This window comes from Hoplias malabaricus, chromosome 16 (genome assembly GCF_029633855.1).
Source record: "Hoplias malabaricus isolate fHopMal1 chromosome 16, fHopMal1.hap1, whole genome shotgun sequence".
Lineage (NCBI taxonomy): Eukaryota > Metazoa > Chordata > Actinopteri > Characiformes > Erythrinidae > Hoplias > Hoplias malabaricus.
In genome coordinates, this window is record NC_089815.1 from 15,693,190 (window position 1) to 15,765,278 (window position 72,089).

At 39.2% G+C, this 72,089-nt stretch overlaps 2 protein-coding genes across 3 annotated transcripts; one reads left to right on the plus strand and one right to left on the minus strand.

The window, feature by feature from the left end:
• Positions 1-2,582: 2,582 nt before the first annotated feature.
• Positions 2,583-22,243, plus strand: dph5 (diphthamide biosynthesis 5). Its single transcript, XM_066647810.1, has 7 exons — positions 2,583-2,947; positions 4,912-5,036; positions 9,463-9,571; positions 13,766-13,886; positions 17,797-17,836; positions 20,399-20,502; positions 21,339-22,243. The coding sequence occupies exons 1-7, from the start codon at positions 2,813-2,815 to the stop codon at positions 21,569-21,571; spliced, it is 867 nt and encodes a 288-aa protein (XP_066503907.1). The 5' UTR covers positions 2,583-2,812; the 3' UTR covers positions 21,572-22,243.
• Positions 22,244-22,421: 178 nt separating this feature from the next.
• Positions 22,422-44,498, minus strand: slc30a7 (solute carrier family 30 member 7). 2 transcript variants are annotated; one of them, XM_066647808.1, is made up of 11 exons: positions 44,336-44,498; positions 43,744-43,845; positions 42,410-42,523; positions 41,648-41,735; positions 41,411-41,543; positions 39,600-39,785; positions 37,264-37,314; positions 36,037-36,172; positions 24,003-24,093; positions 23,683-23,832; positions 22,422-23,385 (listed from the first exon to the last, which is right to left on the minus strand). In XM_066647808.1, exons 1-11 carry the CDS (start codon positions 44,413-44,415, stop codon positions 23,338-23,340), a joined length of 1,179 nt encoding a protein of 392 aa, XP_066503905.1. In that variant the 5' UTR covers positions 44,416-44,498; the 3' UTR covers positions 22,422-23,337. The 2 variants fall into 2 exon arrangements, with proteins under 2 accessions (XP_066503905.1, XP_066503906.1); XM_066647809.1 differs by lacking the exon at positions 44,336-44,498 and adding an exon at positions 43,986-44,065 and having other exon boundaries at positions 22,425-23,385.
• Positions 44,499-72,089: the final 27,591 nt, after the last annotated feature.

A 72,089-nucleotide genomic window follows, 5' to 3' on the forward strand; every position in this document is an offset into this window, starting at 1 on the left:
TAACAGGTTACAGTAAAACATGTGAATTTTACGGTTACTCTGAGCAGCTATATGGAGTTTTATGTACACACTAACTCATGTTTAACTAATGTCTCCCCACCACCTTCCCTTTACAATATATCAGGCAAAGACACACACTTACATGAAATTAGACAAATTCAGCAGTCTTCCTCTGTCTGTGAGATATCCAGGTGCTGGTCATAAAATTAGAGTATAATGGAAAAGTTGATTTATTTCAGTAATTCCATTCAAAAAGTGAAACTTGTATATTATACTCATTCGTTACACACAGACTGATGTATTTCAAGTGTTTATCTCTTTTAATTTGATGATTATAACTGACAACTAATGAAAACACCAAATTCAAATTCTCAGAAAATTAGAATATTACTTAAGACCAATACAAAAAAGGATTTTTAGAAATGCTGGCCAACTGAAAAGTATGAACATGAAAAGTATGAGCATGTACAGCACCCAATACTTACCTTTTGCCTAGATTTTCTATGGGGTTACGGTCAGGCGAGTGTGCTGGCCAATTAAGAACAGGGATACCATGGTCCTTAAACCAGGTACTGGTAGCTTTGGCACTGTGTGCAGGTGACAAGTCCTGTTGGAAATTGAAATCTGCATCTCCATGAAGCTGATCAGCAGCAGGAAGCATGAAGTGCTCTAAAACATCCTGGTAGAAGGCTGCGTTGACCTTGGACCTCAGAAAACACAGCAGACCAACGCCAGCAGATGTCATGGCACCCCAAACCATCACTGACTGTGGATGCTTTACACTGGACCTCAAGCAACGTGGATTCTGTGCCTCTCCTCTCTTCCTCCAGACTCTGGGACCTTGATTTCCAAAGGAAATGCAAAGTTTCTTTCACCAGAGAATGTAACTTTTGACCACTCAGCAGCAGTCCAGTCCTTATTGTCTTTAGCTCAAGCGAGACGCTTCTGACACTGTCTCTTGTTCAAGAGTGGCTTGACACAAGGAATGTGACAGCTGAAACCCATGCCTTGCATACGTCTGTGTGTGGTGGTTCTTGAAGCATTAACTCCAGCTGCAGTCCAGTCTTTCTGAATCCCCCTCCCATTTTTGAATGGGTTTTGTTTCAGAATTTTCCCTTGGCCAGACTTTATTTTCTATAACTCCCTCACACTCTCTCTGCTCCTGTATGGTGCTGTGTACCCACACTCAATCCAGAAAGACCCTTGGGATTAGTTTTTGTCAGTGACAGCACCTCTGCACTTGCTTATATCTCAGATTAAGATTGGAATCAGCTGTGGTTCCTCTACTTACATCAGATATTTCTAAATGTGTCAATGATCTGTTCGTTCAAAAATGCTTATCAATTGTTTCAGTATTGCTGTTCAGATGCTGATGTTTCAGAAATAGATTTATTATACTGTATTTGAGGTTTTGAACATTAGGTCTTAATTTGTGTCTTGCTTTATGCAAGCATTTTGTAATTGAGACAAGAAAGGTCCATAATTTTGGTAATGGGAAAGCTGATATACAGAAAGTAAATATACAGAAAGTATATACAGAAAATATAAGTACTTTATGTTAATTGACTGCAAATTTTGCAAAAACATCATGAATAGTGTTAATGGCATAGTTCACAACTGACAGATTTTGTGCTAATTGTGTTTAAAGTTTTGAAAATGTGAGCACAGATCGGACAAGAAATGTAGGGATTCACCATCAGTTTACACTGTAGAAAATTAATTTTTATTATTTTTTAATTTTTTAATACTTTCAAAAAGCCCATTACCTATTAAAAACAAAACATTCAGATTAAAGTGATTGAACTCAGCTGCAGATCTAGGTGGGTAAAAACTAAAGCCCCCCAGGACTGGACTATGAAGCAGTGGAACTCTGGCCTGACGGAGCACAATATGGTACCTGTTGGGGCATTTAGCATCTAGAAACAGTCATCCATTTTACAGTATGTTCTTACAGTATGTTTAAATTCCCATATAGCATATATGTCTCACAACAGAAAAGACAGCATGTCTACATTTAGCTTTACTTATGAAACAATATAAGATTAGGACTGCTAAATTTGTTATAATGCCCAAAACAGGGGGCAGTCAATCCCCTCAGATGCACCAGTTGTGCTCCTCTCCCTCAGCTAAAACTAAGCAACTTTGTAATAAGAGGAATTCTTGGATTCTCTCTCATCTGTCTATTTTTCTGTCTATATATATATATATATATATATCTTTTGATTGTATCATTTCTCCCACAGAAATGAAAAACAGTGAGTTTTGTATTTTTATAAATCTCTTTAAAAGTCTGTTAGTGTGTATGTGTTATTTTGTCTCCTTTATTTTGCACTTTACTAGCTTAATGAAATATCATAATTTTTGCATTCATATTTATGTCTGACCTTAACTCTATATTGTATATTTGCAACTGTATTTTTACACGGGAGAACACCATACCCTACTGTTGCTGAATATAAAAGATTAAGTGCGTAGTGTGTAGTGTACATCGCGTGGTTTAGTATGTACCCATTGTCTGAAAATGACGACATTGTCGCAAAAAGAAGGCTGTTACTGCAGACAGATGCCGGTTTCTTCTGAAAGGAGCACGTGAGAAACATCAGAAACATTAAATATGATGTTAAAGCAGTTCTAGAGAGCCTCTCTCTCTCTCGCTGTTTTATAGGATTTTGAACGTCCGACTTTGTCTGATAACAAGTAGAGCGCTCTCCTGTACAATACATATACTTTGAGAGCCTGAGTATTAGCATTAGAGCTCAAACACAGCTGCTCTAATTTAATATTTAGTCTGTTATAAAGAATTTTTAAAATTATGTTGTATTTTATCGGTCTTGGTCTCGGGGATGCGAAAGATATCACAGTGAGAGGATTAGAGATCATAAAAGGCTGTAGTCGAGTTTATCTAGAAGCCTACACCTCTATCCTGACTGTGGGGAAAGAAGCTCTGGTGGGTAAACATATCTTCCTTTAGAGAAGAGAGTCATATCTCTTTTTTCATTATTTTCTATATGGTTTTAGTAGCATCTGACTGAACCAAGTCATACTAGGAACTTTAGTAGCTCCACTTGCTCTGCAATCTTTGGTAACCACTTCAGTACTGGGTGACCACCCTCAGGTGGTGGCGACTGCATGATAGTTATGTTGCCCTGATAATTGTGGATCAGACAGAGCATTGATGCTGGAGCTTTAAACACTGCAACCACTGTGTCATCTTCTAGTCCTTCATCAGTGATCTCAGTATGCTGCCTACAGCTTTTGGCTGAATATATTTGCAGTAATGTTACTTTGTGACGAATTATAAATACATTTTATTTGATTTTATTATTTTTAGTCAAGTATTGAAAGAGGTGCTTAAAAAGTCAATAACACTGCTGTGTATGATCCACTCATATCAGCGCAATACACATTAACATATCACCACCACATTACTACGTTGTAGTCCTGTGGGGGGTCCTGACCTTTGAAAAACATTATGAAAGTGGGCTAACAAAGTAATCACTGCATCAGGTGGAATACATTCTGTAATTATAGAACTGACACAAATGGACAGTGAGTGTAGAAACAAGAAGGATATTTGGCTGATCTGTGTATTTTTCCTTTAAATGAGCAATAGGTAATTTCTACCACAAGCATTTTCAAACAATATTTATAATTAAGTGTTTGTTTTAATTATTTATTACTTTGCATTGCTCTATAAAGTGCAACCCACATGAGCTGAAGAATTAAATGAAAACATTTTTTGCTTTAACATAACATGTTTTGTAACATGAATGACTGATAGTTCCTTTAATTCCAAACTGACCAATATGAGCTCATATTGGGCTCATATCTTACATTTTATACTTTATTTTCACTCCTGATATTTGGTTTATGTAAAAATTATTTTAAAAAATTTATTAAAATTCAATAATTAAGTAAATAATATTTTACTATTCGTCACAGCCTCTCTCTGTCCTTTAGAATGAACCAGGCTGAACATTACTTCAAGTCTGATATATATGCTAATGCACTTTGTTCTGACTAGGTACCCAGTGTGGAACCTTGTTCAAAAAAAAAAAAACAGTCCAGACTGTCACACTTTTTTAATGACATTTAATAGTCAAGACATGTCTTTCAGCTTAGATTCATCTCTGAAATTTTGTTAAATTTCTGGCAGTAAGCATTTTTTGTTTATGAGAGTCAAAATACAAATAATACTAAAAGCAGACAAACACTTCTGCTCAAAAGTAATATGTAAAAATTTGAAAAGTTTTTATAAAGAACTAGCTACTGAAAATGTAAGCTGTTACTAACAGAGCAACTTGCCATTTTGAAAACACTTGCTGCTTTGTGTGGGTTGTTTTGGCAAGATTTTGCTCTAATTTACAGTCAGTGCGATGTGCCACAGTATTAGTCATTAGCTATAGTCACACTTTAATTCTTAAAAACTACATAATTAATAGGATCTAATGACACTCAGGAGAAGAATTCTTTATGGAAAAAGATATTACTAAAGCAAATGACAAGGGCAAAAGTTTTCAGAAACACCTTTATTTGATTGATTAGTCTGATTAGATACAGAGCTCCTTATATGATCATGACATTGACTACTGATGCTTAAAGACCTCTCATCATAAAATATTATTCTGTGTTCTAATCTTCTAGCATATGCTTGACATTGAGCATACTGTGTTTAGGCTCATGTGCAGTTGCTCCAGATTATCCCATTCTGTTGTATATAAGCTGAAATCAGTAACGTGCAGCTTAAAATAGCTCAGTTCACTTGTTCAAAGAGCTGTCAGCAAACTTTTGGATTTAAAGAATAAATGCAGATTTTATATTCATTTAAACAGTTCAAGACTGGATTGAAATCATGAATTATGCTGAAGATGATGTAATTTCTGACTGTTGTGTGTATATTTATTCTGGCAGGAGGAGTATTATGGACGTGAACTACTGCTGGCAGACAGAGACATGGTAGAACAGGAGGCAGATGATATTTTGAAGGGGGCTGATGTCAGTGATGTTGCTTTTCTTGTAGTGGGGGATCCTTTTGGGTAAGATTGGTACAACCACAAAAAGCTGCTTTGGTCATTGCAATTATCTTTCTGCTGCCTAGTCATTTCCTTTATTATCTGCTTTTGTCTTGTGGCTTGTTATGTAGCTCTAATAGGCACCAGCCATAAAGCAATCTGCACTCTACAGAGAAACTTTAATGATTTCTGGCAAGTGAAGATATACATTTCTGTGGTTTTTAGTTGATTGTTTTTTAAAGCCATATATAGCTTGTTTTTCAATCTCTAAGTATTTCTGTACTACTTACTTTGATTTGTTTCTGAATGTTTAATTGAAGCAAAACAAAATTTTTCTCCATGGTACCTTGGGAAACACAACAAAGCTAACTCTGCCTTTGTTCAAGATATTAGGAGCTGAGTACATGGCCTTAGATTTTAGATTAAATACCAGCTATTCAAAATTGGCAGTGGAATCCACCAATCATGTTTTGATGTATAATAGGACCAGATTTTTCAGTGGGTTAATTGAAATGGGGGTGGCACGGTGGCGCAGCAGGTAGTGTCGCAGTCACACAGCTCCAGGGAGGTTGTGGGTTCGATTCCCGCTCCGGGTGACTGTCTGTGAGGAGTTGGTGTGTTCTCCCTGTGTCCGCGTGGGTGTGCTCCGGTTTCCTCCCACGGTCCAAAAACACACGTTGGTAGGTGGATTGGTGACTCCAAAGTGTCCGTAGGTGTGAGGGAATGTGTGTGTGTCTGTGTTGCCCTGTGAAGGACTGGCTCCCCCTCCAGGGTGTATTCCCTGCCTTGCGCCCAATGAGTCCAGGTAGGCTCTGGAGCCACCGCGACCCTGAATTGGATAAGCGGTTACAGATAATGAATGAATGAATGAATGATTGAAATGGAAAACAATAGTAGCAGCTCTCTGGAAAGTAGCCAGGAATTGGAAAGCTGTAAAGTCAGAGACAGTAGCTCATCTCTTGAGATATAGTTTGTGTTGGTTGTGTTGTACATCATCAGTGGACACAGGATGCTTTTCGCTGGACATTTTTGGTTGGTGGACTTTACTCATAACAGCAGTGACTCTGAGGGCTTTAAAACTCTAGCAGCACTGCTGTGTCTGATCCAATAGTATCAGCACGAGTGTTTTAATTAATAAATGAGTCAGGTAAATGCTTTTTCATCTTAACAGAATACTAAAATTACCTTAAAAATACAGCTTCATAAACATTGTGATGATTCACTGATCTGTAATAGGGAGTATGGAGCCTTTGTCATGCCGACCCAAGGAGCATGTAAACCTCTTCAAAACACCTCAAGGTAAAGTTACGAGATGCCATTGTGAGTCCGATAAAGAATAAGTGGCAAAGCTGCTGTAATTTAAGAGATTTTAAAGAATTCTGCATTTTGTGGTGATTGACATAGCTTTGGCAAATCAGCGCTCTACAGGGTTTACACGTCACCATTTAGTACCTACTCGGTACGGTTGGAACCCCAAGGCTGCTGGGACTGAAAACCTACCCGGATCCAGGGACAAGGTACCAGATTTGGCCAGTGGAAAACAAAAAAGTTGTGCTGAGTCGAGTAGAGTTGTGCAGGTTGTATGCAGTGGAAAAGCGCCAAAAGAAGTGTACTCTAAGAAACGTTTAGAAGAGGGTAGGAAAGAGCCTCTGCCTCTTGCCTGCAGCTTGATAGCCCCATCCCACAAACTGACAAGATTACTTTCTTAGATATATGACATAAGAAACCCCAGCTGTCTGACTTTACCTGTTTGAGAGTGCCTTTGGCATTTTCTAGCTCATTACATTATGTAAACAAGGTAAAAAAAATTGATCTTCCTTTTTACTAAATAGATTTTACTAAACTCTTTCAAGACATGCACTATATGACCATGTGTGGATGACACCTCATCCATTATTTCTTCTGAAGTTAGGTGTATAAATAAGTAGTTGGATCCCTGCCCCTTTGCTGTAGTAACAGTCTCCACTCTTTTAATGCCTCTTTCACACATAATTTTGAGATGTCATGGGCTCTACCCTTTTTTTTTTTTTTACTAGGGTGCCAGGAGGATAAAGGAACATAATTGTTCCACAGAATGCAGCTGCTCCACTGTCCAGTGATAAACTGGTTTTATACCCCTCAAGCTAAAGCTTGGCATTGGGTACAGTTACCTTGTGCAGCTGCTCCAGACAGTCCTGTTTCCTTTTATTCTTAATTCTGGCCTGAGCTGGGGTGCTCACTGCTCACTGATTGAGAGAGGGACATTTATATAAATTAAAGTTTTGGATTTGGTTTTGTTTTTGTTATTATTATTAGACTGAAGATTAATAAGCTGGGTTTATTCTAAATTTCACTTTAAGTTTTAAGCCCCATCAGTTCTCATTTGGGTGCATGCTTTCAATGAATAGCTGTCGTGCCTGTCCACCACAGCCCACCAAACATTCTCCAAAGACCTTCTATCAGAGGGAATACAAATAATGGAAATGGTTTCGATTCTCTGAATTTATGTGGTACGGCATAAACCCTGGTTTGAGGACAGGATTATAGCCATCTTTGACCTGACTGCTACGTAAACACAGAATGTTCTGGCAGGACAAGCTTGTGGAAGGTCTTGATCTTCTCGTGCTACTGAAGTTGAAGTGGAGGTCTGCTAAAAGTTTGGCTCAGCATTTTTCCTGCCCCAAAACCACACAAAACTTGATGGGGAGCTTTGCTCCTTATTTTCCATCTCCTGAAGAATGTTTGGGTTTAATAAAGCTTAATAATATATTTCGATAACTAAGACTAAACATTTGGGCTCTTTTCTGTAAATGAAGTAAAATTAAGTTTTCTGTCACTGCTGGCAGCAGAAAAGCTTGAAGATCTCTTGAAACGCTAAACGCATACATTCATAATCTGTAACCACTTATCCAGTTCAGGGTTGCGGCGGGTCCAGAGCCTACCTGGAGTCATTGGGCGGGAATACACCCTGGGGGAGGCGGCAGTCCTTTACAGGGCAATACAGACACACACACATTCACTCACACCAACCTACCTACCGACATTTTGAGTCGCCAATCCAGTGACTGTGGGAGGAAACCGGAGCACCCGGAGGGGACCTACGCAGACACGGGGAGAACACACCAACTCTTCACAGACAGTCACCCGGAGCAGGAATCGAACCCACAACCTCCTGGAGCTGTGTGACTGCGACACTACCTGCTGCACCACTGTGCCGCCCACGCTAAACATTATGAAAAGAAATTAGATTATTACTTTATTTCTGCTTCATACTTATTTTTGCTCTTTCAGATTATTTATGTAGGGACCTATTTCACCGCAATGTTTACCTCACACTTAAAGGGGATATATTATGCAAAACTCACTTTTGAGTGCTTGTGTATTTCCATTTGGGTCTCTACTGCTCCTATAAACACTCCATGCATGAGAAAAAAGGTGTTTGTGCAGGCATAGCCAGACCTCCCTATACACTCACTACGCATGTTGCATATGGCCACACAAGTTAACAAAGGCCCCTCTCGTCTCAAGTTAAGAAGAGTTTGTGTATAATCAGAAGATGAAGAGAAAGTATCCTTCAGGAAATGAAAATAGAAAAAAAAACACACTCCATGGGACTGAGCTGAAGGAACAGCAGTAAGGTAAACGTGTCGAAGTTGGATTGTTAATAAATAATAGCCATGGGAATATAATTATAGATGGGGCATGCACTTCGCAGCTGCTATCCACAACTTTAAAACCTTGCAGTGCCACAGTGTCATGAACCAAACTTTGAAGCTGAACATACACTGAATTTTTATAAAAATGTTTATACTATCTAGTACTCATTTAAAATTCCCCAAAGACACCAGTACAGTCTAAAAGTTGCTTACTGTTTCAAACCACCTAAAATATAAATGAAATGGTTATTTCCATGTGCTAAATTGAGTTCTTCAAAATTTCATTTCCACTTGAAATGCTGCTGCTATATTCACACAATCACACTAACACCGGCATATTTAAAGTTTTCATTAAACACCTTAAACAGTGAAGCAGTTACAGGTGCCTGGACAAAACTACTGAATCATTTAAGGTGACAAAACCTGCACACTACAGTTACATTTTCTTTTGTTTCTGCTGTTATACCTTAAGGACTGCAGCTGTTATAGAATCAGACAAATGCAGGGACTGGGTGGGGCGTGGCTAGCAATGGCTTATTTGCATAAAATTGACAGAGCCCTTAAACTGCTCATTCTGAAAGGGACAGAAAATGGCAAGATTAGAGCTGGTGATATCTCTTTATGTGAGAGTGATTTTCTGCGAAGAACTTCAAAAGTAACTTAAAAAGAGGCATATGTTCCCTTTAAAATGTGTTTCTAATATCCTATGAATTATATTTGCGTTGTACATATTGGAGAATACCCATCTAATTATACAGCTATGTGATGCACATAAAATAATTTGGCAATTTATTATTTTTATTTCTCACTTGTAGAGCAACAACACACAGTGACCTTGTCCTGAGAGCAGTGAATGCTGGAATAAAGTACAGGGTCATTCATAATGCATCCATTATGAGTGCAGTGGGTTGCTGTGGACTTCAGGTAAGCCCCTCACTAACACACACACACACACCCAGCCCGCACCAGTTCCAGTACTCAATACTAAATATAAGCTATTCCTTAATACAGACACCAAATATCCATATCAAATACCAATCAGTGGTGAATACTTATACCATACCACAGGTGATAGATTTTTTCATTGCAACTAATTTCAAGTGTTATTTTCTCACTTTCAACCCAGTACACTTGGCTAAGATTCAAGATTTGCATCATTCAATCTTGTTCTTGTTGAATTGTTCACACTATTCAAAATGTTATATATATATATAATTTAAAGTTGTGAAGAAATATGTGCTATTAATTTTACCCTAACATATTTTTTTTCTGGATGTTCAACCAATCAAACACACATGCTCAAGGGGCATTTTTACTGCTTATCATGAGCAGTACATTGCTTAGATTAGGTGAGATATATTCTGTTTTGCCATGCATAATGAAGACCTCATCATTTTTCCTGGCAGTGTCTGGGCTTCCTTAAAGTTGAGGTTGCATCTCCTCAACTTTAATGAAGCCCAGACACTGCCAGGAAAAACGATGAGGTCTTCATTATGCATACCCAAATAAATCTTGTTTGGGTAAAATGTGAGGGGATGTTTGTTACAATCCAAGGAAGATTAATTAGACAATCTCCTGGCAGAGAATCTATCGTGGTACTGTATCAGGAGGGCAGAGTTTGGAAGAAAACAGAAGCTTGTCTCTTTTGATTACATTCTGGGTGTTGCTGTGCTACTCTGTGATTGCTCACACCATTAATTTTGGAGTTTTTGATTTTTGTTTTGGAACAAAATTAAGAGAATAGATCTCTACAAATTTCCTTTCTAATTCTGATATGCTGGATGAAGTTCCTCTAATATTTTAGAAAAGGAGATTTTGTTGAGATGCTGCTTTTCTGCTTCTTTTCTCTTCAGATGGTTTTTGGGAGGACATTTTACTGCAGTCATTATTTTATCTATATTACAATACTTTACAATACAATACTTGAGTGAAAATTCAGGCTTCACTAGTCAACTCTAAGCAAAACCCGATGACAGTGTTCCAGTTTTTTGAGTATGAAAGTACTATTAAAAAAAAAAGCCATGATTTGGTGTGTTTCTTTAATAGGGATCAAACAGCAGCCTCACCTTTGTAAGAATGACATGTGGGCAGAGTGTTTGAGAGTGTATGAATAAAAGAAGAAGCGTAGCTGCATGCAGACCCAGTGCTAAGGGTGAGTTCATCAATAAAAGCCCTGGCGTATTGAGCTGTCACAGCAGTATTGTGCAACACTGAGGACCAGCTGCTCCCAAATGCAACTCTGCCCCAGGCCAGTGGCATTGGGCTTTTTTCACAGTGCCACTAACTGCTGACATGAGAACTGCTTTTTAAATAGGCTTTGCAGAAATTTGCAACAAGAACTGATCCCAGATCAACACAATAGGCCTTCCTCTTCCTCAAAGTGCCACCAGCTCCCTGGGCTACTTTGGGATTAGCCGAGTTAGGGCCGTCATTACCAACCAAATCAGACACTAATTGGAGTCAATCCTCCTACATCTCAGAGACAAAGCAATAATAGAACAGAATGGCAGGTTTTGATTTCCTAATTAAGAACGGCTATACCCACCGGCAACATTCTTCTTCTATTGTTGTTACAAGTGTGTTGTGCTTGTCTGACTAACCTTCTGTTATTGGTTAGAAGTGTTTTGTCATACTTTAATTTTATATAATAATTTTTAGATTTATTTTTATATGAAGTTAACGTGGTGTGCTAAGAAACAAATTCCAATGTTTCACATTGGATAGGACAAGATCCATGCATCCCAAATACCCTATATGCTTAGAATTTTGTAGACACCTCTAATAATAGTGAATTCACTATAATGTCCCTAATAAATCATGGAATATATTGGGATGTTCTAGAGCAGCTACACATTAAAAGGAATACTAGGTAAGATTTGGCATTTGTGCTCCTGGACTCCCCTAGATTTGTGGAGTGTAATTAACTTATAAAGCATTGTCTTGAAATCAAGGGGTGGTGGGTTCCTACGTTCCTCCAAAAGTTACATTGTGTACTTTCTGCAGTGCTGAATCCAGAGTAGCAATGTTGTCCTTATTACATTTCAGTGGAGCATCACAGTGATTCTGCAACTGAAATTTTAATGGAAAAATACTACCTAGTGTTCCTTTGAACCTAGTGTTCCACCTGTGGTCCTCAGTCTTTTTATTTAGTTCCCCCCTTGTGTGGATAAGAATTCTCAGTTTCCAGCTAGGCTTAAGGGGACAAAACACCCCTTCATTGGAAGTGATGACCCCTTCATCACTGTTTATGATAGATTTGAAGAGTAGTTTTGGTTCATGGCGATATAGTGCATAAAGAGTGATTTCCCAGACAAGGATTAAGCTTACTTTGGACAATATTCTCATTACAATGAAGTATCACAATCCAAAATTCTGTGTAGTCCAGGACTTATCTGGGAAACCACCAAATAATTTGTTAACAATTATTATCATTGTGAAAAAAGGGGCAGATATGTGGATTGTTTTAAGATGGTATAAAATAACTAGCGTGTGTTACCACCAGGGTAAACAAAAATCAATATTTCTCTCAGACTAATCATTTAATATCAGACAAATCTGACAGACTTTTTTCTTATAGCTTTTTAAGGCCCTGTGTATGCCTCTTTTGCACAGGACCAGTAAGATAAACAGTATGTTGTTGTTGTCTCAGCTGTATAGAAGTAGTCTCAGCTCTAGAGCTGGGAGTGATGTCATACTCTGAATAACAGGAAGCACCTTGTGTGATCTGCTGCAGCAATCAAATTCACTAAACACACCTGAATGGCAAGGCCTTAGAAATAATGAACAATAACCGTAATACAACTCAGGGACTGTTAGGGATGAGTCTATTTCACTTTTTATTCCAGTCCATAGTAACACAAATTATCAGTGTCAAATATAAGCCAATAGTCAATTCTGATATTTAATACAAGCCTTTGCAATTGCAGAGAATTTAGGGATTTCATTATCTACAGTCCATAATATCATCAAAAGTTTCAGAAACTCTCTGCAAGTAAGTGGTAAGGCTGAAAACCAACATTGAATGCCCGTGACCTTCGATCCTGGCACCGCATTAAAAACCAACATCATTCTTTAATGGATATTACCACATGAGCTCAGGAACACTTCAGAAAACCATTGTCAGTGAACACAGTTCATCTCTCCATCTACAAGTGCAAGTTAAAATTTTACCATGCAAAGTGAAAAAGTGTTCTGTGGTCAAATTCAAAATGAGGCAATATATGCAAAAAAAAAAAACAAAGTTTATCCATTTGTACATTAAATATCTTGTCTTTGTAGTGTATTCAATATAGGTCGAAAAGGATTTGCAAATCATCATATTCTGTATTTATTTACATTTTACACAATGTCCCAACTTCATTGGAATTGGGGTGGTAAACCTTTTAATAATTATATTAATAAAAAAAAAAAATATATATATATATATATACTGAAGACTAAAAAGGAAGTAGTAGTTGTCTGATCATGTTTATTAGAAAGCATGGAACATAATTAATAATAAATTAAATAATCACTGTTTGTAATGTGTCTACAAGTATGTAACTGCAGAGGCCAAGGCAAAAAATTATTATTATTATTATTCTTTTTTTCTTTCTAAATTTTGACTAAGGTAACAAGGTTTTATTCCATGTATTTATGTTGGTCCATTTCCTAAGGAAATGTCAACATGATCTTAAAGCACTGCCATGCTTCAAATTATAAGGAAAAGTGAAGGAAAAAAAATTCTGAAGCTGTTTAAAAATTCTGAAATAGTTTACATAAAACAATATGATATTTTATTTCATGTGCTACTAACATGTCTACAAAAATCTCTTATAATTCTTATATTACATGACTATAAGGATAAATGTGAATAAGTAGGATTTACCTTCTTACTCCTTACCTATCTTTAAATTTATGGCATCTTGCAGATGCTCTTATCCAAAGTGACTTACAGTTCTTGATAATGTTATAGACTCTGTAGCATTAGAAGTCATGCCCTAGGACTTTTATTGATAAATAGTTGTGTTGCTGCCCAGACATGGCTTTGAATCACAGTACAATGTCAAGAGGGCAGTGGTGTTACCCACTATGCTGCACCAATTGCTGACTTGATTATTTTAACTGATGCTTTTCTAGCTGTACAATTTTGGTGAGACTGTATCCATTGTGTTCTGGACGGACAACTGGAGACCAGAAAGCTTCTACAGTAAGATCAAGAAGAACAGGGATATGGGCTTGCATACACTTTGTCTCCTTGGTAAGTATGTGTTTTCTGTAAAAGTAAAGCCACAACAAATTTCACAGGAGCATGAGGTGTTCTTTATAGAAATGAATAACAGTATAACCATATTTTTATTCCACATCTATTATCTATAAACCAAATATTGCCAAGGGATGTACTTGGTCTTAGAAGTATAAATTAGCTCAGTTATTGAGTAAAAAGCAATTTGTAAACATGTAAAAATAATAAGTAATCACTTTTATTAATTTTGTTTGTTAAATATGACTTATTTCTCCTTAAAGGTGAAGTCATAAACATTCACAATCAGCCTGGTTCTTTGGTGCTCATTTCCCCAATGAACACGTCAAAACCTAATGCATCTTTGGGGACTTGGAAGCCCCCTGTGCTCTGTTGGTTCCCTACAGATCAGTGAAAAGACCTTTCCCTCCATATGTTCCCTGTGGTGCACATTAAAGGGTCTAATTCAGAAACACAAAGGGCCCAAAGAGCAAGTGTGTCTCTCTGGTAGACTGCAGTACCTGAGGGAGGCAGATGGTCTGCACGGGGCAAGGATAATTTAGGTTTATTGGGTTTTGTGGTGGAGATTTAGCTTCCTGAACACGTAGCCCCATTCTCCAATGTCCAGAATGGAAGCAGACACTGTTTGAGGGTTCACAGTGTATATGGTGGGGACTATGATTTTGTTTGTTGTTGGTGGATATAGTAACTGTTATTATTACTGAGGTAACCTGCTGATGTAGGATGATTAGTTCTGGATCACAAAAACTTCCAAATCAGCCCAAGGGTATAAGGTCCATTGCTCTAAAATACACATTGCCACTGCTCAACAGACCAATGCTGGCAGTTTCTACCCCTCTATCCATTGTTTGCCATTAGCCATGGTAATCGTCCGATTTCATGATATTCTTTTCTGCAGAGAATATACAGGCCATGTTTACAATGTGTGCACCTTTATAAAAGTAGCCAAATATGAGAGGTTTCTACAAACATTTGGACACAGTACAATTTCAAAACTGGAACTGACTCTTATTTACATTGCCAGTAAACTACGAGCTGAGTCAGAAGAATTGAGAATCCTGGTTTAGAAATTCTTACAAAAATCATATTTTAGCAAGTGAAACCATTTTAAACCTTGTCAGTACTAGATAGTTTAAATTATTTCTATATTTTTTGTCTTGTTTTAAGATGAGCTAGTGACAGTTTAGATCATTTTAACTTGTTTTAAGACAGATCATTTAGATTCAAGCTAAGAATCTGTCAGTAGACACTGTCTCTAGACACGATTAACTGGGGGGAAAAAATGACAATCTGTCTAGAAATACAAACCCCATTTCTGAAAGAGTAGGGATTTATATGTAAATTGCAATAAAAAAAAATATCTGTGACTTGATAATCCTCTTTGTTTTAAAACTTTGTTTTAACAAACAAAACTACAAAGAATAGATTTTTATAGTTTTTACTGGCCAACCTGGTTTTGTATTTTTAAATATAATTAAATGTAGTATTTGATGACTGCAACACACTCTAAAACATAGGACAGAGCCATGTTTACCTGAGTGTTACATCCACTTTCGTTGTAATTACATCTAAAATTGTTTGGGAACTGAGGATACTTTTGCATATTCCCTTCATCTTTGGCACAAAGAACTCAACATCCATTTTTCCAGAAAACTGAAATGTGGACTTCTCTAAACACAACACACATGTCTTCTGTCCTCAGTAAAAAATAGGCTCAATAGAGTGAACAAATCTCAGATTCTGGTTTTTATTGCTTTTTACCAAAAATTCCAACTTTTAGGTTATACAACCTTAATATATATTTATAGTTTATACTTTGTTTAGATTATTGCATCAGTGTGTTTCTAAGCGGGGTAATGAATACACTAGTGCTTTCCTAGAGGGTGCAGAGTTATACCTCTGCCCTCAATGGCTGGTGGTACATGGGTGGTGTGCTGGGGGTCCCAGGTGCAGCCAAGCTGAGAAGGGTTAGGGGGTTTAAAAGAGAAAGAAAAGGGGGCTCAGAAAGAACATGATCAGTGTTATGAAGCTCATTATTCAACAGCAAGCAGAGAGGCGGGGATTAAATGCTTCACCTCCCACCTCGGACTGCAATCGCATTCATCAAACACAATAAGCCTGCGCGCGCACACACACACACACACACACACACACACATACACACACTGATTGGTCCATTCGCCATTACCTTTACTAACTAGAAGAGAGACTGTTCATCAAACTGACACTGATTACCATATGCAATCACAGAAGGCTGTTAGCGTAACTACTGAGATTAGTAAATGAAGTGTCTTTGTTGGTATTCTCCTCACAGGCCAAATAAAATGAATGTATTTACCTTTTTTAAGATCATTTCTGTTTATAGAGCTTTGTAGGGCACTGTTGTGTAAGTGGTCACTATAGTCAACCCAGCACAGAAGAACAGAGCAAAGGAGGTTACATTTTAGGGTGTGATTGGCTGAGACATAACTAAACCCATGGCAAAATAATTGACTAAAACATCTGATTTGACATGAATTCAGATAATGCTCCAGCTAATAATTTTTTTTTTAACACGCATAGAAAAATTGTCACTGTGGTGGTATCCTTAAGGGTACATATACAATACATTTAGTTACTTCGCATTACTGTACCATATCGTAAGTTAATTGTAGATTTCAATCTATGTGATTAAATTGCCATTTCATCTCCAGGACTTGTACTTTTTTATTTTAGTTTAAACAGTTCTATAACGAACGTTTACAAATATTTACATTATTCGTACCATTAGTGACAATAATGTACCTGTATAGTACCTTTTATCTGAGCATTTGGGAGTGGGCAGTATGCAAATCATACGGAATACCTGTTTTAATTCTTACATGGATATAAGTTTTTCATAACATGGAAGGAGTTAACTGGACGTCACAAACAGGAAAAATTCTTTCTCTGAATATATATATATATATTTGAGGTGACGTTTCCTCACTATTTGCTAGATCTCCGGTCTGTTCAAAACCTGTTCATGAAACTACAGCATCTGTAAACAAATAAAAGAAAATTCGTCTCATTCCGGTATGCTATTATTTATCTCTCTTTTTCTCTCTGCTCATGGCAGAGGGATCTGGAGATTTTTAAACAAGGGAGAGAACCCAATATGTTGAAGAGCACAAATCGAATTGAGAAATGCTCTATTCCTGCTCCATAGGTGGGCAATATTGACTTATTTTTGAGTTTCGGATTACTTAAGGTGGAAATGTCTCAAAACTCAGGAGACTCTGTGGTAATTCAAAGAGTGAATAAAACTTACAGACAAGTTCAACCATGTACAAACAGTCTTTATTTCCCTCGTTCCACATTAAAAGGAGCATAGAACTGCATTTCCACACAGTCGTAACCATTCCTTTTAATAGTAATTTATGGATTAATTATTAACTTACTTCAGCAGGGGGAGTAATAATATATTCAGCACTCACTTCACTATTCTGCTATTCTCTGAATAAGGAAAAGTGAATAATTCATCTCCTGTAACCTCTTCATCCGGTCGCAGTAGGTCCTGAGCCTACCCAGAATCATTGGCCACAAGGCAGTGACACAACATGAAGAGGGCTGCAGGCCATCACATTTCCATGTAATTTGAATAAGCAAAAAAGATGACTTTAAATCACTGCACGATTTAAGACAATTGAAAGCTAGTGATAGGTGATGGCTGTTAGTGAACTTTTTTAATCCCCACACTGCACATCACTTTTTTACCATGCATAATTTTACCACATAATATATAGTCACTGAGTTACTAAAGCAGGTTCTAAAAGCTGTTGGGCCAAACAAGAATCTTTAACCACTGGTAAATCACTGCAACGCACTGCATTTTGTGGCCCATTGCTTTAATCCTGGATCTCAATATCATATATTTCCTGTTTTACAGATATCAAAGTGAAAGAGCAGTCCATGGAGAATCTAATGAGGTAAGAGGTTCTTTATTTCTCATTTCAGCTTGGAGGGAATGGGGCAGTTGTGATTTATATCTTGTCTGTGGGAGTTGTCAGAGAAGGGCCTCTGAGTTTGAGGTTTATTGCAAACATCCACTTAACATACATTTATACATACAGCTGGCTTAAGCCATGAAGGGTTGAAAAGAAAAAAAAGACACAAGAAATAAGAGAAATGTAGCATTTTGTTTAACTTGGATTCATAAAATACTATCCCTGGGACCTGGGTCACATCCAGAAACACCATGTTATATTTTTCCATAATCTTAATTTATAGGGAATGGTAAACACATACATGCTCTGTCTCTAGATTTCCAAGCTTATTGAATTCTCCAATGCTCAGTGCCATATTTTACACATTTCTCATACCTCAGCACACGTGAACTATGTCCCAGCTTTCTGGAAGCTTGTTAACTCCTTGCTCACTTTATAGTGTCCTATAATTATTTCTTCAATGGGCACATGCACTGTAATTTTCGATCCCATTTTGTCTGAACCAGAGTGGGGTTTTCATGTTCCACTCCGTATGGTGGAAGGAGCAGAGCTTAAGTCCAAGACCACGTTCCTCGGGCAGAGTGGAAAGTGCCCTAATTTCTCCCAGATTTACTGGCGCAGTTGCACCATTATTTGGAAATGGAATAAACACGTGCATTTGGGGTCGTTGGTTGGGGTGAGATGCTTGTCGAGTGAGGTTGCTAACCTTTACTCTTCAGAAAAAATAATGCATATTGTGGCCCTTTTTCCTTTACAAATTAAGTAAAGACAGACATTCAGTTTATATAGCTGAATACAGAGATGTACTCGTTGACAGTCACATTAAATTTTTGTACATTTCTAGAATGTTTTCAGTGAAAATAATCACATCATCACATCCTCTACATTAGTAGTAGGGTATTTATTAAGGTCCAGTTAAATTTCCTCAAGCCAAGCACTGGAACATCATAATGTCTAACTTGCAGTATCATCAGCCTAGAAGTTATTTTAACATTCTGTGAAGTTAACAACTGAATTTCAAATCAAATTACAATTCAATATATTTCAAATACATTTGGAACTGGACAAATTATTAATATATACTCTAAATAAAATCTTATATAAGTCAAAAAATAAAACAATGTGCATATGTGTACAGTGTCTTGTCTTGTAGTTGATTTTACTGCCTTTCTCTACTTTAAGTTACAATTCTCGACTCTTTTCCAAGTTGATTGGCTGTTTGTCCAGGAGGGTTGGACTTTATTGATAACCAGCAATCTGACTGGCTCTTTTTGCTGAAAGGTGGGACTTTATTCTACTCCTGTGGGCTATTTTTATTAGCCGCAGAACAACAGTGTCTTAACTCCTGCCCTGTGTTCAATTGAGCCGCAGTGCTCATTATAATTCACAGATCTGATTGGCTCAGTAATGTTACGTGTGATATGCACAATGGTCTGTACGTCTCCTGGCCCACTAGCCCTGCACTATAATGGCTATTCAATTCTATAATTCTGAGTAGTTTCAGTTATAGGTCCAGGTCTGGATAGGACGGTGTCTGGGCTATATTCAGACTGAAGTAAGCCAATTTGTGACACCTGCTCTACAAGAAACACACTTAAATATGGGACGATTTCTGCTGTAATTTAATTTTTTTTTTTGGGACTTTCAAAATTTTACCCAGGGATTCTCCTCAATTTAGTTGTCACCAGTTCCACATATTACTTGACTCTCCCCAGACACACACAATGCTACTAACCTGGGAGGCAAAGAGATGGTGCTGGAGAGTTCAACTTGCTAATGCTTGCAAATGCTGAGTGTCCAAAATTTGGCCTGCACTGGCTACGAGCATTGTGCTTGCGATGAAGGGAGAAGTAGGGCTGACCAGAGAGAAGTATAAGCCCTATTGTTCTTTCACCATGCAACACCAGGGTGAACCAGCTATTTCCTGATGATTGGGCCAAATCGTTTTAAACTAATCGTTTTGTTCATTTTTCTAAAATCTATAAATAAATATATTGCAAGTAATAAAACATACTTATCACTTTTAATTTTTAAATATGTTGATTTTAAAACTGTATTGATTGTCCTTTATTTCCTTGCGCTTTTTTCTTTAATCGTTTTAATATATATAAATATGATATTTTAAAAATTAAAAGTGTAATAACAAAATTTTGGGAGAAATATTTTGCTTTGTAATGTTAATGTGTCTAGTTTACTCCTAAATACTCCTAAATAATCGGTCCAGTCATTATAAAATGCTTATACAATATGAAGAGAAGCTGGCATTATCAACTGAAACACAAGGAACTTGAGGTTTTGACAAATGATCGTCACTGTTATGCTAATGCACATTTAAGACCTTCCCTGTGGCATCTTAACAGCTCAAGAACTATTCCTCCTCATGGGTAAGCACTGCAGCATAATAACCCTTCAAACCCACAAGAACATACCATAAGAACAAGTGCAGAGACAAGGACATGCAGTCCATTAGCAGAATGCCTCGTATCCGTCATCGCTTAAACTCTCTGGGTTTTGTGTGTGTTTCTTTCTCTCTCTCTTTCAAAGGGGCCGCAGGATTTACGAGCCTCCCAGGTTTATGACCGTGGCTCAAGCAGCTGCGCAGCTTCTGGAGATCGTGCAAAACTGCAGAGAACGGGGAGAGGAACTGGGTGAGATATTAAGAACATCTAGATCAGAAAAAAAAAATATTTAAGGATGTATAAGTCATCATTTTACCACCACAAAATGCAAAAGTCCTGAAATTACCCCGTTTATTCTCCATTAAGCTTCATACTATTCTGCAAAGTTTTTGCATTGTGTTTTTTGTGTCTGATTCATAAAATGAGATGACTTAAAATAAGAGTTTTTGAGTGCACAATTTACACAGAGAGCAAATAATATTTTCTAGACATTCCAAGTTGATGCACTTGATTCAGCACCAGCTTCACTCATTACTTCAGAAGTCTTAGAACTGGGAAACAGAAATGCTGCTCTATTTAAACTGCTAGGACAAAAAGGACAACATGGGTGTCCATATGTTTTTGGACAGCTGAAGCAAAATCCAAATACAAATTCCTAATTATTTAATATTTATTCCTGTTTCTGGTCCTGATTTCTCTTTAAGGATTTAAATTGTAATCATTTTATGGTGTGTGTCTAATTTCTATAAGAAATATCCTATTTTAGAAGTGAATTGCCCATCTAATCATTTACATAAAATGGATATAAAATAATTGAATAAACTTCCAGACTAGTTTCCCAGTGACCCCATTTGTATATTGTGAACCCATGTGGGCTCCTGCCCCCTCCTCTGGGACCCCCTAGACAAGTTCAGAAAAAAGAGATTTCTGGCTGGACCATCTGCCCCAGTCAGCACTGAGGTGTGTGGGGGGTGGGGTCTGTCAAGTGGTCCATGAAAATATGATTATGTTTGATTGAAAGAGTTTGATCATTTAATTCTTGGTTAACTGATTAGGTTTGAATGATGCCTGTTGTGTTGCCACAGCAATCACAGAGGAGACAGTGTGTGTGGGTCTTGCACGGGTGGGAGCTGATGACCAGGCTATTCAAGCAGGATCTCTACAAGAGATGGCTTCATGTGACCTGGGAGGACCACTGCACTCAATGATCATCTGTGGACACCTACATCCACTCGAGGTGGACATGCTCAGGCTCTTCAGTGGCCCGGTGGGTCTGAAGAGCCTGAAAATGACAGACAGCTCCACGTATATCTCTTGAGAACCTCAGAAAAACCTGAAAAGTTTCTACAGCGACATTTGGTAAATGGTATACATATTCTGAAATGGGGCCTAACATACAGAAAGCAGTCAGGTCAGGTGATCTACCTGGAACAGCAGCAATACCGTCGTTTAAAAAAACCCCACACAAATCACCTAATTATTGCTTGTCATGCAATTCCCCTCCAGTCCCCCCTCCTTATAGACATGGCCAGGCCAGCATTTCGTTTTATTATGCCATTCAGCAAATAAAAGCCACCTAATTAGACACGCAGCCATGGTGCATGTCGTGTGACAGAAAATGGCAGAAGAGAATTACAGAGGAGGAAATGTGGTGAAAATATGGCTCAGATTAGTGTTTCAGAAAAGTGTTGTCCTGTAATTTGAAGTAGTGCCTTTTTGAACAGCATTGGCTTTCCAAATGCACTCCATATGAATATGTGCCTTTTTTGGTTTTATTTTATCTTTTTCCATGTCCTGACAAATGGTCTCATCAGCCTGAACAAGGTCTTGTCATGTTGCTTAGAACATCAATTGATCCCTCTAATAAAAGTACAGAAACTTTAGCCAACATATAGATTTAGTTTCTGGATGTGATTCACTGGCTCTGTTAAACCTCTGTGTTATTTTCAAGAATTGTTTTTTGCTTTTGGAGCACTTGCCATTTAGGGATAATGCCTAATGCTTTTATATGATTTAGTTTAAAAATAATTTGTATAAATGTAGATTTCTCTCAAACTTCTAAAAATTCCTGCAGTAGGCACAAAGTAGTGTTTTACATTCATCATCAAAATTTCCATGTTTCCATCTATAGGAAAAACAGAATCTGACTGTAAAATTATTTATTACATTGCACAAATATACTGGCCCATGGCACAAGTCAAAAATGAAACAAAAAAAAATCATGAGGGCAATTAAATTATCATTTTACATTTAAATGGGTCATCAAATTATTTTATGGCTGAAAGTTGGTGTGCTTCCTAGAGACTACACAAGCAGATATTTGAAAACTAATGTGACACCACATTGTGATAAACAGACTGCCTGAATACAAAGGAATGTCCCCCCCCAGTTAAATTAACACTTTCAATCAACATGAAAGACCCATGTTTTACTGGGGGTGTGCCGAACATGATTTCCAGATGTTTGACAGTTGGGAGATTGTTTGATCTCCATCATAGAAAAAGGCACTTATTAGGTCCAGGATGATCGAATAGCAGAAGAGCATGATGATGTAAGCAACATAATTCTGCACCTGCTGGCTACTGTGCAGCAAGAGGTCAGACCACATACAAAAATAGAGTACTGATGGATCACATACTGGTACAGGCTTTTTTTTTTTCCGTTGGTTTGTTTGTTATAAATCAATGTCCATGGAACTTACCGGATCCTACCAGGAAAAATATTTATATAAAATATAACCCCATTTTAACCATAGATAGATGTTGATTGCAAATACAGATGAACAGCAAAAAAAAAAAAAAAAAAAGGAAAACAACTTGACCAAGGGCCCAGTGTTTGTGATGCTCATGGTTCAAGATTTCGTTTCCCTTGGACATATCACATTGCTGCTGGCAACTTGCTTTCAATGTTGTTTTTCCTGGTAAGAGTCAGTGTACTGTACTGCAGCCGCTCCAGCTTGGTCCGAGGGAGTGGTGGAACAGCAGAAACCCAGAAAAGAGAGAAAAAGGGGTGGGTTTTGGCGGTGAACTTCCCCATAGCAGCACAGAGGGCTTTGGTCCCAGGGCACCTATGCCAGCTCGATTCCTACATGGCTGCCACGTCGATCTGAACATACAGCTGTCTTACACCAGCCTGGTGAAAAACACATCAAACAAAAGCCCACTGAGAGTGCTTGACAAGTGAAGTTATGTCAGGCATATAGTCCATTTGAAAGTACTTAAGAACTCAACAGGGATCGAGGTGCATAGATTTATATACTCCCATTACTCAACATTAGTTTTTCACGGGAGCTGCTGGGATACATTTGCAAATCATCTTCACCAATTTTGACAAGAAAAAAAAAAAAAAACAGCACATTTTTAGAAAAAATCTCAATTCTTTGGCTAAACTGGTAAATGCTTTCTGTCTTCACCTGCCCTTTGTCCTTACCTGTGTGAAAATGTTGTGTGTCTGACTGAGGATCCATCGGGAATCTGCATCAGGCGCCACAAGTAGTTTTAGCGTGCCGATATAGACGTCTGTGCACAATGTCCAGAAATGTGGCTCCTGCAAATTATACACACCCTGCAACTGCTGGACCTGCAGAAAACATCACACTTTATAATATTTATTACCCAAAACTGGTATACATCAACCTAAAGCACAGGTGTGACTAGCAATGATAGGAAGGAGAAAAATAGTGAGAAGGCACATAAAACACCATGCTAGCTACTGCTGTTTTTCACCAGTGTTATTCCTGGGCAACTCACCCTCTGGTAGCAGTCAGGGAGAGTATGGTCTAGGGTGGGCGGAGTACGCTGCATCAGGATACCTATGGACTCCCTGAGCAGAGGTACAACACTGTGGAAGAAAAGAACGAAGATTGCACTTTATTTGCCATTTCATTAATAAAGGAAAAATTGCCTTTGGTCTTAAAGGAGTGATTTTTAAAAGGACATTATAAACTGATTTATTTACTGTGAGGGTAATGCATGTATGTAATAAGTTTAAACATAAAAAAAAATGTAATTGGTACTACTCCACATGAAAGTGTAGCTTTTGTTTTTTATTTTCTTGTTTTTCGCTTAAATAAAATAATAATAATAATAACATCAAAAAGTGTATAGGAACTAATGTAAAACCACTGGGGCGTCATGTTGCGTTTATTTATTTATTTATTTAAAGCAGAGGTACGATGGAATTTTAGGGCCACGGCTTTGAAAAAAATAAATAAGATTCCGAGAATAAAGTCAGAATTCCGAAAATAATCTCGGGAATAATTCCGAGAATATTCTTGGAAAAATTCGCTGCACGTATAATGGGGCAGACACACAGTGTAATTGTGGAAGGCAGCATGTTGCTTAAGCCATACTATGGTATAGATTTCAGGAATAAACACTCAGTTCTCTTCCACATCAGGACCAGAGTGTGATTAGTATTTAAACCCTGAATCCCTATTTATTCAGAAGAGGACATGTAGTTTCACAGGATACAATTAATGATCACGAAAATGCTAGATCCAGAGTGAGTGGAACTCCAGCATGTCCACAAGGCTCTATCATGTTATGGCTCATGGACTCGTACAATAAACTAAAGCCTTATGCATCGCAGTCAGGGGCTGCACGGATGGGGTCATCATGTCATGTGGATGCTCAATTATTCCGAGATTTTTCTCAGAATTCTGACTTTATTTTCTGAATCTTTTTTTTTTTTTTTTAACACTGTTGTTTTAAAAACACTGTTGTACAGAGACCTTCAGCACTGTACCTTGGGATCAAGTTCCAGGCTGGCAGTGTAGAATGGCCAGCCAGTGTGACAATATAGATGCAACTGCTTTGGCACCTGACTAGTCAGATGCCGTGTCATATTGGACAGCCACTTTAAAATCCCAGCCCGGAATCTGGATCCAAAGTCAAATTGGTCAACACTAAAAATGATTTGTTACATATATTTTATTTATTTATATCAGGAAAATTACACTTTACATAGCTCATAATGTTAGGCTTGATCAGTGTGTGTCATGTCTTCTGTCACCATTTCTTATGGTAATAAACTAGACGACCAGGTGGATATAAAACATCATTAATCTAATGGAGAAAGTTTAGTGTATTTCCCAGAAATTATAATCACTTCTGACAATTTTACAGCTGTCCCCTGGTTCTGGACTATTTGAAGAAGCTGAGTTTTGAACCTCCACTGACGGGCTGAGGTCATGTAGTTGCTGAGGTGGTCAGCATAGCTAATGCATGATATCAGGGGACACAGTACAGTGCCAGGCTAACCACACACTGCCCTAACTCCTCTTTCAGCCCCATCAGCCCTATGTAGATAATCTACTGTAGCAGCCTTCAGCGCTTTTCCCGTTCAACCCTCAGGCTCAACCACAGCCATATGGGAACTATTAGAGGGTTTCTGGGCTTGGCCAGCTTTTTTTTTGTACCCTCATCTATTCTTTTTTGCCCCTCTACTTTTTTCCACCCCATCCCCTCTCTCAAAACCCAGCCACAGATTGGGCCCTGTCAGTAAGATCCTGTATCTTAGGGGCAATATGACTATACTTACAAATTACATTGCATTATGTCCCATACTTACTGACAGCATGTTTAATTACATGGAGAGCTAAATTAGGCCTGGGTAACAATGCATGCAGCAGAGTATGTGAGCAATTTTGAAATTGTACTGTACTTTTAAAATATGCTGTTTCTGGTTTGCCTTCCTCTGTTCCAACATCAAGATTTGTTAGGATATACAGTAAATGCCATAATATTTAGATGTCTGAAATTTGATAAGAAATCTTTTGAAATATGATGTTTTTGATTTGCCTTTCTCTGCTCCAGAAATCAAAATATAGTGGTATAATAGAGGCTATTGTATATCCGCACAAATCTTGATGTATCATGATGTTATAATTCTTATACTCACGTCTCAAACCTAATCTCCTGTAAATTCATATAGTGCTCTACAGACGAAAAACCATATCCTCACCAATGTCACTAGAACAAAGGGGGGAAAAGACAAAAAAAAAAACCCTCCTCAAACCAAATACTTAAAATTTCTGAACTTCTTTTGAACTCTTTTGTACCAAATGTTCAGTTAACAACAAAAACATATACACTTTTGCTGTTTTGGAACAGAATGATCCATCAAATCATGTTATTATCAGGTTGTCTTTATAAACACTCATATTTGCAGCACCAAGAGCTTCCTGAGAGACACCATTCACTTCGACCATGGCTGTGTGTAATGGTCCTCGTCTTAAACTGGCTCCATGAACATTAGCCATAATGGAGAGCTAGCAAGTAATCCTTGAGAGTTCATGAGCTCAGCAGTTCTTGCCTGTAAACTTAATGTGGTTGACTTACATTAGTGAAGTTCTGAAACCTCCGTCATATGCAAGACTTCTCTTTTATATACCATTAGGTTTAAAGTGGTTTACCTAGTGCTGTCCACTAACAAAGCAGAAAAAAAGGAATTATAATTTTAACTCTAAGAGATGTCAGACTCTGATGATGTTAGAGGTTACAAGTATTTTGGAATTTAACTGTCTGGATATATATTTCACTTTAAATTCGATTAACTCACCACTACTATTAACACTGCTACTTTTTACATATTCACTTCGGTGCAGCACAGAAGAACCATACAGTCTGAATGCCTCGTGCTCCACAGTGCAACCTGCATGTTTTGTCCCTTGTCTGGACAACAAAATGAAAACAGGAAAGCTCTGCATGTTCTGACATCATGGCATTGTTCCAGCTTTCCTGTGCAAAAGAGGCACTCTGTCTACAGCACAGTGGAAGTTAATCACTGAATCATTTACTCTCTGTGAATTACGTCAAGGTTACTGTTGGCCACACGTCAATTACAGCCTGAAAGTATCTAAAAGAAACGTGTGAGGTGAGGGAAAAAAAAGAAATACTAGTACACTATTATATTAATAACTATTCAACAGGCTATGATATAATTTGAACAGGCATAGTTAATACAGTAATGTGTTGTAGTTAAAGAGTATCACAGATTATTTTGAACTATATCACAAATAGTGAGGATGCTCATAGAAATAAAAAAAGTCACTATTAGTGTACATTTTGCAGCTGCTTAACTCTGCATGAGAATTGTTCAGGTACATTTTGTACTATCTTAAACTTAAACAGACTCAATAGATTATAACCTGAACAGCCATAAAAATCTTAGACCATGTTCATACCATAAAGGTCACATTCATGATTTTAATCAAAAATACAGTTTTAATTCAATTTCTTCACCATTTGCTTTTCTCTATTCTGTTTCTGTGCTCAAACCTGGTCTAATGTGTTTAAGAAAGCGCTGGTGTAAGTAAATGGCTAAAACACCCAAGTGTATCTGTTTAATATGCTAGTTTTTCTCTCTCCCTTCTGAGAGCACAGAAAAGGTATATGGATTTTAGACAGCTAATAGACCGTTGAAAAGCACAAACTGAGATAATTGCTCTGTTCCTGCTTCATAGGTGAGTAATATTGAATTATTTTTCTGTTTTGTATTACTTAAGGTGGGAATATCTCCAAATTTGGTAGACAGATAAATGCATGAAAGTAAACGCAGAACAAATGTGCTAAAACTTAACCAACTATAACGACATTATAAACAAGTTTTTGTGGTAGTTCAAGCAGTTAATAAAAACTTAAAAATAAGTTAAACATGTTTTCCCCTGTCAAACATACTGTTCCACAAAAAACCTGAAGCTTCTGAATGTAAACGAACCAGAAAGAACAGCCTTTAACCCACAGTTGTAGACTTTCCCTTTAAGGTAATCTGATTTTAAGTAGGTAGCACAAAGTACAGAAATAAATTTAGGATAATGCATCTGGGAGATATCATCATCAGCCAATCTCCTTAAGCACCAGATGTACACATAACCACATAACTTTGGTAGTGTGAATGCTAAAAGTATCCCAATGCACTCACAGAGCAGCAAAAGACTGAAAAGTTATGCATCTGTTGAACAAAATAATAATAATAAAATGTAAAAGCTTCATATAATACTGCTTGTGTAATATATAGTGCTTTGCGAAATTATTAATCCTAATTGAACTTTTGGGGCACCAAGGAAAACCAACACATCTTATCACCCCAAGAACATCACAGTGAAGGCAGCATCATGCTGTGGGAATGTTTTTCAGCAGCAGGGACTGGGAAACTGGTCAGAGTCAGAGTTTCGGTCTGTCAGTGATTTGAGACTAGGACGGAGTTTCACCTTCCAACAAAGCAACGACCCAAAGCATACTGCTAAAGCAACACTCGAGTGGTTTAAAGGGAAATGTGTAAATGTATTGGAATGGCTTAGTCAAAGCCCAGACCTTAATCCAATTCAGAATCTGTGGTCAGACTTGAAGATTGCTGTTCACCAGCAGAAACCATCTTGATGGAGCTGGAGCAGTTTTGCCTTGAGGAATGGGCAAAAATCCCAGTGGCAAGACTTACCCAAAGCGACTTACAGCAAAAAGGTGTCTGTACAAAGTACTGAATTTAAGGGGGTGAATAATTATGCACACTGAAGTTTTATGTTATTTTGTCCTATTTATTGTTTGCTTCACGATAAAAAAAAATACAAATCAAATGTTCAAAATTCTATAATGTTCTTTAAATGAAATGATGCACACCCTAAAATAATCAGTTTTAATTCCAGGTTGTGAGGCAGCAAAACATGAAAAATGCCAAGGAGGGTGTATAATTTGGCAAGGCACTGAAATCGTTGTCTCAAATTTCTTTCAAGGTATAAAAGGATAAAATAAAACAGAAAAATGCAAGTACATGTGTTTTGTTTGCATTTGAGTAAAATACTGCATTTTTTTTATCATTGATATCCATGTGGCTGCATTTGACATAAAGAGACGATAGTACTAAAAACAAATGGCTACTGGCATGGCATGATCTCTCTCCACTAAACATAGATGACTCCACTGGAGATTGCCAGGAGCGCTAAATGTTTACCTGGCGGAGAACCTCACCAGGTCCCTCAACATCAGCTTTATAACCAAGAAAGCACGGCAGCATCTCTATTTACTGCAAAGACTGAGTAAATAGACTGAGTCCTTCTCCCTATTCCAACTGTACATTTTGAACAGATCAAAACTGCACTCTCTAGTGGTTAATGTTACTGTACATATGTATTGTTGCACATTTGTAGTCTAATGTAACTAAGTTGATTTATTTATCACCTTGGTCCTGGAAAAATATTTCACTTCACTGTACTGAACAAGGTTTATGGTGGAAATGACAATAAAAAGCACTTGAAAATAGGTGTTACTTTAGCAATCCATGGCATCTAAATTTTGAAATAATGTACATTTAAATGGAAAAGGACTTGCTGCACATTTCTGTCTCATACCAAATGCAGGATGGTGCCACAGTAAAACTGAACACCACCCTTTCTCCAGTCATGAAATCTGATCACAAGCAGTCAGTGGGGACACATAAAAATGTCTTGTGTAAATGGCTACACAGACACACCACTGCTCAATTATGAGAGATCAGACCAGATATGCCAGATGGATTTCTTAAGAAAATTTAACCAGTGTTTCTGAAAACATTTATACAGGGCTGCCCTTATGGAGATATTTTTAAGGTGCCTCAGAAACATGCAAACATGTGTTTTGCTTCTATACTCCACTGGAATTTATTTTAAACAGATTAATTTGAATACAACTGCAACATCGTATTCAAAAACAGGGGAAACGACAACTCACCTTTACAGTGTAATTATTACAAAAACACACACTTTTGGAACCACAGATTTAAGCATTTTCATGCACTAAATAGTAAACTTTGTGGTTAAGACCTTGCGACTTTTCCTGCAAGCTTAATTGTGTAGCAGAACACAATTTACTGACAAAGTAATAGAAGGTTATTATGCAGAGTAAACCTGAACGCTCATTAAACATACAGGCAGGAACACTTTATGGTGCCATGTAAACCACAAGTGCAATGTGGCCCATGCAGAAGTCTAGTGTGCACTGACAGCCAATAGAACAAGTAAAAGAGCCTGTAAATTCAAGTCTTAAAGATTTTAAAACATGGCAGAGTCTCTCTCTCTCTCTCTCTCTCTCTCTCTCTCTCTCTCTCTCTCTCTCTCTCTCTCTCTCTCTCTCTCTCTCTCTCTCTCTCTCTCTCTCTCTCTCTCTCTCTCTCTCTCTCTCTCTCTCTCTCTCTCTCTCTCTCTCTCTCTCTCTCTCTCTCTCTCTCTCTCTCTCTCTCTCTCTCTCTCTCTCTCTCTCTCTCTCTCTCTCTCTCTCTCTCTCTCTCTCTCTCTCTCATTTAGCTTTCAAACTCTGGCAGCAAATTACAGCACACCAAGTGCAAGTATGGGACAACTGCTGGGACAAACTCCCTGAAACACAGGAGTCTTTATGAACTTAATACCCATCAAGGAAACCAATTCATTGTCATTAAATATATCATTAAATCATAGTACATCTCACTGAATGCCAATATCTAGCTACAATATTGACAATCACAGTTAAGCGTGCGTCATACTCACAGATTTGCTTATGACTATCAAAATATGTTCAGCATAGCAAGACACTTAATTAAAAAGGTCATGTGAAACCTTCATGCTTCCAAGAGAGTGCTATGGTCTTTCAAGTGGGAGGACTTAAGATTACAAGTGCACCCTTGAGCATGGTCATCAGCCAAAGCCAACTGAAATGGAAACTAAAACATTCAAAAGGCCCAGCTGGGTAGCCTGTCATTAAAGAAACCCAAGCTGCTGGCGTCAAACTGCTTGTGGCATGCCTGCCTCATCAGACCATAAACTCTTCCCACAACAAACAATGTACTAGACCCTCCCAAAGCCAAAACCTGCATGCAGCCTGCTGGAAACTAAAGCCACACAATATATTGTTTGCTATTGTTATAGTGATATTGGGCTTTACCAAAAAAAACTTAATATATCATTTAACTTCCTTGCATTTTCTATGAATTCTACTTTTAAAGCAGGGTGATCTGCTTACTTGTCAATCATTGTTTCGGCCTAATTTTTTATGGAATACAAAGCATACAGCCACTCCTAACACCTCTCATTTAGCAATAGTGCTATTTAATGAATATTGTCCAGCCCTAGTTGGAGCATGTAGAAACCACATTTATTTTTTCCTTTTGTAAAATAAAAATAGAATCTATAAATTGTTATCTTGAAGCAAAATTTGACAAAAGTATTACAAACAGGGTTTTTAATACACCTTTAAATCAATTGGGAACAGAGGATACTAATTGTATTGAACTGCATTGAATATTTGCCCATTTTTGCTGGATATAAGACATAATTTGCACAACTGTCATTATTTACCATTTTCTGCCTCTGCTCTTCATGATGCACTCAAAAAGGCAAATCTGGACTTTAGGCAGGCCAGTCAAACACACACAAACGCTGCCTAAAAATGACACTGTAGTAGTACTTGCAAAATGAAGCTTCATGTTTTCTTGCTGAAATAACCATGTTGACACTGAGGCAGCCCCGTATGATGACAGATGTTGGCTTTTGTAGCGTTCACTCAACAACCTGGATGTGTCTTTGACATTTAGAAATTGATTCAAGTTTTTTCCTAAAAACAAGCTGAAACTGGGATTCTTCTATCCACAGCACACATTTCCACTGTCTTTTGTATCAACTGAGATTAGTTCAGGCTCAGAGGGGTTTGCCTTATTTACATCTTTTATAAGGGATTCAGGTTGCATGTTTATGAACAGTCAGACTCACAAGTACTCACAAGCCCATGTGGCTATATTTATCACAGAATGTGTTTTTTCATGCAATGCTATCTAGAATTTGAGTCATACATATTTGAATAGTAAAACGTGAATATTTGTATTTACAAATTAAATTGGTCAGATAAATAAATGCCAGTTATAACGTTTAACACGATTAACAAATCACAAACTGTAATTTGTATTATATTTTACAAATCCTATTTTTTCCCCATGGGAACAAGGTTGCATTATGTTTTTATACAAAGATTATCCAATCCAACATGACTTGCATGTAAAATGTTTTCACAAAATAGGCTCATTCTTGTTTACACCATGCTTAGCACACTGCCTTGTTTTTTGTAAGGAAAGGTTAACTAGGCAGTGGGCAATTTTGAGGACACAGGGCTAACACTATGACATACTAACCAGCCAAAATCAGCTTTGGCTAAGAAGTTAAATTCTTTTCTTCCTAACACAGCCAAATAAATTCAACCACACAGGTCTAACTTAGCGTTCACAGAACAAAATATGAATTTATGTTAACATTGATCTCCCTGGTCCAGTGGCTTTGGCCTGGGGCTCAGAAAGATTAAGCAGCACTTTGGAAGGCTCTGGGGATAGAGAAATGCTATTTAGGGTCACAACAGCAGGGGCCTACTGAACACACACAGCTTATACCCACAACTCCTCAAGCTAATCATACAGTATACACACAGCTCTAGCCACCACATACATCCCAGATATTCCTCCATGGACAGACTACCAGGCTAAGCACACAATCTATCACATATAGCATGGGGTCTTCACTAAAACATGCATACACTAATGGTGTGCCGAGCGCCACTTCTGAAGTAGACAAGTGTGTTCCATCTCTCAGCAAGAAACTCAGACTCCAAATGTGGTCAGAGTTCTCTGGAGTATATCAATCTCCAAGCTGAGGTTAAGGAAGAAAATGCAGGCTTGTGTTGTCCAAACAACTGAGTGTCCATTTATCCTGGCCCCAGGCATTCCCGCAAAGCCTTTATTGTGCATGATCAAGCAACAGTTAACTTGAAAAATAACTAGAGTGTGTAGTTCCTGCAGAAACTGCTAGTGCAATGAAGTAAAAAAAATGTGGTGTGCCAGATGCTTTTGCTCCAAAGATCATTAGTCCAAAAGCTCACCTACGCACAGACAGTACAGGATAGAAACCGACAAAGCTGTGTAGAAGTGCTGCTCACACAGACATCATCAGAAACTTTCTGAACCTTCAAAACCTTCCACCACTCATTCCTATAATAATTCCTATGACTTATGAAAACCGTAAGTCAGATTGGTTCAAAAAGCATAAAACTAAGCCATTAGTTCTACATTTGTGTCTAATTTGGTGGGTCAAAAAAATGTGACCTCTAAAGAAGTATGAATCTTTGGTTTATGGCCCATCAGGTGGAATAATAAAGATAACTATAGAGTGCAGTTCCTGCTGAAACAGTGGGTGTTATGATTTCTACAATACTTTAATGTCGATTGTAGCAGTCTCTACTTCAGACAGAGACTTACAAAAGCAGAAGCACACTATTCAGACGTAGAATCTATGATCCTGCAAAGTTTGGTGTTTCTAGCTTTAATACAGTTGGAATATAAAATGCTGTATCCAAAGGTGGTTTATAAAGTATCTATATTATAACATTAAAATTGTCTGTAAATTTGTGTGAGAGATGTACATTTATCCTAATGGGGTCAAGTATTCAGCCACTCATATCCTATGGGAAATATTTTAAATGTTGTACAAAGACTGCACACAGTATTTAGATATATATCCTACAATTCTGCAATAAATCAGTGTTTCTAGCTTAAAAGCTAAAGGAGAATTAACAATTAAAACTTTCTTTAAAGAGTAATAATCAATTCTCATTAAAATGAATGGGGAAATCCCTGACTGAATTTCCTCACAACAAATCACAAAAAATATTTCTCAAATCTCTTAACAAATTGCATTATTCGGGTAGAGACCCTTTGTTGATTGACTTGCAAAATAATTGTGTGTTTTATAGAAATTTAAATAAATATTTTGCAAAAGCGATTATTTATCACATTTTTCATTCAAATAGGTGGAGGAATATGTAACTAGTAATAAAACGAGATGGAGGAATTTGAGTGGTCTGAAATTTGTCGTGACGGATTCTGTTGTACCCAGGTAACCATGTTTTGGTGGGCTTGGATTGACCAGAATGGAGCAGTTTGAAATTTTGGTCATAGCTTTACAGATATATTTCAATTTATTCCTATGGGACTGCCACATTTTTAAACATATATTCATTAAAAACTAATCAGATATGTAGCATTATTTTACTGCAGAATATACAGCAATATGAGGAATATCATTGTAATGCTTTTCAGGCACAACAAAAATGAACAAACACAAAACTAACTTAACTTCACTAACATTCTATTTACTAAGTTAAGACATTTTTGCCTTCTCCTCTCACGTCCAATAACATGTACTCAATTTACTCCTTATAATATATTTCTTCTTCATTTTCACCCCTGGATCTGTTTCAAATTTGCCAATTGTAATTTTTCTGGCTGTGTAACATCTCTTAAAGCTTTCACTACGTAATGGATACATTTTACTGTAGTCTCACTCGTCATGCTGCACCTGTATTATAATTCCTCCTTCTCATTCAGTACCCATTCTTTATTTTTTAGGAAGAAGGCCGGGAAAAGGTTGGAATGTATAGCCCCACTACAACACAATTAATTTCTTTGCATTTACCACATTGCTATTGAAAAGAGGAATTAAGACAGAAAGGGGCAAGACAAGGGGGAAAAATTAAGCCCGTTCTCAATAACAGACCCCTTCCTCTCTTTCTGAGAAAAAGAGGGTGAAGGGAAAGTCCATCTAAAAAAGATACCTTTGTTCTCACATTTTTAACATAACAGTCACAGATCACAACCGCATTCCACAGTGAGGAGAAGAAAAGCCCTGAACAGAGAGAGCAAGAAAACGGGAGACGAGAGATGTTACGTGGACGAGAGTCTGCTGTGAGTCATGCATTTGCAAAAAGAGGCCCCTCTCCCTCAACTTCTCCATCACAACTGTTCTCTTTCAGTCACTGGAGCACTAAAACCAATGAAACCACACTTTTTTTTGAGCAGTGGGTACATAGACAACAAAAGAGCTCCAATCACTTATACAGGATTTCCAGTGGGTGTCCAATTACTTTTAAGAGGCACACATTTTTCGAATGTGACAAATGGTTGGATTTAAGTTGTTCTTTTGTTCAAGTAATATATTTATTTTTTTCTCGTTTTTGTTTTTTGGCTATTAAATTTCAGTTACAGTTTTTGCCAAATAGTGCATCCCTAATTCTAATCATAAAGGAACTGAATGATGGTGATGCAAAAATGTATGGTGCATTTAAGAATTTGAGAAAACTTATAACCAATCGTTGAGGCCAAAAATACCACAAGATATTTAAATAGAACACAAATATCACTGATTAATATATTAATGAGATTTATAAAACCATGAATGCCAATAAATTGTGAGACGCTCAAAAGCACAGCAGATGCAGTTTACAAAAGTGTGGTGTCTGTCACTACCAGCAATAAGACACTTGAAAAAGATGACTCCTGTTCTTTTGGTTTCACCACATGTGGGATTGCTCTGAACTCCACCCTCTATGTGCAAGTGTGTATGTGTATGTGTTCTATAATTCAGCTAGTTGGGGTAGAATTTAGAGAGCCCACTGGAAGATGGTCACTGTGAAGTGGCTTGAGTCTGCTCTGTATAAGGTGCTGCAGTGGGTTTTGGGTGGAGTTGAGTGGTGAGGTCTACCTACAGTATGGTCAGAAAAATGCACTGCCCTGAGACATAGAATAAAAGAGTAGAATACAAGAATGAATGTGGAAGTGGATAAGAAAAATATATGAATCTGAGGTATTGATAACTGAAGTAATATTTATGCATTGGTATTAATTTCAAGTTGAAATTTCCGGTTGAGTTTTTTTTATTATTGAGTCTAAAATTCTAAGCTTCATTTTTAGATTTGTTAACATACATCAGTGCGAGTGTGAGAGTGAGTGAGGTGTTCCAACCTGACTCCAATAAGAAGAGCGATGAGCATGGAGCAGATAGGGTCAGCAATCATCAGGTCATACTTCTGCATCAGTAAAGCTGAGATAATGACCCCAATACTGCCCAAAGTATCAGCGACAATGTGCAGAAAAACCCCTGCAAACACAGTTGCTCTTTTAATTAAAAAACCTTGTTAAAATATATTAACAATTTATATATAAACATAAAAATAACGTAAGAATTCATCTGAGACTCCAACTGGTTGGTTTATTACTAAAATTTAAAATGAAACTTAAAGAGAACCACTGGTATTCTCTGTAGCTCACTCGTAAATACATAGAAAATCCATGAGTTCCACACAGAAATATATGAACTATTATCTAGTAATAGAGAACATGACAGTCTAAAAAACCCACAAAAAACCCAGCTGAGCTGAAGACATCATGATTACAGTAACTTTTGACTTCCAAGAATACACAACCGCAATGGTGAGAGCTGCACCAGCATAACAAACAGGAATGCTAAAAGCCCTTCACTGATAGATCTAAAAGAACATGAAGAGGATTTGAGGATTTTGGGGAGGGTGGACAAAATTGACTAGCAATTCATCATGGGGCAGAGAAAAGGTCACTCAGCAAAGGCAAAACAAGGGATGGAGGCAGTGTAACCTTTTGCACTGTCACCTCCTCCCTCCCTCCCATACTGGATGTACCCCCTCTCAACAGAGTCCTCCACATACCCCCCTGAGCCGGCCTCCCAAAGGACCTATTCTCCCACTCTATGTGCCAGGGTGAAGGGGACAAGCTCACTTTCTCTTCTCTGCTCTTTTCCCACACAGGCTAACACAAAGAGTTTTAAAGTGACAGTGCTCTTGCAATCCCTCAGATGTCAGTGTTAACCCAGTTAGTCCCAGGCCAAAGGTCAGCTGTTGGGCTGGACTGACCTGTCACCTTACCCCAAATAAAACTCCATCAACCAATCGCCTCTGATGCTATTCAAGGGGTCATGTGATCACTGAACTACTTCAAGTTCTGTTAATCGGAACTTTTTGTCTTTTTTTTTTTTTTTTAAGATTAAAGCCTTAAATCAAAATCAAGTGATTTCAATCAAGCGAGTTCAAATATTTTCCCTTCAAAGGTGTTGAAACACACAACACAGTGAATCTTGTTCACTGAGTAACATTATTGGAAACAGGAGTCCTCTGGCGCCATCTTGTGGTAACCATATTTATGAAACCATTGCTTTACCTTGTAAGATTTGTTTGCTGGAGCCTTTGCCCGGCGTGTGAGAGTGATCATCTAGGAGAGGAAGAACATGAATAAGATGAAGACATAGCATACCGATGAACAGATAAGTGACATTTTAGAGTTGTGTGTAGAACAGGAACCTTATCTGCTCTACAAGAACAAGAAAAAAACTGAAAGGTGGGGGAGTGCTTAATAACATTCCTCTTAAAAATTCAAATGTTGCAATATTTAGTGTTCAGATAAGTCAAGTAAACATACATTTAGCAGCAGAATTACATGTGCATTTATATTATAAAAGCATTGCAAAAACATTAGCATAGTTTTGTTTAAGAACAAAATGGTGTCTTGCCGGCAGGTAATTTAAGACCTAAAATCTAAAGACATAAGCACATAAAATGATCAAATATTATAACCACTTCCTTGTTCATACATTCCCTGTCCTTTCTCTCAGTTCCATTGATAATACACATGCACTTTGCAGCTCTACCTTTACCGAGTGTAGTCCACTGGTTACCTTGTATTCTTGTTTCACCACACCCACTATATTCTTGAGTGTTCAGGGCCCCCACAAGACGGGTATTATTTAGGGTGGATCATCCTCAGTTCTGCAGTGACACTGATATGTTAGTGTGTGGGGGCAGGTATCAGATACATCAGTGCTGCTCAAATTTTTAAAGCACTCTGAAACACAGTGAATGAGAACAGTCCACCAACCAAACAGAGAATAATACACCAACTATAAAACGTCCTGTCAACCGTGTCCTGTGGGCAGCGCCCTTTGAACAATGATGACAGAATAAAGGACAACCGTCACAAACTGTGCAGCAACATGTGGACTTCTTTCTCCAATTCTACATCTCCAAAGTAGATCAACAAGTTAGTTGCATCTAATAGAGCGGATAGTGAGTGGACTCTGTTTAAAAATTCGAGAAGGACTGCTGTGTCTGATCCAATCGGACCAATGCAAAACACACTAACACACCACCTCATCAGTGTCACTACAAGCGCTGAGACTGATTTATGACAACAGCCTGTAATTGTAGAAAAGCAAAGTTCATGTGTATGATCAGTGGAGATGAGAGAAAGGACAAGGAATGTAGAAATGAGGAGGCGGTAAAAAAATGTTATGGTTTATTTGTGCATATAAGCAAAAGGCCAAAACTAAAGAAACATTATACACTCAGCCCTCAGAAACCTGAAAGGTACGGATGCTCAAGCCACTGAGTAGAGACGCCCTGGTTCCATTAATCCCAGCAGAGCAAGTGCCATAAGAACACCACTCAAATTCAACATAGGTGAGTGGCTTTAAGCACTCCACAACTCTGCCCTGCCACAAGTCCCCTGTGCCAGCTCAAAAATATTTTCATTTTTCAGCCAGTACATCCACTAGTCCACATTATAAGGAGTAGTCAAGTAACTAATTGACTATCATACTGATATCAGATGTGTTTCCCATTTAACTAGCCACTGGAGAAAACTATAATTGTAAAGGTAAACGGTCCTGCATAGATATATTAGTTTGCATAATTAATTTCAGCTTTAAAAGTAGGGAGCCACTCCATAACTCTCACACTCCCCAGTTCCCTGCAATGTCCAGGGACTACACACTTTAACATCCATGTCTGCAATGGGAAAAACACATGGAGGAGGAAGACAGGTCATTCTGAACTGGCAATGCTGGCTCCTCATAAGGAGAACAGCTGCAGGATACTGGGAAGAGGGAATAAACTTCCAGACTTCCATGACTTCCAGAAGACCAAACCACAAAAAGGTCTGTCTCCGTCTGTCTGTCATACAGCAACCCCCCATATCTCACTTTCCCTCTTCAACCACAAGCCTGGCCTCAGTGATCTCCTCCACTCTAGTTGGTGTGCCTCAATGATCCCTTTAGTGGTACCACCATAGAAATAAAAAGACCTGAAATACTGGTTCTAAAAATGATCCCATTCCCTGGAATTGTTTTTCACCTTGTTTGAGGTGTAGTTTCTTGTTCACTTCCTCCCTTATCTGAGCACTAAAGACCACCCCCCCCCCCATATCAACAACTTTGCCTGGAATCTGTTAAACAGACAGTTGCCTCTGACACAAGCTTCGATTTAGAGTCTTGGCTGTGCATTTGAATACTATTTGATGCATTTTTTTGTTGTTAACCATAAACATTTAACATTCCACTAATATAAAATATTAAAATATTGATGTTTCAAATTAAGCTATGGAAAATCAATTATTCTACTATTTTTGAATGTCTAATTGCCCAATGAAAGTTACCAGTGGTGCAAGTTACTCGTGTTCATTTTAATTTTGTTAAAAGACTAAATTTAAACTTCTGGCCTTACCATGGCAGTGCGAGTCCTCATGTGAATGGCCATGTCCTCCATGCCCATGTCCATGCCCATGATCATGTCCGTGGCCATGTTTATCCACATGACTGTGTCCATGCCCCCCGTGACTGTGCCCATGGCCACCGTGACTGTGCCCATGGCCTATGCTGCCATTGAATAAAGAATGGCTGTGCCCGTGACCTACAGAAAAAAATCAGAGCACACGTCAAGACGAAAAGATATTACATATCTTACCATGGACTGATGACATGTGAGATTCTACTGATGCTGATACATGGGAATACAGAACCTGAGATTATTCCCTCTACAAAAATATATATTAACTATATTTAATATACTGGTTTAAATGACTACAAAAGTGTTGCCTAAATATTTTTTCCTCTTCCAAAGTATGCTGTTTGTTCAAAGGCCATTACATATAATTACTTTATTCAGATTGTTGAGGTGCCAGGGATACATAAGTAGGACCTAGCTAGATACAAGTCAAAGAATCAGGTATTTTGAAATTAAATCCCATAGCGTTTATGTGGGAGACAAGAAAGGTCAGCAAACATCTCTTTATAATTAAATAAATCAAATTAATATCTGTAAAATCACATTTACTTCAAAGATACAAACAAGAGAGAAGGGGTCTGAGATTTGCTCACATCCAATTTCTTTATCCTTTGGGTATCACTGTTTTTGTCCCTGAAGCATCTCTCTGCTCACATTCTTTTACACATGTAAAACAAACCAATCTTCATTTCTCTGATTGTCTTTCATGATTTAAAAAAGGGCAGAAATTCCCATGATTTTTTCCCCCCCTTTTCTGTAAACTCTACTAATTTTGGCCAATTTGTGTCCTCATATTTTAAAGCCGTAGCTCATTCGAAAGTGGAGATAGAAGTGTTAGAAGTAAGCCACATAGTTGACACATTTCATAGTGTGGAGATAAGTCAAGAAATGTCCTTTCCTACTCCCCTCATTCTCACACAATGCAGCCAAACATGGAGGCTGAAGGAAAGAACAGCCTTGTTCAAACTGCAAACGCAATGGCAACAGCTGATCAGCTATGGCAGCCATGAGACGCCCAAGCTGGTATGCACTGTGCTTGTGAGAAGGAGAGAAGGACAGCCATTTTGCTTTCTTACAGGAGGAGGGTCAATTTGGTTTTCTTGGACTGCTAGCCATATTTGGCTGGGTTATCACAGTGTATTTATCTGGTGATCTCTTGATGACAGGGCCAGTGCTTAGACCAGTGGGTGTTGTTCTATAATTACTAAGGATGTCTACAATAGAAGCATAAAGGGTTCTCAAACTCCAGGCCTGGAACAATGCAGCAATGCGCAACTTAGTTAAATTATCGGTTACTCAAGTGATATAACATATTACAGCTAGGGAAGAATACTAGGGACTTGCTTTCATGTAGTATTTAAATGGACCCCTATTATGAGGTACAAAAATTAAATGACATATGTAATTGGAGTGTATTAAGATTTAACTGGACATACACTGTGACCGAATATTTCAAATAAAAATTTTAAATTAGTAGTATCTAAATGCACTGCAGGACCAATTTTAATTCACCTCTTGTCTTCAGACTTTAAATATACATAGATGACAAAATGTAAAATATATGCACAAAGACTAACTAACGAGTGACCTGATTACTGTTGATGTTACTTTAAAGTGATATAAAACTTGATGTAGAAAATTTTCAAAAATATAAAACAATGCAAACTGTAAAGAAGGCCAATGCTTTACTATGCTGTTATTGCCATGACAATATTTACATTTGGAAACCTGGTTGGAGCAGACAAACATACCGTCGTCTCCACCATGAGAGTGTCCGTGCCCTCCATGCTGGAACACAAAGATTCCAACAAGGTTAACCAGGAGTCCTGCTATAGAAACAGGCAGCAAGCGCTCGTGATGAACGTCAGGAGGTTCTAATGCCCTCTGGGGAAGGAGGATAACAAAAGAAATCAAACATCAGCAAAGTATATGACTGTGTTTAAACATGAATGAGTGTATGGAAGAGAATGCTAGAATGCTATACTCACTTCCACTCCTTCTGAGAATATAAAGAAAGCAGTGAAGATGAGGAAGAGGCCATTCACAAAGCCTGCAAGCACTTCTGCTCTGACATAGCTGCAAAACAGAAGCATGTGATGATGTAGTCTTGCAAAAGAATTTCTGAAACGCACCACTAAGCCACTTCTTCATATAATACTACTTTAAATAACACTACTAAATCTGAAAATTTAAGTGCCAGTCCTTAAAATATTTTCCTTTTCATTGAAAACAGTAGTATTCCCAAGTGTGCATAGCACAAAATATAAATATTATGAATGTGTTGTTTGAAACTCAATGGAAATTTAATTAATTAATTCTAAAAATAAACTGGTCTGGTTTTTTCTGAGAGTTTTTATGGCTATGTCACACATTTTACGTTCTTGCTGTTACCAGAACAACCACAGTATTTCTAATGGTGCTGAGTTTGAGACCTACTGTGAATGAAGAAATTAGAACAGCAAAATCAGTCTAAATCTACTCATTCATTCGGAAATGCAGATTACTACTGAAGAGATCTTACAAACAAAGAGAGGTGGTGACAGAGACCTTGTTCAAAGCAAAGTCTAAAGGGTTTGGATTTTAAAAGCAGACTTCCACTGGCTCTGTGCAAATACAAATCTCAAAAGTCCCTACATCCCAAATCTTACAGATTGCCATTTTAATTATTCAAAACAGTGAATAGATATTAAAATGTGTTCAATTAAAATCTATAAAAATATTACATCAATGTTGACTCTCTGAGATCTTACCCATATGAGAAGGAGTCGTTGGATCTCCATCGAGAAATCACTGATGCTGCAAGTCCTGCCAAAAGTGCAGTGCAGTCGAAGAACATGTGAAACGAATCTGAGATTAACCCTAAACTGGTGAGGACATACCAGAACACAAGGAGATACAAAACACTTCAGAGTTATTTTTCAGCTTTGTATCTCCAATCAGAGCAACAACATTTATGTCCTATGCAGAAAAGCATGAAATATAAAGAGATGAATTGGAACATCTGCACATAAGCCTTAGGTCACCATGCCCACAACATCACTCTCTGGATTGATGGCAACACACCCAATTAATTTAGTATGAATAGGGGTGGTGTCTATGATCCAGAACTAATCATTAAAAAAAAAAAAAAGAAACGATAACTGCCCTCACTATTGCTCATGACAGAATCTTCACAGAAGCATCACAAAATATTATTATTATTTATATAAGCACTAAAAAAAAACAAATCTAGAGTTAAGCATGTTACTAAATAATTTATTTAAAAATAAATGGGATGAGCACCCACAAATATTTGTCCATATTGTGTGTATCTACCATTGCACTTTGGCCTAAAATACACAAATGATGACGACCCTACAATCAACCAAAAAGAATACTCTCTTAATTGACATCGTTCTGTACTTCAGTGTTTGCTGTTAAGGGGGCTGCAAAAGGGGACATCATAATTATTTTAGCTGTTGGAGCAGCCAGAGTGTAGCCCTTCAATCAGAGTTTATTAAGATGTAATGACACCATGTACTTGATCAGTTTGATTAATCTCTTGGAAGCAGAGAGAGAGAGAGAGAGAGAGAGAGAGAGAGAGAGAGAGAGAGAGACCAAAAGGAGGAATAGATTCTGCAACTTTTATGGGATTTTTTCCATTGCTAAGAGGTGTACTAGTGGTGATGTTTTCCCCCTTTTCCTTTCCGAAATTTTACAGATATGTTACTGTGCCTGAAATGCTAAAATTATTTCTCAAGTAATACTTTTACATTTTACAATCTATGACATATTTTCTTCTCTTTGGGAATCTTTAGAGACACCATTAATGCATAAAAATCCCAGCAATACTTCGGTGTCATTGTGTGTCAGCACTAGGAAATGCCAAAGGCTTATCACTTATTGATGGGGTATTGATACTCCGTCAGAATTTCTATTCTGGAGCTTAATGCCGGCAGTAAATAAAACCGGGTTATCTTGCGGAATTAATGTAACGTTAGCGAATCGCGCTAAACCCAGCCGTGATTCACGTTTAGAGCGACGTGGCACATCCTGAGCCTAGAGCTTCCTCAAGAGAACAAACCACAGAATAACTCCACTTTACCTGTTACTCCATATTCCGTACAGGAGCTCAACGAAGGCGAAAGAGAGGTTCAGACACAGGAAGAAAAATAAATTCCGCGATGTTTTGTCAGAGAGGATTGAGCTGAAAAAAACCGGGAGAAACCAGAAGAGATATGTTAACCCTCACTGAAAGCAGCGCTAGCCTCGTTAGCCAAACAAAACACAACTAATATTAACTGTCCTGTTCATTCCCAAAACCAAACTCCCAGACACAAACATTACTTTATTCAGTTCAAACATCCTCGTTAAAACATAATTGACTGTTGTTAATTCGTCTGTTTTGGTGTACAGCTGAACGCAGCTGAAGTTCCTGTTTAAATTGTTCCGTTCCACCTTAAATGTCCTCAGTTTTACAGGAACTCGCCTCGTTTCCCACTAACGTTTAAGCCAAGCAACATAGCACACAAACGAACAGCATACAGTGCTCGTTTAAACCCGACAATATTTAAATAAACGTTTAGAAAAATGCAGCTGCTAACATCCAGGAGCTGAACTAGCTTAGCTTTAGCGAACTTAACCCTGTGAGGGGCCAGTTTCATTCAAGAAAAGCCCCCAGAAAAGCGAGTATTTACCGGAACCATCCGGAGAGTTTGATAAGTAAGTTGAATTTTGCAGGTTTGTACTCGTCATCTTTTATCGATAGCGGTAACATATCTATGGTGAAGCCTCTCCGATTCACTTAAACACACACACACACACACTCTGTGATAATTCACACACACAGCTGCGTCATCCTGGCCCAGGATCCGCCCACATAGCATCATCCATCTGTTCATTGTGTAAACATTTACAGACAGACAGAAAGATAGGTCTAGTCAGTAGTTGTAGATAAAGAGAGCATAGATTACTTGGGGAAATGCACTGTACTACTAGGATTGTTGGTGATGTAGCATGTAAAGGTCACATGGAATTGGTGCCACTGAACTTGCAGTAAGGGTGCCAGTGTGGCTAGGTACAGGCTTAGCCACCAGGGAGTCCAGTGTGGATTTATGGTTGTTTATGGTAAAGGGTGAGGTAGGACTGTAAAGCTGGCTTGGAGGGGTGTGGGTCTGGGATGCCAGACTTCACTGTTGAGCGTTCTGGAGGTGTTGCGGGCTTAATTCAACAAAACACCAACAAGTAGAGGTAACTTTCCTGATGATTCCTGTGAAGAGATAATGATACAGTGGCTGGTTTGGGTACTCATGGGCTGGGCTCAACGAGTAACCGTAGTTGTTAAGGATAGCTGGTTGCTGATTGGATCTTAAATGGCCACAGCAACCTTAGTGTAAGATTTAACAGGAATTTTGGTGGCTGCATGTAGGAATATTATTATTATTACTATTATTATTATTACACTGTAGCATAATGAAACTTAACTGATGATACTTGTGGAGGATGGATCCACTTTGTGAGTCTTAGTTCCTCCCAAGGCTTCTTCCTCAAGCCTTGAAGGAGTTTTTCCTTGCCACTGTTGCCTTCGACTTGCTCACATTGGGCTTTGATTCAAATTTTCAGTTCTGATACTAATTATATAAAGCTGATTTGTGTTGAAAAAGTGCTATATAACTACATTTTGGTTGACTGAATTGGTGAAGGCTGTTATCATCATTAATAGATCAAGTCTCCTAGGGAAGTTGAATTTGTGGCTTTTGCAGTTTGGCTTACTGCCTCATATTAGATGATTGTTGACAGTTTACGACATTTCGATCACAGAAGTAGATAGGATGAAAAGGGGTATGAACAAGGCAATAAGGAAGTGGCTAGGGGTGCCACAGTGTTTAAGTAGTGTGGCATGGTATGGGAGAGGTACCACTGGAGATACCACTCACATGTTTAGTTGAGGAATTCAAATGTGCAAAGGTGAGTCCCAAGATGAATTTGCCAGGATTTGAAAGATGCAGTGGTTAAAGAAGCAGCGCCAGTCACAAAAGCAGGAAGGAAGTGGAACCCACAAGTGGCAGTGCAGGTAGCCAGGAGCTCATTAGATCTTTCCTATTATGAGCCTCCACGTTCACTCAGATCACAGAATACTGGATTTTTAATTGTTCCCAGAATTCAGAAGGCCTCAGCTGGGGGAAGAGCCTTTTCTTATAAAGCCCCCAGACTCTGGAATGATCTTCCAGAAAATGTTCGGGACTCAGACACAGTCGCAATCTTCAAATCTAGGCTAAAAACACATTTGTTTAGTTTATCTTTTGGTAGCTAATGCTCCCCCATAGATAAAGGTGGCAGATCCGGGGTGTCCATGGACACAGGGAATTATAGTAAACTGAGACGCTGGTGCTTTTTTTTTGTGCTTTGGAAATATATATATATCCCTCTAGTGTTCATGTTCTATTGCTTAAATCATATTCTCTCTCACACACACCCTGCTCTGTTTAAAAAAGTAGAGTTAAAATTTTGGAATGGCCACTTCAAAGTTCTGACCTTAATCCAACAGAAACTTTGTGGATGGTCCTGAAAAATCTAACAATTTTTGTGAGGCCATTTGTGAGGCTGTTCTGTATATAGGAGTTGATAATCCAGTTCATTCAGTCATTCATTAATTAATTGTCTGTAACCCTTAACCATTCCAGGGTGGCAATGGGCCTGGAGCCCACCCAGAATCACTGGGCACAAGTCAGGAACATACCCTGAAGAGGTGGCAGTCCTTCACAGGGCAGCATTCATGCACACATTTACTCACACACCTATGGACACTTTTGAATCGCCAATCCACCTACCAACATGTGTTTTTGGACCGTGGGAGGAAACCCACCTGGACACAGGGAGAACACACCAAACTCTTCACAGACAGTCATCCAGTGCAGGACTTGAACCCACAACCCCAGTCCTGGATCTGGGTCATTCCTACAATTCTGTGCCTTTTGCATCCCCAGTACTGATCACTGTACTTATGTATGTAAAAATCTAAACAATATTATTCCTTTAAATCCTACTGAAATAATTAACATTTTTCAAAAAAAACATAAAAACATAATGCAGTCTACCCCAAAAAATTATTTTATACATTTTATACTGTTTTTATTTATCAGATATTAGGCATTTTCCCATGTCGCTAATGTTGTGGATTCTTTTTTTTTGTGATGGAAATATAAGGTATAATCATAAAAATCTTTCAGTCTAAACTATATATTTTTTCCACAATGAGTTTTATTTTATCATTCATTATAAGGGTTTTTCGCATGATCCTCAAGTTATTGTCTACCCTGTTAGGTCTAAGTACTGTATCTTTAAATGAAGCGCTGTTTTGCATACTGACATAATTTCCTGGAGTTCACAACATATTTTTCTGAAGGGAAAACAAATATGGAAGATGAGTGGCTAACTCCTCATGTTAATGTCTGTTTTTTTCTCATTTTATCCCATCAGTCTGACATGATCAATCACAACATGCCCACCCTCTTTTGAGAAATATGAGAAAAAGCAGTAAGATTTAATCATTTCAAAATAATCATATTAAAAACATACAATGATTTGCTTAAGTTCTTTTTTTTTTCTAAATTGGTATGCTCACACACTGGATAATGGCTAACTTTATGTCAGAACGTCCACCTTGTTACCTCGAAAGGCCTAACAGGGTGGACATGCGCATAACAGGGTTGACATCATAGTGTTTCTATCAAGTTAGTTAGAATTCATACATTCATTATCTGTAACCGCTTATTAAATTCAGGGTCGCGGTGGGTCCAGAGCCTACCTGGAATCATTGGGCGCAAGGTAGGAATACACCCTGGTCCTTCACAGGGCAACACACACACACCTACGGACACGTTTGAGTCGCCAATCCACCTACCAACGTGTGTTTTTGGACTGTGGGAGGAAACCCACGCGGACAACACAAACTCCTCACAGACAGTCACCCGGAGCGGGAATCGAACCCACAACCTCCAGGTCCCTGGAGCTGTGTGACTGCGACACTACCTGCTCCGCCGCCATAAATATTGATATTAAGTGTGCATTTCTAATGTGTTCATACATTTCAAACCAGTTACCATGATTCAAAGACAATGCTCACTAAATTAACGATTGAATGAATAAATGCTTGAATAAACTGGTAAGTGATAGCACTTTTCAACCAGCAGGTGTCGCACTTATATTATAAATGAACTGGTGTTATATTTGCTGAATGGAAGTTTTTCCGTTCTTTTCATCACCACGGATTTCTCTCTCTCTCTCTCCCTCTCTCTCTCTCTCAGTCAGGGGTTTCCGGAGACACACATTACCTCTCATCAAGTAAGATCTCATAAACAAACGTTTACTGTGCTGACTCAGATGTAGTTGTAGATGTATATGTAGGAAACCAATGGATTAACTTTTGTAATTTAAAACTCTCCTTTTGTATCTGGATATTACTCACTTGTAAATTCTGACTGTTAAGAGTTACTCAACAGAGAGAGGTTATGAAAAATATCTGTTTCTCAGCAACATTAACTTTTTGTGCACAAGATAAAAATAAACCACACAAAGAAAACAAGCAAGATTATTTCACAGAAAAAAAAAGAACAAAGGCCAAAACTAGGCTGAAGTCATGAACAGAAACAGCAGAGAGAGAATTAGAGAAAGAGGCACAGAGTGAGAAAAAAGAAAGAAGAACAAATGGAAGAAGTTGAGAGAGTGAAGGAAATGCAGTAAGAGCACCAGGGAGGCTAAAACAGCAAGTGAGAAAAAGAAAGAAAGAAACAACTCTTGTCTGGGATAATGAACAGCGGAAACCTTAAGAAGACTGCATGAGACCTGCATTTTAAACGCTTTAATGCTTGAAAGCATAATGGGACGAATAATCCTCAGTAGCAGAGCTGCAGACTAAAGGTGGTTCCCATGGAAACTGTTCCAGCAAAGCAAAAACTAAAGCACTGGCCAATACACAGCCACACAGTCTGAATGTGTCAAAATGGATAAGAACAAGTGAGAAAGCAAGAACCAGTGGGAGAGGGGGGTGTGGGCATAGAGAGAGATGGTGAGGTGGTTTAGAGACAGAAAGAATGAAGAGATGTTTAGTCTCTTAGACAGCAAGTAGAGAGAAAACAGTATGAAAATGAGAGAGAAAGCGATTGTGGGGGGCATCCACACACACACATACAATCTCATTATTTCTCATTTTATTAACGGCTCAAGTAGGACTAATTAAATGTACTGCTAATCTAATTATTTTTAATAAGCTTTGGTAACACCAAAGAATCATGATAATAAAGCAATAAAGTGTAAAATAAAACCCCAGAGTGGGAGAGAGAGAGGGAGGGAGAGAGGAAGAGCACATAGGTAGGGTTCCCACAGATATTTGTGATATGGTACTTGTGTCTGAAAGCTAATGTATTCCTTATGCAGTCATCGCTTAATATTTCTCTGTGCTCTGTATTTTGGTGTTCTCTATTAATCTGTTAAAGTTCTACAATAATGCTGGAGTATTCTCACCTGTCTCTCGGCCACCAAAACGGTAATTGTTGCTGAAGGAAAGGGTTCATAGTAGATTCTCCAAAATCTGAGCACATTCCTCATCAGATATAAATATGCATGTGCTAACAATAGTGGGCTATTGCTGGGCTGAATGAATGCTGATCCTGGGACAAGCTCTATTAATAACCTTCCAGAAGATCACCAGAAGATCATAATTCTCTCTCTCTCTGTCTCTCTCTCTCTCAACACATGCCAAACCACATGCTGGGTTATTTAGTCTCCACACCTTAGAAGTTACACTTGTTTTAAGTACTTGTTATGTCTCTCTAAATGTGGAATCAAGCACAATAAAAGACAAACCATCTGATATTTCCATAGCACCTTTGCGTAATTAATCCTGCCACTGGGCCTTCCCCAAAGCTTAAAGGCAAAGTTGATGATTTCGGGTAACTGCTGTACTTGTTTGTTTATGTTCAGAAGCTCTTCAAGGGAGGAATGGTATGTCTGAAAGAAGACAAAACAACTGTTACTTGTACTTGGCTGAAGATAACTGGTAAATGTTTATTCACTGTTTGAATTCCCCACAGAAAAACATTTATAACTCAAGTTTTTATGTAGTACTTTCATTCAGTGATTACTTTCAGGCTGTTAGCAATGTCCTGAATTTAGAATCTGTTTTACATTAAGTATTTTAAAACAGCAAAATTAAGTCAGTAATACCCACCTTTAGAGAACAAATAGTAAAATATCCTCATTTGTTTTCATGCTTTTAAACTTTTGGAGGCCATCTAACAGGTTCCATTTCTTATCCATTTCTCGGTTCAGGGATAGCAGCAGCGAGAGAAAGCTTAGCATATCCTGAGACCCTTTATTTTTTTTACACACATTAGACCTTATAAACACATTAGGCATTCTTCCCAGAGCACAAACAAACTGGAGAACTAGTAAATGGGGAAGAAAATCCTCTGAATTTTATAAAGAGTTCTTTCATTACGTTTGACGACATCACTTCTGGAGTATTAAGTATGCATTGTCTCTGATGAACTCTGGGTAGAGAGTACCCTCAGAACCTTGCTTTTCTCTGGAGAGAATCCAGTGGCTTGGAGTTATCTCTGGCAGATTTTTACCAGGCCTGTGAAGCTCTAAAGCAAAAACAAGAGTCTATACCATTGTTTGTTTTGGCTAGAGCTTTCCTTTGTTAGCTTCATTCAGCTGTGGAGAGGCGACTCTTCCCACACTCATCACTCAAACAGACACACACAAACAACCTCAACTGCTGGACTAGCTGCAGTTTCAAGAGTAGCACTTCTACACATCACTTTTTAGACTACGCAGACTAATTTGTGACCGGGTAAAAACCAACTTATACAATGTGGTACCTACTCGAGTAATAAATGTATTAAAAAAGGAAGAAGAAGGAACCAAAATGTATTTCAGGTTTATTCAACAAATATGAAAAAAATGTGATGCTGAGACTGATATTGTAACAATTTTTATGCCTCTATCCAGGGCATCCATATTTAAAATAGGTTTACTGTGTTTCTGATACATCTAGACCTCTCATTTTTAGAAGAATAGCTATCTTATAGTGTGATGAAGAATTGTTGATTGATCTGTATGATCTGTATTACTTTCCAGATTGCAAACAGAACCGGGCAGTTAGCCTTCTCCTCCAAGTGTGTCCAATAATGTTGTGCTGGCAGCCTATTTTTAGGCTTGTCATTTGAGCTCTCAGTTTAGTGCCACCAGTCTTTCTTTCCAAAATGTATCTTCCAATTTGGCCATTGCCAGTTCTACCTATTAGAGGTGGGCGGATCGATCCAAATATCGATAATATTGACACCAGTGCTGGGATTGGTATTGATCAATACTAGTGGAAAAAGAGGCTCAAGCCTTTTTTCTCTCCCACCGCTCTGCCTTTTGCTTCTACAGCTGCATATGGCGAAGACTTCCGGTATCGGTATCGGTATCAATATCGGCGATACTGGCCCTGTATTTACTTGGTATCGGATCGATACCAAAACTCCCGGTATCTCCCACCTCTACTACCTATTAGCTAGGACTTCTCTAATCACTAACAGTACTACCTGGAAGGATGTAAGTACTTGTGAAGGCATCTAGTACTTCTTTGCTTTAGGGGAAAGTCAAATATCCTGATCTGTTATAACAGCAAACAGACAACTACAATGGCTAGTACTGTTCTTTAAATAAGCTAATTGCAATGTTTTTATATTCAGTATTTCATGAACCCAAAGCACTAATAAAGATAGTACAAAGAGCAAACAGATCAGAAGAGCAAACAGACCAGAAGACAAACCAAAGACAAACAGAAAACAAAAATACATAAAGTACAAAACAGCACAGATAGCAGTGGTGAGAGTACATAGCAAGACATTGAGTAACACCAGGGTTGAAATAGGCTCACTAAATTGACAGCAAAATGCTACGGGTTTTACCAGGCCACCGGCTGGTGATTTGCAGCAGATTTAGCAGGTCACTAGTGTCATGATTGGTCCCTCCTCCTCTGTGTTTTTCCCTTTCCTCCTGTTCCCTTGTCTGTTCATGTTTCCTCTTTGTTTTCCTTGGGTTCTTTGCCATTTCCTCAGGTTCTTGTCTCCATAGCCATGCCCATTCCTCTCATGTCACTCACCCTGGAGTTACTGTCTTAGCCACACCCCCTTTACCCTCATGTGATTCTCACAGGTGTTCTCAGTTTGTCCATTGTATATAAGGCTTGTCCTTAGCGTTTGTACATGTTATTCATTTTTGGTTTTGGTCATTGTTTATGTTTCTCAGGGTCTTGGTCAGGTTGGGGTGTTGTTTCTTAGTTCTTGATTCTTGTGTCCCTTAGTCTCTTTGTTTATGCAATTACTTCTAAAGTCCTTTGTTTGTTTTCAGGATTTTTTAAATGCTTTTGTCTCCTCTGTTAGAGTCTGTTTGTTTTAGTTTTTGGTCGAGAGTTAGTTTTTTGTTCTTTATCTGTAACTGTTTCTGCTTTGGTCTCTGTCTGTTTTAATTTACCATTTAGTTTATTGGTTAGTCTTTGTCTCTGTTCATGTTTGTTTCCTGTTCTGTTGGAGATTCATTTTCTGTCTTTACTCCTTTTAATAGTTTCTTGGTGTGATATTCTGTCCCAGTCTTATTTCTTAGTCTTATTTTTCGTGTTTGTGTTTTGTGTTGTGGTATATTGTTGATTCCTTGTTCTCATGTCTAATATATTGACATCTGACATTTACATCCACCTCCTAGTTTCCCTACGCCAAACTGTGGCAACTAGTCACCTGTCAGCAGTAATAAGCTCTGGCTTCCTCACACAGTTCAAAAATACATGTTGGTATGTGGATTGGCTATAAAAATTGTCCATTGGGGTGAGTGACTGAGTATGAGACCCTGTGAGGGACTGGCACTCTGTCCATAGTATGTTCTTGCCTTACCCCAGTGATTCTGGGTACGCACTAGACCCACTGTGATCCTGAACAGGATCAAGCAGTTATAGAAGATGAATGAATGAATTATTAATTTAAACAACCTGAGATAGAAAATAGCACTCTCTCAAATTGCAGTTGCAATTTAAATAGCATTCTTCATTCCTCCCTAGAAGAAAGCACATTTTTTCACAGTAGGAGGCAATGCTGGGGGGGTCATGGTGTGCAAAAAAAATGCTGTGTAATGAAAGGACTGTGTGTACAGTACAGAATTCTGCTGAGGCCAGCAAACATAGGCCAAGCATATCTTCATCTCTGTGTCAGGAGATGTGCTTTGTGGTGGTCAGATGATTGGTCGAACTGTATGCTTAATTTAACCATTGTGTTCATATGGCATGTGACCTGGCACTTCCCGTGGATCAGTATGAAATCTTGTAGTTTTGTATTAGCTTCAGTAAAGAACTTGCAAGACCCCCACACAACAGTAAATCTGAGAGCAGGAGGATATTAAATTAATGTTTTTTCCTTTTGATCTGTAAGTTACTGTTATATTTACTCTCCCATACTTATTTAAAACACAATTCTGTTTCATCCTTTAAAAGAATCTTTAAAAACCCAGCATAGAAAAAATAATGCTCAAGTGCTGCACAATTAATCATTTTCCAACAATATGCAGCAAGCAGTATTTATGAAAGTGATTATTGTTTTTATATTTGTTACAAGTTTAGCTCACATGAGATGAAAAATCTAATTCAGGCTGTAGTCCCTAAGAGTCTATGCTCATTGGAGCCGATTGTGGAAGATGTGGCCATGTTTACAACCGTTTTTAGCAGAATCTCTACTACATCCAGGCCACTAGTTTTCAGTTTAATGCCTGTTCCATAACATAAATAATCATTCATTGAACAAGTTGTTAGGGCAAACCATTATTTTCTAAGGTCATGTTTATATCAAGGAACAGACACAGTCCCTATACGGTTGAATTAGGAGAAACAACATTTGACAAAATGGAGACATGATATTCTTTTGTCCAAGTACAAAGTTATTCACAACAAAAGAACGCATACTGAATATTGAGATTCCTGTGTTTAATTTCTGAAAAATCTTGAGATTATCATCTTGATAAATCCAAGCCCAGTGTGCAAGCCCAGCTCTACTAAAACTGTTTTAAAAAAGAGATTAATAATGAAGTGTTCACCATTTGTGACTCAATTGTTCACATTCTAGGAAGGCTTTACACAAAATACTAGAATGGAAAGTTTTGGATTTGATTATACTCAGCCACACCAACATTAGAAATGTAAGGTGAATAATAAATCAAACTTTAATTTATCATAATAATACTGGACAGTGATCCACCACTCCAGGAAAAACAGCTCCACAGTTCAGTGCTCTGGAAATTAATACCCCCACCAGCCCACACATGGCACTGTGCATTGTGAGAATCAATTCCACTTTCAATGGTGTAGATTTCTACCCCAAAGTCATCAAATGCCTTAGCTGTTGTAGTTGATCTGGCCCCAGCCCAGACATGCACAAGTACTTGGCTTACTCAGTCAACACTGCATCTTGCTCTGTCAAGGTGTCTGCCTCTCCAAAGTTGGCCATAGCAGCATGTTTAGTCCCCACCTTGCTCATACAGTCACCTCCAGTCAGGATAAGTGTCTTTGACAGTGATGCTTCAAGATGAGAGACTGTTTGATGGAGTGGGAGCATTCACCGAATCTCACCAGTGCCATCTCCTTCATCCTGAGTTCTTGGAAGTATGGGCTATAGTGGAGAAGCAATGCAAAGGTGCCTTTGTCAATGGAGTCTATGACAACTCTCTTGCACTGCTTCACATGAACAGCCCACTCACTATGCACCAGCCACCTGGCATCAGCCTCCTCAATCCAGTTCAAGAGGTCTGGGATCTCTTCACTACCAGCTGCCTTTGCTGGTAGCACCTCATCATCAACGACAACAGAGCTGATAATGACAGTAGCATTGCCACTGGTTCGATTGCTTTTGTGCAGTGGAACAGGGACATTGACTGTCACAGAGTATGGATTCTGCCACTCTAGCACAAAGTCCAGCAGCTTTGAAAAATTTTGGTTGAATGTAAGGTGGTGAGTGGTGCTCAGTGCATGCTGGAGAGGGCATTATGTCTGTTTCAAAGTGTGGTTGTTTGTGAGAAAGATGAGGATATCAGTGATCATCCCAATGTCATGAAACAAGAGCTCAAACTCTGCTACAGCATTTGCATTGTGTTTGCCCCTTGGCTCTTTCTACATAATGACCTCCAGGACACTTTGGCACTGGCTGAATGATCTGCTCGACATTTATGTCACCTCCCACAGAAGAGAACCAGCCAGGGCAATCCCGCACAACCCACTGGCCTATAGAGAAGCACCAATAGAGCTCAGCACCTTGATTTGTTCAAGATACCATGAGCCATTTTTGACAGATGATGCATAACCCTTGATTAAGATTGTCCTGATCTGCCATTGAAGCAACCAAATTCAAGCTTTTGGGGCCAGGTATTTTAGAATGCTCCATGTTGATCAATATGTGCAATGTTCAATAGTGAGATGAAAATGTTAGAAGCCTTGGAAATCTTTTAAATTGGACTACTTCTGATAAAACCTTGTCTTTTTTTCTGTGAACTCTGTATAGTGTTCACAGTAAAAGGGCACAGTGTACATATAAAATTGAGTTAGCTTGCATGTAAATGTCATTTGAGATTTTTCAAAATAGGACAATTAACTTGACCATGACCTTTCAAGATCAAAATAACCCAATAATGCCATATCAATGGCAGACATAAATTCCACATACCATAATTAGTCTAAATGGAGGTATTATATGTGTATAAACATTCAGAAACAAAAAAAGATTTTCATCATAGCAGATGGCGGCCATATTTGATTTGACCATTGTGCAATTCATGGCACTATGGCGGACGAGCACCTCTGTGATATTTCATGTCTAGGGACTCACTAACTCAGTTCAAGTGAGAAATTCCTCCAACATAAAATTGCAAATGGGTCTACAGTCCAGGGACAAGAATATTCTATCTTTTGAGTAATGACACTGTGGAAAGGATGTTTGAATTGAAGTGTGGAGGGTGTGGCTGAAGAAGTGAGGGTTCACTCAGCAAGGAGCAGGCAGGACTCAAAATAACTCATTCCGTGATAATTTATTCAAAGATTGCGCACGTGATGTCATGATAAAAAATAATTAATAATTAAAAACAGCATGTTAGGACTAAACAGGCCTAGTTTGTCCGTACTGCAGTCCCATCTACCTTCACTGGCTACCGCAGCCAAATCCCCCTCCTTTTAGTAACTTAGCCCCACCCATCTCTTAATTGGACTAACCCAACTCTGGCAAAGAGGGTATCAAGGTTACTCACAAGAAGATATTTACACCCTACGATATAACCATTAACAGATATCACTGCCACATCTTATTCAGGCTTCACCAGTGAGTATTACCTATGTACATAGTTTGTGTTTTTTTTTTTGTTTTTTTTTACTTATTTGCCTTTTCCCTTTCACAGGTTCCCGGATCAAGCTCTCCCCCCATCCCTCTATACTTCACCTTGGGCCCTTCGGCTAGCACAAAGAGAGACAGGAAATTCGCCACCATTCCCACAGGAACAGGACCTGAAACACAAGGTAAGTAATAATATCAGCATACATTCCACAGTTTTGGTGATGGGGCCAATTCACTGACCTCATCACAGACACTTATTGCTGAAAATGAGCTGCTGCATTCAATAGGGGTGTCAAAGTTGGGTGAAAAGTGGGACTGAGTTACCATGGCCCCAAGTGGGGGGAGGGCTCTTGAGGAGTCTGGAATTATGTTTTACTTTAAATATTAATATCACAATAAATGTTGCTAACTAATGTAAATTCATTGTTTTGGATAAGTAAATCTATTAATATAGTGATATTCTTCCTGTTTGTGGCACATTAGTATATGGGAGGGGGGAAACTTTTCAAGATGGGTAGTGACCATGATGGTGGTGCACCATCTTGCTGGAAAAACTCAGGGAACGTGCCAGCTTCAGTGGATTAAGATTAAAACACATCATAATGTAGCAATTTTGCATATCCAGTGGCTTTGAGGTTTCCATTGATGAAGAATGGCCCCACTATCTTTGTACCCCATATACCACACAATGCCGTCAAGATGTGCAGCACCTGAAACTACGGATACTGGAAGCCTGTGCTAGCATTTCTCCTGTGGTGTTGCTATCAGTGTGTGAAGAGTGGGAGAAGAGGGTTGCATTGACAATCCAACACAATGGGCAGCACATTTAATAAGTGGTCAGAAACTTGGCCCGGGCGTTTTAACTAGGCGCATTTAACTTAGCATTCATTCTGGTGAAGTGGCGTTGCGCGTTGTATCCGTGCCATGGAAAATTATGCCTAAGAAAGCTATATCCTTTTTTCAGAAAAGAAGAGTGGCAGGAAGAGATAAAAAAGAAATGAGGGAAAGCATATAAACGTCTTTCCCAAGAAAGTTGAGCCCAAATGTAAAAGCAAATAATAGCTTACATTAAATGAACTCCTGTGGTTATAAAATGCTTCAATACCACAAAGATTGTCAGTGCTAAAAACTGCACAAAACACAAAATTAGAAATAACACGATGCCTTATCTGTATTCTGAGGTAAACTCTAAATAAATTTTTGTTTGCATAGCCTACCACAACATTGCAATAGTATACAAATTCAAAATAGAAATACCCCTTTCACACATGCATGTTAATCCAGTAATGTTCCCGAAGGAGCTGCATGTGCGTTTACCCGGAGGAGCTGTATGTGTGAATGCAACCACCCGCAACATTTGTCCTGGACCTTACCCAGACTTTATACTCCTCAAGCCCTAGTAAATGTTCCGGGTAAGCACTGGTTGGTGGTTGAGGGGGGCCCATGGGCAAAGGGCCCAGAATTTGGTGCTACACCCCTGGCATTCAGCTACACATGGAAGTTTACAAATTCAGTCACTGATGATGCTTTTGTTCTGTTCATGTCATTTTGTCTCATTAAATATATGAAAAAAACACTAATGGAGAAACATGGAATTAGGCCAGGGAAACTATTATCTCTATCTGCACGCATACTAGGGTTCAGAACTATTTAAACAGAGTTTACCCTGGCGCTTGGAGGAGGTGATCTCTTGATTTATCTCCATATATGGATGCCAAGCTCAAGCCTTGTGTTGGTCAGGGCATATCATGTTCAACATAACAAGGCTCATGTTTAACAGAGATGCAAAATCAAAACATTGACCTCAAATTCCATGTCTGGTTTCACTATCTGGGGATGTCTGAAAATGAAAATAAACTGATAATGAAACTTACTTCACAGACAGGATCTAGAATTTCAGCCCTAGTTATTTATCAAACCTGTGTGGACCACAACATTGTGCCAAGCAAAGCTCAAAGCTGGTATCATGATCCCAGCTCAGAAACTAACTTGATCACTTGTTTCCAATGGCAGGGAAGCAAAATACAGAGTCAGGACTTTGTTAGTTAACTTATATCTATTGACACATGACATGCATTATAAAGCTAACTTTTCAAGAGCTCAGCATGTCCACATGAGTACCAGAAATCATGGTATCACTGTATTAGGAACACCTATCTTGTATCTATAGTCCATTTAATCACTGTATGGCCGGGAAGGGAATTAAATGGTCTATAGATACAAGAGACTCTACAACCAGTCCACCAGTTTCTCAGCATATTTTATTATCCCCATTTATCTCTGTGCTTTAAAGGTCAGGACAACCATAGAGCAGATATGATGTCGGTAGTGAATCATTCTCGTACTACAGTGACACTAACCTGGCTGTGGTGTGTTAGTGTGTGTTGTGCTGATACAAATGGATCAAACACAGCAGTGCTCCTCAAGTTTTAAAACACTGTGCTCATTCACTGTCCACTCTGTTAGTAACACCTACATCATCGGTCTATCTTGTAAATGTAAAGTCAGTAGCTCATCGGTTGCTGCACAGTCTGTGTTGGTTGTCCTTAGTCCTTCTTCAGTGGCCACTTAATGCTGGCCACACAATGACTATTCTCAGTACAGCAGTTCTGAGGGCTTCAAAAATTCTTGTAGCCCTGCTGTATCTGATCCACTCATACCAGCAGAATACACATATCACCAAAACACCAGTGTCACTGCAGTGCAAACATGATCGACCATCCAAATCATACCTACTCTGTGGGGGTCCTGACCATTGAAGAGCAGGGTGAAATGGAGATGTAGTAGGAAAAGTATGCAGAAAGTATGAGCTGCCTACAATTTGTAATTGTAGAACCACTAATTGCTAATCGGTAGCGTAGCTGTCACACAGGTCCAGGGTCCTGGGGTTGTGGGTTTGAGGCCCGCTCCAGGTGAGACTCTGAGGAGTTTGGTGTGTTCTCCCTGCGTCCATGTGAGTTTTCTCTGGTTTGTGGATAGCCATAGGTCTGAATGTGTGAGTGTTTGTTGCCTGCCTGGTGCCCAGTGATTCCAGGTAGGCTCTAGATCCACCGTGACCCTTAACTAGATAAGCTGTTGCAAACAATGAATGAATGAGTGTAGATTCAGGGTAGGAGTTCCTAATCCACTAATTGTTCAGTGTATATAGAACGTGATAATGAACTCATTTCTTAGACTTATCTATGTACCACATCGTTTAAATTAGCAGTAATTAAAGCTTTAATAAAGAAACCTAATTTTGGTCCCTGTGAGCTCTCAAACTAACCTTTTTAAATAATCTTTTAAAATCCAATTCTGTTCTGCAGCAATTAAATTTGCATTTCTATATGAATAAAAAAACTTTCAGTCAGGTATTAAGGCTTATCACAGTAAATGTAAATGACCTCTTAATATTCTCTAACTAAAGCTATGTAGCTCTGTTGTTTTACTCGACCTGAGTGCAGCAAATTACACCTTAAATCCCAGATGTACTGGGGTTACAGGAGTAGCACTAGCATGGTTTAGATCTCACCTGAACTATCACTAACAATGAGTAAATGTGCATGGAGACAATCAGTATTTACTTATGTTAAACATGAGGTACCACAAGGTTCTGTTTAAGGACCTCAACTATTTGCATTATATTTTAAAACTAGTGGATGTTATGGATAAAATTAGCATTAAATAATTAATTACATTTATGGAATAAATAGCCTTTCTTAACATTCAATGGAAGTCAATGTAATAAGATTTTATTACCAGTAGTTTTCAAGAATTTCTACTGGTCCATTCATCATGAAATTTTCACACAATATGAAGGACAGTTGCTGTGTTCAAATGATCTAGCAAACTAAAATCCACAAAAATATAGTTACACGATTTTCTTTTGACAGCGGTGATATATTAGCAAAACCATTAGATAAAACCCAGTTTAATAAAGACAGTATTAAAGATAAAAAGGTCTTGATGTCAAGTAACCTCTAACTACTCAGACAAAACAGAGGTTCTTCTTCTTAGTCCAAATGTACTAAAAGTAAATTAACTTAATATTAAATTTGCATAATTTCTGTTTCATCTGGCATATCCATGAAAAACCTTGGAGTCGGAGCTGATTCTGGTCTGTCCTTTGAGGAACGTAAGTATTAGAAGTATAGCATTTCTTCATCTTTAAAAAAATTGCTAAGCTAAGCAATGCACTGTCAATGCAGGATGCAGATAGTAACTTTGTTACTTTATCAATAACTTTATCAATAACCTCAATAGGTCCAGAACATCACAGCCAGAGTTTATGAATGATCCAGGAAGATTGCCGATATCAGTATAATACTATCCGTGCTACATTGTTTACCAATCAAATTTTGAATAGATTATAAATTTGATATATGAAGTTATAAATTGCCTCACCCTTTAGACCTTGAGTAAATTGATTATTTTGTTTTTAACTCTAGATCACTCTTCAGTGTGCTTAATGCTCAATGCAAAATGGTTCTTGAGGCAGAAGGAACATAATTGGTTACTATCCAACAGACATGTCTGGCAGTCAGAGCAGGCAAGCACAAGAATCTAGGTGGAGCTTTACTGGTCTGTATTTGGATAACTCAACCAATTTATTTTAATCAGTCATATTAATCCCTGTTTTCCCAATTATGTTCCTTCTGCCTGCAGGCAGCACTGCCTCCAGAATCATTTTAAGTAATGATTTTGCATTCCAGTAGTTATTGGTAGAAGGCCTAGGTTTTTCATCAAAGTCCACAAGAAACATCAAAGATGCTAATAGTAGAACAGCTATTTATATAAAAGTAAATATACAAACCACATTACTAAGCACAGTCTCTAAAGAAAAATGCTATGAATTTCTAGCTCTGAAGGTGCCTCTAGAGGGAGAAAAGCACTTGTCTTATCTGGAATACACAAGAAAACCCTGCTCTGTCTTCTGCATTCAACTGAGTAAAAGTACAAAAGTATTCACTTTCAAATGTACTGGGTAAAAGTATCAAATGTAAAAGTACTATGAGGTATTATCGGTCTAATCTCCTATTATAATTATTGTAACAAGACTGATGCTTAAAACATTGTAGGTGAAAAGACTCTAGATTCACTGCTGGTTGCCCAGAGAAATCAAGCTTAGTAATACACAGCAAATATGTGTTTTACTAGTAGGTAGATATTTTAGTGACATGATGTATACATGGTCATATGTTTCAAATGGATAAAATGGGAAATATGAAGTGTTTCAAAACGAGTTTTGTTTATAAATCATTGCACTAGCTTAAGCTTCGCATAGCTGTTTAAGGTAACACCAGCCTTGTCTTTTTGAAATATTTCAGGTGGATTCGGACAGTAAAGGCTTGTAAATGCAGGGAAATAGTGGCCGCATGTTCCTTTTTTTTTGTAGATTGATGTTTTAGTGTAACGATGAACACTTTTCTGTGTAAATGTGTTGAATCTTCATAGCTATTACAGCACAAGTTCTTAAACTTGTCTCTTGCTTGTTTGTTCAGTTTTCCTCAAACTGGCAACCTGCTTCAGCTTCACGTCTGGGGAGGAGGAGGAGGCAGACAGCTCTCTCCACTATTTGGAAACTGTATTATAGTTCAGATTTTAATTGCTTGGTGTCAGTTTTACAGATTTCTCCTTTAATAAAATGTCAATTAATTAGTCTGACACTGATGAACATAGCAGAAATGGCTTAATTAAATACAAAGATTAAAGATTAAATACAATGAATTAATGTTATATCATCTATTACAAACACCCAAGGTGTTGCCCCTCCAAACCTACAGAGGACGCTGTCTCCTATGCTTCTGTATTTATGCTTCTATGCTGTAGGTAGCGTGGCCTGATGTACACTTGTCCAGAAATGTAATTCTTCACATCTACACAGACCACAACAACTGAGATTGGTCTGTAGTCGGACGAACATGGTTCAAGTTGCTCAAGTCAAGGAGTCCAGAAATATTAAGTTTCCATCCATCCATCCATTATCCACCGCTTATCCGGGTCCGGGTCACGGGGGAAGCAGTCGGAGCAAAGAAATCCAGTCCTCCCTCTCCCCAGCCACCGACGCCAGCTCCTCCGGGGGTATACCGAGGCGTTCCGAGGCCAGTCGAGACATATAGTCTCTCCAGCGTGTTCTTGGTCTGCCCCGGGGCCTCCTCCCCGTTGGACATGCCCGGAACACCTCTCCAGGAAGGCGTCCAGGAGGCATCCGAACCAGATGCCCGAACCACCTCAACTGGCTCCTCTCGACATGGATGAGCAGCGGCTCCACTCCGAGTCTCTCCCGGATGTCCGAGCTCCTAACCCTGTCTCTAAGGGAGAGTCCAGACATCCTGCAGAGAAAACTCATTTCAGCCTCTTGTACCCGCGTTCTTTCGGTCACTACCCAAAGCTCGTGACCATAGGTGAGGGTTGGGACGTAGATTGAACGGTAAATCGAGAGCTTTGCTTTTCTGCTCAGCTCTTTCTTCACCACAACGGACCGGTACAGAGCCCGCATTACTGCTGACGCTGCACCGATCCGCCTGTCAATCTCACGCTCCATCTTTCCCTCACTCGTGAACAAGACCCCGAGGTATTTAAACTCCTCCACTTGAGGCAGGATCTCACTTCCAACCTGGAGAGAGCATTCCACCCTTTTCCGACTGAGTACCATGGACTCGGACTTGGAGGTACTGATCCTCATCCCTACCGCTTCACACTCGGCTGCAAACTGGTCTAGCAAGAGCTGGAGGTCCCGGCTCGATGAAGCCAACAAGACCACATCATCTGCAAAAAGCAGACATGGGATCCTGAGACCACCAAACCGGACACCCTCCGCCACTTGGCTACGCCGAGAAATTCTGTCCATAAAAATTGTGAACAGAACCGGTGACAACGGGCAGCCCTGACGGAGTTCAACTCTGACTTACTGCCAGCCATACGAACCAGACTCCTGCTCTGTTTGTACAGGGACTGGATAGCTCGTAACAAAGAGCCCAGTACCCCATACTCCCTGAGCACCCCCCACAGAATACCCCGAGGGACACGGTCGAATGCCTTCTCCAGATCCACAAAACACATGTAAACTGGTTGAGCAAACTCCTATGCACCCTCCAGGATCCTAGCGAGGGTAAAGAGCTGGTCCTGTGTTCCACGACCGGGGCGGAATCCGCATTGTTCCTCCTGGATCCGAGGTTCAACTATCGGTCGGACTCTCTTCTCCAGTACCCCCGCATAGACCTTACCGGGGAGGCTGAGGAGTGTGATCCCCCTATAGTTGGAACACACCCTCCGATCCCCCTTTTTAAAAAGGGGAACCACCACCCCAGTCTGCCAGTCCAGAGGCACTGCCCCCGATGTCCACGCGATGTTGCAAAGACGTGTCAACCAGGACAGCCCCACAACATCCAGAGCCTTGAGGAACCCGGGGTGAACCTCATCCACCCCCGGGGCCCTACCGCCAAGGAGTTTCACTACCACATTGGCCACTTCAGCCCCAGTGATAGACGAGCCCCCAAAACTGCTTTCCCCTCCTGAGTCGCCTGACGGTTTGCCAGAAACTTCTCGGAGCCGACCGAAAGTCGTTTTCCATGTTCTCACCGAACTCCTCCCACACCCGAGTTTTTGCCTCAGCGACTGCCGAGGCCGCGAGCCGCTTGGCTCCTCGGTACCTGTCGGCTGCCTCCGGAGTCCCCTGAGCCAACCAGGCTCGATAGGACTCTTTCTTCAGCTTGACAACCCCCCTCACCCGGGGTGTCCACCACCGAGTGCGGGGATTGCCACCCCGACAGGCACCGACAACCTTGCAGCCACAGCTCCGTTCAGCTACCTCAACAATGGAGGTCCGGAACATGGTCCACTCGGACTCAATGTCACCGGCCTCCCCCGGGATGCAGTCGAAGCTCTGCCGGATGTGGGAGTTGAAGATCTTTCTGACAGGTTCCTCTGCCAAACGTTCCCAGCAAACCCTCAGCACACATTTGGCCCTGCCAGGTCTGTCCGGCATCCTCCCCCACCATCTGATCCAACACACCACAAGGTGGTGATCAGTTGACAGCTCAGCGCCTCTCTTCACCCGAGTGTCCAGAACATATGGCCGCAGGTCAGATGATACGACTATAAAATCGATCATCGAAATGCGGCCTAGGGTGTCCTGATGCCAAGTGTACTTGTGGACACCCTTATGTTCGAACATGGTGTTCGTGATGGACAAACTGTGACGAGCACAGAAATCCAATAACTGAACACCACTCGGGTTCAGATCAGCGGGGCCGTTCCTCCCAATCACGCCCCTCCAGGTCTCACTGTCATTACCCACGTGAGCGTTGAAGTCCCCCAGCAGAACAATGGAGTCCCCAGAATGAGTGTTCTCCAGCACTCCCTCTAGGGTCCCCAAGAAGGCATGGTACTCTGAACTGCTGTTCGGTGCATTAGCACAAACAACAGTCAGAGCCCTTTCCCCAACCCGAAGGCGCAGGGAAATTACCCTCTCGTCCACTGGGGTAAACCCCAACGTACAGGCGCCAAGCCGGGGGGCTATGAGGAAGCCCACACCTGCCTTACGCCTCTCACCCTGGGCAACTCCAGAGTGAAAGAGCATCCAGCCCCTCTCGAGGAGATTGGTTCCAGAGCCCATACTGTGTGTCGAGGTGAGCCCAACTATATCTAGTCGGTACCTCTCAACCTCGCGCACCAGCTCAGGCTCTTTTCCCACCAGAGAGGTTACGTTCCATGTTCCAAAAGCCAGTTTCAGTAACCGAGGATTGGAACGCCAGGGCCCCCGACCCCGACCACCACCCGATCCACAATGCACCAGACCCGGATTACTACCTCTCCCACAGGTGGTGGGCCCATGAGAGAGTGGACCCATGTATCCCCTTCGGGCTAAGCCCGGCCGGACTCCATAGGTGAAAGTCCGGACACCAGGCGCTCGCCAAGGAGCCCCTCCCCCAGGCCTGGCTCCAGGGTGAGGCCCCGGTAACCCTGCTCCGGGCAAGGGAGGCTGTGTCCTCATTGTTATCTTTTTTATTCGTGTCTTTATGGATCACTCTTTGTCTGGCCCATCACCTAGGACCAATTTGCCTTGGGAGACCCTACCAGGGGCTATTGCCCCCGACAACATGGCTCCTAGGCTCACGCGGGCACGCAAACCCCTCCACCACGTTAAGGTGGTGATCCAAGGAGGAGAAATATAATAAAAATATTAAGATTCATAAAACTATTACCAGCACACCACTATATTGCGAAACTACATAGGGTTGAATAAGATTCAGATAAATTCAGTTCTAGTTGGTTGGTGGTGTAATTGCAGAACAACACATTTGCCAGCGCACAAGCATGAACTTTCACAATGGCATTGGACACTTGTGCAGGCTACAGCTTAGGCTCTTCATTGAGTCAATAAAAATAGGTAAGATTTGGTGTTTTTTCCTGCTCCTGGGGCTCCCCTTGTGCAATTAACATTTACAGCACTGTACTGAAGTTGGAAGGGAACAGGTGGGTTCCTACCCTCCTCCAAAAGTTACATTGTGCAGTTTCTGTAGTGTTGAGCGTAACGTAGCAACAACAGAGCCTCTATTCTTCATATTGTAGGTCAAGCTGTAATTTTGAGGTAAAATTTTACATTTTGTCCCTTTAGTGTGTTTTTGGACCAGGGGAGTCCCCGGAGGAAACCCATGTGGACATGGGGAGGACACACCTCACAGACAGTCACCTGGTGTGGGACTTGAACCCACAATCTCCAGGTACCTGGAGGTGTGTGACTGCAACACTACCTGCTGTGCCACCCTCCAGTTGTATTCATGCATTCATTCATTATCTGTAACCACTTATCCAGTTCAGGGTTGCGGTGGGTCCAGAGCCTACCTGGAATCATTGGGCGCAAGGCAGGAATACACCCTGGAGTGGGCGCCAGTCCTTCACACTGCAACACACACACTCACACCTACGGACACTATTGGACACTTTTGAGTCACCAATCCACCTACCAACGTGTGTGTGTTTGTTTTTTTGTTTGTTTTTTTTAACTGTGGGAGGAAACTGGAGTACCTGGAGGAAACCCACGCGGACACGAGGAGAACACACCAACTCCTCACAGACAGTTCAGTTGTATTCATTAATTCCATCCATCCATTATCTGTAACCGCTTATCCAATTTAGGGTCGCGGGGGGTCCAGAGCCTACCTGGAATCATTGGGCGCAAGGCAGGAATACACCCTGGAGGGGGCACCAGTCCTTCACAGGGTAACACACACACATTCACTCACACACTCACACCTTCGGACACTTTTGAGTTGTCAATCCACCTACCAACGTGTGTTTTTGGACTGTGGGAGGAAACCGGAGCACCCGGAGGAAACCCACGCAGACATGGGGAGAAGAGTTGTATTCGGTATATATAAAATTAACTTGCTGCTATAGACTGCCAAATACACCTGTAGGCAGATGACCTGATTTTATAATGAGAAGGTGAATCTGTTCATGCTGCAATAAGTACAGCACTGCACATTTAATGCTCTAAAGCATGTGTCAAACTCAAGGCCCGCGGGCCAAATGTGGCCTGCCGTGTCATTTGATGTGGCCCGCAAGAGCTTAAAAGATCTGATTGACTGCAATCTAGTGGCTTAATGCCGTCGCTTCACAGGTAACATAATAGGCATGAATTGGGGAAAATGGAGTTTATGGCCAATGCACGCTTTTAGACTTAATATTTAATTATTCCGCTACTAATTCTAAAGCATGCATTGACCTTAAACTACATTTCCCAAAATGCATGTCGATTATGTTGCCCGCCAAGTGAGGCATTCCACCACTAGATTACAGTGTATTCTCTTCAGTGTAATTTCAATCCAACCAGTGGAATTAAGAAATAGCTACAAATATTGATCCCAAAATGTCCAGGAAAAGAAAAATTGATGCAGATAGAAGACAGTTTCAAGAGACATGGGAAGGCGAATACATTTTTGTGCTTCAAGGAGAAAAACCGATATGTCTTCTGTGTTATGAAGCGGCGGCAGTTGCCAAGGAGTACAATTTATGTCGGCACTTTGATACCAAATACGGAGCTAAGTATGCCAAAGTTAGCCTTCAAGAAAAGCAACAAATTGTACAAAAATTAAAAGACAAACCGCGATTGCAGGAGAATATGTTCACAAGAATTACGGCCCAAAACGACACAGCTGTGATTCACTTGGATAGTTTCATCGTTGATTGATGGAGTAATACAAGTTTCTTAACCTGACAAATGAACAGGATTTATGTTATGTTAAAAGAGCAACAAGCAGACATACTTTTACATCTATGCAAATATTTATAAGTTGAATAAGTAATAAATTCTGAGTATTTAACATTAAGGAGTACTTACATTTATTCTACATTACATTTGTTTACATTTAGTTATATTTATACTGTTTTACAGTTACATCTGGCCCTTTGAGGGCAACTATTTCACAGAGGGCCTCTGTGAAAATGAGTTTGACACCCCTGCTCTACAGGCTGATTTGTTTAAGCATAAATAAGTCTTAAATGCCAAGACAAGTAAGTTCATGCGGTTTTCCAGATCTATTTATACTGATTTTAATACTGTGAATATAACTGGAAGGTTGCTGCTTTGAAATGGTCTCATTTTATAAGTACTTTTGGTATATGACTGGATGATGGACACTCTTTTAAAAAACATACATATATTGGTTGGAAAAAAATACTTGGAAATATTTTTATTTAATATGCACTAATCCTTCAGGTATACGCTATTTAGCATTAGCACTGATCTGCACTCAGTATGTCACATTTCATAAGATGAGCATTATTTTTCCTGGTCAGTACAAACAGGTTAAGAGTCCAAATCTCATCAAATCTCACTAAAATACAACTAGACATAAAAATCAATGCTGATATCTAAATGAGAAAGAGTAAAAAAGTAAACACAGGTGTATAAGAGCAAACAAGATTATTCACTCGCATATGGACTTGAGTGACATCCCATTCTTAATCCATAGGATTTAATAGTATGTCAGCCCACCCTTTGCAGCTATAACAGCATCAACTCTTCTGTGAAAGCTTTTTTTGGTTGAAGTCAGGGCTCTGTTCTGGCCAGTCAAGATCTTCCACACCAAACATGCTCACCCATGTCTTTATGGACCTTGCTTTATGCAATGGAACAGGAAGAAGCCATCTCCAAACTGTTCCCACAAATTTGGGTACATGAAATTGTCCAAAACTCCAGGTATACTGAAGCATTGGGAGGTCCTTTCACTGGAGCTAAGGAGCTGAGCCCAACTCCTGAAAAATAACTCCACACAATGCTGTCAGACAAGTATGATTCTCCTGGCAACCACCAAACCCAGACTCATCCATTGTAGGTCTGTAACGAGAAAGTTGGTGACCTCTGAACAGTATGCACCTCAGCATCCACTGACCCCACTCTGTCATACCACTTTGTGGATGAGTTGCTGTTGTTCCCAATTACAAACACCTTGTTATAATACCACTGATAGTTGACTGGAGTATTTAGTAGTGAGAGTAGTGAGGATATTTCATGACTGGTAGCATCCTATCACAATGACATTCACTGAGCTCCTGAGAACAACCCATTCTTTCACAAATGATTGTAGAAGCAGTCTACATGCCTAAGTGCTTGGTTTATAAAGCTGTGGCAATTGAAGTGATTGGAACTCAGTGAAATTCAGTCATTTGGATGGGTGAGTAAATACTTAGTGTACATAGTGTATATTTAACCAACCTATTGTTAGGTTTAACCTACTTGAGGTCCAGACTGCTTGGTTTGAGGTGCAGGCATCTTGGTATGACAGGTTTTAAGTTATGGCATAACAGCATACACAATATTTGGTAAGGGGTTTTGTGCTGTAAATATGTTCTGCTTAAAACCCAGCCTCTCCTGACTCATTACTTTGGAGGTCTGTAAAGTGTTGAGAACCAAAAAGTGGAATCCAAAACTGAGAAATTAAATACATACATATATACAGTGTACTCACCCCTAGCCCTGCAGTGTGTGTGTGTGTGTGTATATCAGACAGTGGCTGTGTATGTGTTTCAGACAGCAGTTCCACTGAACTGCAGGGCAAGTACTGTGTGTGTGTGTATGAAGAGGTACAAATCACTGGCTTCTGCTGATGTTGCATGGTGTGTAGAATGTAACTGTTGAGTGGGGCTTATCTCCAGCAGCCAATGGCTGAATAGTTCCCGCCCTCCTTTCAAAATAGGGCCAGAACTCAGTGAAGGTGCAAATACAAAATAATGCATTTAAAATGCATAAACCTGCTTTTAAAGCTCAGTATTAATTAAAGTTCTCTCCTTTTCAAAATTTACTTCTCGTTTTTAGGGTTCTCAAATGTTTTGACCCTATTTTGATATCATACTCAGGCTCATTCAATTAATTTCTTTCCATTTCATTTTATTTCATGGATTTCTATGGATATTATTTGTAAATGAAATATTGAACACTAGTATCTAGATAATGTACGATATATTTTATTATATTATTTATAATGGGATAGCATTCTCGTTATCTATTAACACCATTAACATGTGGTGTACACTGATACACACAATAGCAATACCACTTGCTTAAATACAGCACCGAGCAGTGTAGAGTGTTAAAATGCAGCAGATATCTGAAGACTGCTCTGCGTGAGTGTGAGGGACCCTGGGTCATATGCCATCTGCTCAACCTGGGGGTTCTCCTGCTCTATAAATATTCAGTTATTGTTCAGTGTGTAATCAGCAAGCTTGAAAAAAGCACCAGAAAAGGCCAACAACCCCACCATCAGTGATGGGCAGGAAATACCAGCAGCTGGAAGCGATTAAAAGTGACAGAACACAGCACAAATCAGTTGACTTACTCCTATTCTGCTGACCATCCTCCTCTTAAACCTTACATAAGGGAGAACTCATTCAGGGTCAAAGATCTTGAGATACACAAATCCCACTCACAGAAAGGCTTTCAAATGGAAAAGGCCAACACAAATTGTTGTGTTGCACTAACATCCCCCGCTCTCTTGTGTTTGGGGATTGGGGATTGGCATGATGAGATAAGGGCTCAAAGGGTCAGAAAATGTAGCACACAAAAAAAAGCCTGAAATGCCTTCAACAGCTTGTTCTGGGGTGGGATGACAACAACAAAAAAACACATTTGTTGCCCTCCCACATTTAAATGATTGAAAGCTATGACACAATCAAACAGTACATTCTAATTAAAGCACATAATTTGGAAATGTGCCACAGTTTAGCTCAGTACTGCTCTATAAACATCAATCTAATGCTGAAGAAATGTGCTGAGGGGAAAAAAGTTAACTTAGAGGGCTTGACCTTGTCTAATGTGAGACTGAAGCTAAAGAGTCCTGGAAAGTCTCAGAACTGGACTAAAGCACAAAATGTCCTTCAGAGTCTTTAGCAGAAAACCACAGAGAGTGAGTGGTTGGTAACAAAAAATCTTCCTAATGACCTGTGCATTACATTATTTACACATTGTGTTTAAGATAGATATCTTTTTTAATGGAGTAGTGAGCTCCATATTCTTAACCAGGAAAAGAGAGAGGGTAAGAAACTCTGTCAGCACTCAAGTATCACTAATAAAGGCCATTGTGACAATGCTTTGCCAATACTGTAACTAAATATATCTATAGTGTGAGAAAAGAAATGAGTTAGAGGGAGTGAGAAAGAGAGAGAGAGGTGGAGAGCAAGATGAATGCTGGTACTGAAAGATCCTCTTTACACACACAGTAACACCTACTCTCAGATATGGAATGTGTGTGTGATAAAAAGCCCAAGAATAAACCCTTATTTACACCTCCATTGCAGCACCTCATCCACTCCCCCTGTCGAAGCAGCAGGAGAAACAAGCCATTCCCTCTCTCCAGGGGCAGGGGAGCCGGCCTGTCACCATGACAACACCCTGCTTCAGAACCATTGGGACCAGCAATCAATAGACACTAAAAAAAGAAGAGAGGAACTGGATTCAGGCTTGTTAGAACACTTTCTACCCTCATTTGTGTGCTGTGACAAAAATAAAATGTGTGTGTATGTGTGTGTGTGTGTGTTAAAAGCACTGACTTTCTTGAGTAGATATCAAAATAAAAAAAGTGAAACACCTGTTGCACAAGGACATATTAGATACTCTGCACTACACCCTATTTTAAATATTGCCGTTAACATGTTAGGGATCCACTCAATGAAACAAAAAGCTGTTTCATTCAGGGGCTACAAAGCAAAATTAATAATTATTCCAATAATAAATGGCCCATGAGAAGGAAAACCATAGAAAAGAAGTTGAGGGTTGAAATAGGGTTTGGTATGAGGTGCAGAGGATAAATACAAGAAAAAAGGAGGCAAGTGACACTTTAAGCATTTTTTAAACCCTCTTAAAAATAGCTGACTATTAAACAAAGAAATAAAATTGAGTGTGATACTTAAAAGAACACAAATGAATACATTGTCTGTATTATTCATTCATTCATTGCCTTTAACCGCTTATCCAATCAGGGTCACTGTGGGTTTGAAGCCTACCCAGAATCACTAGGCACAAGGTGGGAACACCGTATACTATAATATTTCCTAAAAATTTAGCACACAGTAAGTACATATTTATACTTTTGTTGATAATTGTTTTAGTGGTTTATTCCTTGCTGGTGAAGGATCCTGGGGTTGTGTTTTCCAGTCTCACTCCGGGTGACTGTCTGTGAGGAGTTGTGCTCGACCTGTGTCTGTGTGGGTTTTCTCCGGATACTGTGGTTTCCTCCCATAGACCAAAACAAATTAGAAAACATGCATTGATAGGTGGATTGGCTACTCAAAAGTGTCTGTAGTTGTGAGTGTGTGTCATCCTTTGCAGGACTGGCGTCCCCTCCAGGTTGTGTTCCCGCCTTGCGGCCAGTGATTCTGGGTAGGCTCCTGACCCACCGAGACCCTGAACTGGATAAGATGTTACAGACAATGAATGAATGAATGATCTGAATCTGAATCCAATAACTGCCCCTTTGTAAACAGTACAAATGTGTGATTTCTCAAAAATTAATCATTTCAGGTAGATTACATGACTTTGTATTCAATAGTGGAGACTGATTATTTG

What these genes read in the sequence shown, in the direction of transcription:
- dph5 (XM_066647810.1), top strand. Translation starts at nt 2,813, where the DNA reads ATGTTGTATTTTATCGGTCTTGGTCTCGGGGATGCGAAAGATATCACA. An exon ending in GTAGTGGGGGATCCTTTTGG is followed by an intron (nt 5,037 to 9,462) that starts GTAAGATTGGTA and finishes TCTCACTTGTAG; the next exon opens with AGCAACAACACACAGTGACC. An exon ending in TGGGTTGCTGTGGACTTCAG is followed by an intron (nt 9,572 to 13,765) that starts GTAAGCCCCTCA and finishes ATGCTTTTCTAG; the next exon opens with CTGTACAATTTTGGTGAGAC.
- slc30a7 (XM_066647808.1), bottom strand. Translation starts at nt 44,415, where the DNA reads ATGTTACCGCTATCGATAAAAGATGACGAGTACAAACCTGCAAAATTC. An exon ending in CTCTCATGGTGGAGACGACG is followed by an intron (nt 39,786 to 41,410) that starts GTATGTTTGTCT and finishes TTTTTTCTGTAG; the next exon opens with GTCACGGGCACAGCCATTCT. An exon ending in TGAGGACTCGCACTGCCATG is followed by an intron (nt 37,315 to 39,599) that starts GTAAGGCCAGAA and finishes TTCCTCTCCTAG; the next exon opens with ATGATCACTCTCACACGCCG.